Source organism: Papaver somniferum, chromosome 1, assembly GCF_003573695.1.
Source record: "Papaver somniferum cultivar HN1 chromosome 1, ASM357369v1, whole genome shotgun sequence".
NCBI lineage: Eukaryota > Viridiplantae > Streptophyta > Magnoliopsida > Ranunculales > Papaveraceae > Papaver > Papaver somniferum.
In genome coordinates, this window is record NC_039358.1 from 79,063,298 (window position 1) to 79,134,434 (window position 71,137).

General features: G+C 40.3%; 7 protein-coding genes across 7 annotated transcripts in view; 4 read left to right on the top strand and 3 right to left on the bottom strand.

Annotated features, from left to right (window-relative positions):
* The first annotated feature begins 11,392 nt into the window (after positions 1–11,392).
* On the top strand, positions 11,393–12,451 carry LOC113340951. The gene is made up of 2 exons (XM_026586021.1): positions 11,393–11,760; positions 11,848–12,451. Exons 1-2 carry the CDS (start codon positions 11,393–11,395, stop codon positions 12,449–12,451), a joined length of 972 nt encoding a protein of 323 aa, XP_026441806.1.
* Positions 12,452–19,517: 7,066 nt separating this feature from the next.
* LOC113341042 (wiskott-Aldrich syndrome protein homolog 1-like) lies at positions 19,518–21,357 on the bottom strand. Its single transcript, XM_026586104.1, has 3 exons — positions 20,826–21,357; positions 19,957–20,066; positions 19,518–19,847 (listed from the first exon to the last, which is right to left on the bottom strand). The coding sequence occupies exons 1-3, from the start codon at positions 21,355–21,357 to the stop codon at positions 19,518–19,520; spliced, it is 972 nt and encodes a 323-aa protein (XP_026441889.1).
* Positions 21,358–27,520: 6,163 nt separating this feature from the next.
* On the top strand, positions 27,521–33,311 carry LOC113291563 (phospholipase D delta-like). Its single transcript, XM_026541088.1, has 10 exons — positions 27,521–28,830; positions 29,346–29,462; positions 30,350–30,544; positions 30,765–31,046; positions 31,145–31,213; positions 31,354–31,501; positions 31,762–31,910; positions 32,085–32,249; positions 32,344–32,544; positions 32,846–33,311. Exons 1-10 carry the CDS (start codon positions 27,868–27,870, stop codon positions 33,137–33,139), a joined length of 2,583 nt encoding a protein of 860 aa, XP_026396873.1. The 5' UTR covers positions 27,521–27,867; the 3' UTR covers positions 33,140–33,311.
* A 313-nt stretch (positions 33,312–33,624) lies between these two features.
* Positions 33,625–36,849, top strand: LOC113291571 (pantothenate kinase 2-like). Its single transcript, XM_026541096.1, has 10 exons — positions 33,625–34,040; positions 34,121–34,318; positions 34,409–34,449; positions 34,576–34,692; positions 35,119–35,238; positions 35,346–35,440; positions 35,537–35,633; positions 35,732–35,863; positions 36,095–36,207; positions 36,303–36,849. The coding sequence occupies exons 1-10, from the start codon at positions 33,983–33,985 to the stop codon at positions 36,436–36,438; spliced, it is 1,107 nt and encodes a 368-aa protein (XP_026396881.1). The 5' UTR covers positions 33,625–33,982; the 3' UTR covers positions 36,439–36,849.
* Positions 36,850–37,353: 504 nt separating this feature from the next.
* LOC113291578 (plastocyanin-like) lies at positions 37,354–38,094 on the bottom strand. Its single transcript, XM_026541100.1, has one exon. It carries the CDS (start codon positions 37,992–37,994, stop codon positions 37,497–37,499), a length of 498 nt encoding a protein of 165 aa, XP_026396885.1. The 5' UTR covers positions 37,995–38,094; the 3' UTR covers positions 37,354–37,496.
* A 1,748-nt stretch (positions 38,095–39,842) lies between these two features.
* LOC113291585 lies at positions 39,843–41,303 on the bottom strand. The gene is made up of 4 exons (XM_026541107.1): positions 40,995–41,303; positions 40,811–40,905; positions 40,461–40,706; positions 39,843–40,329 (listed from the first exon to the last, which is right to left on the bottom strand). The coding sequence occupies exons 1-4, from the start codon at positions 41,113–41,115 to the stop codon at positions 40,153–40,155; spliced, it is 639 nt and encodes a 212-aa protein (XP_026396892.1). The 5' UTR covers positions 41,116–41,303; the 3' UTR covers positions 39,843–40,152.
* A 29,070-nt stretch (positions 41,304–70,373) lies between these two features.
* LOC113341151 overlaps positions 70,374–71,137 on the top strand; it is a 1,116-nt gene continuing 352 nt past the window's right edge. The window contains exon 1 of the mRNA XM_026586162.1: positions 70,374–71,137. This exon is cut by the window's right edge and continues 352 nt beyond it. Coding sequence (XP_026441947.1) covers positions 70,374–71,137 — 764 coding nt within the window.

Here is a 71,137-nt window from a genome sequence, read left to right on the forward strand (position 1 = left end):
GTGGTCTGGTCTATAAGGGAATAAACGCTCCAAGTACTGGTAAGATCAATTTTTTTCATGCTAATGACAACTCTTCATGTGAAAAACTTTTCCAGCAGCCGACGGTCTTAGGAACAAGGATTGTACTCCTTCAAATTTAACTCGCATGAGAACGGTCAAGAACAATTCCTTTAACTGCTATTATTGCGGAAATAAAGGACATCTTGAATGAAGATGTCATTTTCGACTGAGGAATGAGAAACTTCACAACATTCTACATGGATGTCTAAAGAAGTAATTAAACATGTCTCTCATATTGCTGGAGTAAAAGTTAGTGTCTGCAATCAAGAGAAATGATGTGATGAGTCATTTCTAGATTATTATTTTGAGACAAAAAATGCCTACAATTATAGAAGGAAGAATGTCAGTGGACAACTGACTCTTTAAATTACTCTGAGAAGAGAAAAAGGCATAGGAGAAAGAAAGAAAAGTCAAATTATTTATCTCTCTCTGAAAAAGACCGTGAACCCGAGGTGTCTGCTCCAGAGTTCATGCACATCAATAATCGAGTCTCGTATCTCAAGATCAGCATAAACAGACTCAAACGGAGCATCAAAAAGGCAAGGAAAACAGCAGGTTCAGGTATTCCTTGTTCCCCTCTGGTTAAATCTCTTTCAACTAATCCTAGCGATTTTTATGAAAATCTTCAAGGAGGAAAGAGAGAAGAAGTCAATATTCTTGATGAGCAAAAAGCTCATCAAAATACAACATGACTGCTCAATGTAGCATCCTTCTTGTGATTTGGAAGGATGCTCATAATTCTCAAGAAGACTTTGTGTCTTGAGAAAGTAGTTGTCGTTATATTTTTTTTAAATTTTTTTTTTGACCTTACGAAACGATGATCATAAAACTGTTGAGCCTTGCTCCATTACTTTACATGATGTAATGTTTTTGATCGTTTACTCTTGAGAATAATTCCTTGATTGATTTCCTTGGTTTTCAACAGTTCTCTTATGTTCCTTTGAACAAAGAATGTCATCTTTTGTTTAGAATGATTCTTGTTTTTTTTCTTCAATACTTCTTCTAAATTTGGCTCCATTATTCTCCTGGCCTCGTACCAAGGTTGTAACTATAAGTGCACATACACCTGACTCACACGACACATATACGAGTAACCCTAGGGTTTCCTATGAAACACTCATATATATATATATATGAGTGTTTCATAGGAAACCCTAGGGTTACTCGTATATGATATATATATATATATCATGCTCTTTTCTGATATATCATGCTCTTTTTTGATATATATATATATATATATCATGCTATTTTTTGATACATACACGTTCCGTAACGTCAAAAGGTTCACCTGGTTTCTATGTGCACAATGGATGGATGCTACAAGGAATGCAATGTTGAGAAGGGGAAGACTATCGAGTTTCACGAGAACCATGTTTTCATAACCTGCTATCATGATGTTGATCATGAAAACAAACTACCAGTCAGATGTCATCACAACTGGTAGGAAATCTTCTTCGAGATTTTGAGGTGGTACGTGAACAACTTGGGATTGCAACAAGGAATCTTGATTTTCTGAAAAACGAACTGAAGAAAGCAACTGATGAGCTCTTCCATGTTCAATCTCTAGTTGTTGGTCGTGTTTAATTTTTTTCGAATCATGTTATCTAAGAGTTGTGTTTTTTTTTTGTCTAGGACAACTTCTTATTTAGAATTTTATTCATGTGTTTTTAAGAAGAATAACTAGAGTTTGGAATAGCCATTATTGTGATTACACATAGCTATGTCCAACGATTTTCATCTTCAGTGTTTTTAGATTTATTTATTTAAATTCTAAAGTTTGTTTGGAAGATGATTTTTGCAGTATTAATCTTTATGGTTTTATATATTGCAATTTGTTATGGCATATGTGTGTTTGCGTCCGTGAACTATGATTGTCCCATACGTGGTCAAAAGTTAAGTCTGTCATATGTCGATATGCAAGTATTGATAAAATATTGAATGAACTTTTGACAAACAAAAGTTAAGCCTTTTATGTCATTATGCAAGTATTGATGGAAGAAAGGATGAGCTTTTGTTTACAAAGATTAAGTCTATTATATGTCATTGTGCAAATAATGATGAAAGATAGAATGAATCTTTGTTTATTCCGCAGTATTGATCTTCCCTGATCCATATTTCTTATGTATATATTGTGTGGCTCCGTAAATCCTCTTATGTTGAGCATTTCTGATTAAATTAATCATGGGTTCTCTTGTAGTTAATTTAATTGAGTTTTTGGATACAAATTCACATTCTTATGTGATTTGTTAGTGTCCAAAGAAAGTGAAAGTAAGGTAGCTCTTGTTGTTCTTTCGGGAATGAAATTTTATAGGGGAGAGTTCTTAATTGAACTTGTGCTTAATTGCCAAATCTTTGTGGGGAGTGCGGCTGTGGAACATTATAGGGGTTATCTTGTATCTTAATAAACTCCTTGATGAATGCATTTAGTTTCGACTATATTATTGCATCTAAAAAGTTGATATGTACTTTCTTTTGGTCATGAAGTGTCTCTATGGAAATTTCATTAGGATCCCACTAATTTTCGTACCTTTACCAATTTTTTCGACAAAAGGGGGGAGAATTAATGTGTAGTTCATACTACAAATACATATGGTTTTCGGATCATTATGTAAGGGGGATTGGTTTTCATGTGAGATGAAGTATTGACAAAGGGGGAGTGATACAATTGAACTTTGATGTTGTGTAATAATACTATGATACTGTGTAACAATGATTGATAGCTTTTGTTTTCTCATTGTTATGGCTACGGATCTTCAACAACGATGATGCTGATTTGAATATCTTTGGAATCATTGGAGTACTTGGAAGTGACGAAGATTTCGAGTAATGTTGAAGAACCAAGGAGATCATGCATGTGGAAGAGAAGCTGCAAAGTTTATTTATTTTGTATTTCATATGTATTGATAGTTTTGTCACTAAAATTGACAAAGGGGAGATTGTTAGAGCACTACTCGGTCGAACTCGCAAGCGTTGCTATCTCAAGCTTGTTTGTCAAGTTTAGTTTCCAAAACTATAAGTCTTGATTTCTAGTCTACTTATAGTTAAGTCTCGGACTAGGATAGAAAGTGTAGTTGAGCTCTAGACTCCACGGCGTTCATCATGCAAATACGAAGAACTACTCAAGGAACTGGTGGAACTTCATCGACTAAAAGGTATGTGGAGACTTGAACTTATCTATCACTCAAAAGTCTATCTACTCTATCTCCTATCTTGAGACAAAAGTCGTTTTGCTATATCGACTTCAATTATACACATTTGCTATTTCGAGCCTAGTTTATCTCGCTTATCTATTTCTCGAAATATGTTTTGGTAAGCTTTCGCTTTGGCCAAGTTCATCCTTACAAGTGACGAAAGTCATGTTGATTATGTCAATATCTTGAAAATCGCTTTGATGAAAAATAGTGTGTGAATAACTTCTATTTAACATCCTCTAAGAATGCTTCATCGATTGAAATGAGAGTTTAGAATATATAAACTTGAATGGATATAAACATTGTATGTGAACTCATACTTGTGTAAGTCCAAAATCCTTGAACTAAAGTATGCATACTTTACTAGTTCAGGATGTCCGGAAGCTAAGTCCGCGTACCCGTACGCGTACTGCCGGAAGTTCACATCCCGTGAATTTCTGCTGGAGTTTGTGAACTGAAAACAAACTCAATCCGGGTACTTAAGTATGCGTACCGGTATGCATACTTGGGTGGGTTATTTTCTAAAAAACGGTTTATTCATGAACTAAGACATATATAAACTAAGAATGCATATTTGCAAACCGTGGCGATAATGTTCATAAACCGATTCGAGTGAATCAAAATCGTTTTTGCTTCGATTGTGTCTTATATACTTCTATGAGATCTAAGCAATTGAACAACTCTCTAACTAGTTCTTTTGAGTCATTTGAACTAGTTATGGTGAAGATGAATAAGGTTGATATGAAAGTGCTCATATGGATAACCATTGGTTAACTACTGTTGGACCAACTAGGTGTACACGTTTAGGTACGGTTGCACAAACCTAAATGAACGTGAATTTTATTTGTGTATAACAAGCTAAGTTCGATCTAACGGTTGAAAGATATTAGCTTGAATCTAATCAGGTTTTCATCTAACGTTGAATATTGAATGCTTTGTTACCAAGGTAACTTAGATTGCAAACCCTGATCTGGAGACTATATAAAGGAGAACTCTAGCAACTGGGAAACCTAATCCCCACACCTCCTGTGTGATACTAGTTATATAAGCTAGAGTCGATTCTCCTTTAACCTTAGGTTTCTACCGACACCCTGTAGGTTAACGAATTGAAGACTTCATTGGGATTGTGAAGCCAGACCCAACTATTTTCTTTGTAGTTGCGTGATCTGATCTTGATGTTTCTATCGTGATTGAGTGCAATCGTAAGATTGGCTTGAGATTAATTTCTCCAATATGCAAGATAGAGAAGTAGTCACAAACATCTTCGTCTCATCGTTTGTGATTCCACAATATCTTGTTTCGCTAGTCGATTAAGATTATTGTGAGGCGATATTTCTAGGCTGTTCTTCGGGAATATAAGTCCGGTATATCAATTGGTTCCTGTTCACCATGATTTATCAAAAGACGGAAAAAAACTCGTAGGTATTTCTGTGGGAGATAGATTTATCTATTTCACTATACTTTTCTGTGTGATACAGATTTGTTTATTAAAGTCTTCGACTTTGGGTCGTGGCAACTCTTACTTGTGGGTGAGATCAGCTAAGGGAATCAAGTGCGTAGTATCCTGCTGGGATCGGAGACTTAAGGAGCACAACTGTACCTTGGATCAGTGTGAGATTGATTGGGTTTCAACTAAAGTCCAGACCGAAGTTAGTTTGTAGTAGGCCAGTGTCGGCTTAATACATTGTGTGTTCAATCTGGACTAGGTCTCGGGGTTTCTCTTCGTTTGCGGTTTCCTCGTTAACAAAACTTCTGGTGTCTGTGTTATTTCTTTTCCGCATTATATTTTGTTATATAATTGACATATCACAGGTTGTGTGTTTAATCGATCAATTGGTAAATTCAACCTTTGGTTGTTGATTGAAATTGATTGATCCTTGAACATTGGTCTTTGGTACCGTTCAAGTTAATCTCTCTTGTATTCAATTAGACTCGCATATTGCTATTTTCTTGAGTAAGTATTAAATCGAGAAATTGAGATATAACTCTTTGATATACTTTTCTTAAGATTGAGTATGACTGTCTAGTTGATTCTCTTAAAAGTATATTGGAGTTAGTCCATACAGCTAAGAGAAATATTGGGTGAGGTTATTGTACCCCCACTTTTTCAACCATATCCTTATTCTTCTCGATATTTATGACCCTTCTTTGGGACCTAGTCCTTTTAGGTTTGAAATTGTGTGGTTCATGGAGAATGGTTCATAGAATTTTTAGAAGAGTGATGGTCTTCTTTTTGTTTTGCAGGTAGTCCAGGTATAACTTTATGGTGCAAACTCAAGGCTCTTAAAGAAAAACTTAAGGAATTGAACAAAAAGGGTTTTACTAACACTTATGCTAAGTTAAAGAAGATTTTTACTGAGATCCAATCTCTGGATAACCTTGCTGAGGACAACTTGCTTACTGAAGCTCAACAAAAAGGGAAGTTAGAACTCATGACTGAGAAAGTTACACATATGGAGGAAATTTCATAGATGACCAAATCCAATTCTAAATGGCTAAGAGAAGGAGACAAAAATACTTCATTCTTCATCAACCAAGTTACTTCTAGGAGAATAAACAACAAAATCAAGCAGTTATATATGGAGGGAACCTTAGTCTATGGCATACCTGCACTTCAAGAACATATTGTAAGTTCTTATGAAAATCTCTTTAAAGAAGAAAAACTAATCAGAATTGTTTTGAGGTATAAAGTTTGATAGTATTAACTTCATTAAATCTGGTATTCATGATGCTAATATTACTGAAGTTGTGGTGTTGCAGGCCATCAATAACTTAACACAAGACAAAGCCCCTGGGCCTGATGGTTTTCCTGATTTTAAGAAATGTTGGGGTTTTATCAAATCTGGATGCATTGATGTAATACACAATTGTACACTCATCACTCTTGTACCCAAAAAAGCTCATGTAAAAACCATCAAAGATTGTCGACCTATATGTTTACTTACTAGTGTTTACAAGATTCTTGCAAAACTATTGACAGCAATGTTGAAGTTGGTAATGTCAAAATGTATGTCTCCATTACAGTGTGCTTATAAAGAGAAGGCAGGCAAATCATTAATGGCAGTCTTGTTGCAAATGAGTTGGTTGATTCTAGATTAAAATCTGGTAATCCATGTGTGATTTGTAAGATTGATATTGAAAAAGCTTTTGGCATGATTAATTGGAGTTACTTAGAGTTTACTTTGCAAAAAATGGGTTATAGTGTTAAGTGGTGCAGTTGGATGAAGTTTTGTAACTCTATACAACCTCTTTCTTAGTACTTATAAATGGTTCATCATTTGGATATTTCAACAGTTCTAGGGGTGTGAGACAGGGATATCCTAGTTCTCCTTTATTATTCAACATTGCAATGATCTTATATTGACAGGTTTGCAAACTCTCATCCTTTTAATGGGTTCTCAATGGTTGAAAGGGGTCAGGTTGTAAATCATCTTCATTATGTTGATGATACAAATTTTTTTGTGGATAACAAGAAAGAGGAAATCATAAAATTATTCTCCATTCTTATGTGTTTTGAATACATTGTAGGGCTTGAAGCGAATACTTCTGAAACTAGACTCATTGATATTGGTACATATGGGCGGCAAAGTTTGGTTGTGGAACTAACACTCTTCCTTTTACGTATCTTGGATTGCCTCTTGGAGACAAAATCTCTATTAAAACAGTTTGGGACCTTGTGATGCCATATTTTATTTTTGGAATCAATTTTCACTCACAAATGGAGGTAAAGTAATTCTTCTAAAATGCATTATTTCATCTCTGCCGATGTACTACTTCTCCGTTTTTAGAGCTCCTATTTCTATAATAAAGATTTTGGAGAAAAAGATGGAGGATTTTTTTTGAGAGCACTCACTTGATTAACTGGATTCAAGTTCGTGCTTCTAAAGACATGGGAGGCCTTGGTATCCTAAATCTTAGAGTAATGAATCGAGATTTACTTTCCAAGTAGTGCTGAAGGTTTGGAGTGGAAAAACTCATCTACGACACAAGCATATAGTAGAAAAGTATGGTTCCAATTATTCGCACTGGATTCCTTGAAAAATTGTGTTTCTTGTTGGAGAACAATCACTGAAACCGGTACTTTAATATCTTCAAACTCTACTATTTGTATTCATTAGGGAACACCTATTTCCTTTTGGCACGACAAATGGGTTGGAGATAGGTGTTTGGAAGAATCTTTACAAGCACTGTACAAGCTCGATGATTTAAAAATGGCAAGTATAGATGCTCATATTTCAGTTGAAAATTGTGGAAGTTCGAGTTCGAAAGGATTCTCTCTAGTAATGAAGTCGATATTTTAGCAACTCTTTTTATCATTATTGGTTTTTGTCCTCTAGTTAGAGATAATCTAACAGACACTATAAGATGGGTTGTTCAGTATTCACTCATCTAGAACCTTCACGATGAAAACTCTATATTCTTCTTTGACAACAGAAGTGGGTATAAAGGATTTCCCATACAAATTTGTTTAGTGGAAATAAGTTCTACCTAAAATTAATTTTTTTAGTATGATGTGTATTTTATGGTCGTTTTAACTCTCCAGACATGCTTAAAGTGAAAAGGAATGGATATCTATAGTTCTAGTATCCTATGCGATAACCGTACAGAATCTCAGGATTATTTTCATTATAAGGTGGCCTAAAGGATATGGTTTGATATAACACCTAATGATAGGGCATGGGTGTTTCCAGAAACAACGGTTGCTCTTGTTCATACATGGTTAAGTAATCAATTATCATCAGACTTGGGACAGATGGCCTGGAGACTTATCCATACTGCGGTAATTTGGGTCCTATAGAGAGAAAAAAATTGCCGAAACTTTGAAGACAAGTATAGTTTTAAAACTGATATGAACTTGAGTATTGATGCGAAAACTTTGGTCCTTACTTGGGTTGCAGATTCTGAGCAAAGGATTCGCATTAATTCTTCAAATTTTGTGCAGAATTGTGACTCTATTTTCCGCCGATTCAGTTTCCGCTTGTTTTCTTTTAGTCTACTCTCCATAGACTCTTGTGCATTCTTCTTTCTTGAATAAAAGTCTCTATTCCAATAAAAAAAAAGGTTTGAACCAAATTAAATTTCTGATTATTATTTTTTTTTTGAGAATTTCTTGTCACTGTTTACCAAATTTTAAAGTTGAACTATTAAGTAAAATCAACAGTTTTTATCCCGTAAAGAAGATTTTAAGTTCTTAGCAGTAGTCGAATGTTGGATCAATTATAGGCCTTGCCAAATTACTGAGCCAAACGAACTTTGGTTTGCAATTGTTTTGACCTAATACGCGGTAAAAGGAGAGATGCTAGAAGCCTAGAAAAAGCAACCAAAAAGAGTTTTAGATAAGCTGATTTTGCATTATCAATCGTCTCATCTACTTCAACACCTCCATTGGAGTATCGGCTTTTCATCGTCAATCGTCTCATCTACTTCAACACCTCTATTGGAGTACTGGCCCCAGCAGTTGATATCCTGAATTGAAAGGTGGTTGTATCAAACCATTTTAGCCCGGTCGACCTAGACCCATGTGTGTATACATATTTCATCATCCACCATGTGTCTATGGAGAAACACGAGGAAGACATACAATCCGGGGCATCAAGGTGTGATGCCACGCGCATACAGCCAAGAGACGTGTCTCCTCAGGGCAAGGCCCTCATCCAACAGATCCAATGGCGAAGAATCGAGGAGTACCGAAATATAATGCTATTGCAAAGCACTGAACAACATTCAAAGACTTACTTTATCCCATCTCAAGAAAGATCCAAGATCAGCGGTTGGGATTAATCCGACTGACACAGATATGACAGGAGCAGAGGACGTCTGTCTGGCGCGTACAGACGACCCAACCACCCGCATTAAACGCCCTGAGTTGTATACGTGTCGACCAACCTATGGAAGACACGATGACAACTCTTCGTCATCAAGCATGGAACGCTGGGGGAATCGTAGAAGACGAAGATATCTGCGATATTGACACAAAGCACAAGACGATAAGATTGTAACGGCCTTCAGAAGTGGACCCCACTTTGTAACCCTATAAATACCCCTCTCCACTAAGAGAGAAGGGGTCGACCAATCCATAACAATTAGAGGAGAACGTGGGAGAGAGAATAGGAAGAGTAAGTAAATTCCTTATTTCCGCTGACCTATGTACACTTTAAAGTCATTCGACTATCTTTGTAACCACTCAATACATAGTGAAACACCAACCCCGTGGATGTAGGCCTTAGTGCTGAACCACGTAAATCTTTGTCTTATTTACATTTCAGCACTTTACATTCAGCGTTTTACATCATGCACTTTACATTTATACTTCGATCTCTATTTACTCTATTATATGAGCATTATAAGTGATAATATACGACTAGACAATGACGAGCCCGAAGGTTCTGAGTCGATGAATCGATATAATCACTTCCCCTTACGCATACATCGCATAATTTATGATATAGAGTGTATGCGAACATTGTTTGTGAACACGTGGATTTTTCGTGATTGGTGTGTTCACAATCTGGCGCTAGAAACATGGAGTTTTGTCCCGGTAAAAGATTTATCTTACCCTGTGATTTATACGCACCTTGTTTTTTCCGAGCACCGCTCTCTGAAAATAACGGTGCTTAGAACGTTTTTCAGCTTCAGCATCCATTACCTTTCCATACCCATGTATTTATTAGTAGATATACGTCTTTGCAAGTGCTTTCAAGTTTTGTACCTTCGAAAAACAGACGATGTGGATCTATCCATATATTTTTTAGTAGATCTACGTCTTTGCAAGTATTTTAAAATTTTGTATCTTTGAAAAACAAAAATTATGGACAGATCCATACCTTTATTGGTAGACCTACGTCTTTGAAATCGTTTTCAAGCTTTTATCTTTGAAAAACAAAACATTTGACATATCCATGTTTTCTCAGTAGAGCTACATCTTCAAAATCGTTTTCAAGCTTTTATCCTCGAAAATGAAAATCTATGAATAGATCCACACACTTGTTAGTGGTTCTGCGCCTTTGGAATCATTTCCAAATTGTTTTCAATGTGCATCTTCGTCAGCGATTTCCTTATCAAACCTGCGCCTTCTTTCAAACTGCGTTGCTTGTCATTAAACTTATAAAATAGGACTGAGGTATCCAAGAGATCCGATACCTCTGGAAAAGGGGAATAATAGCCGGATAATCTTTTCTAAACCTCGGAGCCTGACTTCCATAACTCTGCTAATGAACCCCCGTGGATCCCATTTTCTTTGCATGCCCTCTACCTTTTGCAGAGGATAACAGAGATGGAGAAAAATAAAGATGCAGGAAAACGAAGGCTTCATCAAAAGACACGCCAAGGACTACCCCAGTCATGACTAGGAGTAAACAAAAGGGAGAAAAGCTTAAAGCAGAGGATAAGAATCAAAGCGGAGCTGAAAGCACGATGCCTTTAGATGCCAGCACAATTGCAGCGGAAGCACTAAAGGCCGTTGCTTCCAAAGCCGGAGCCTCTAAAGCCGGAGCATCCAGAGTAGGAATCTCAAAAGTGACAACTGCCACCCGACCGCAGGAACAACGTGAAGGGATGGCAGAGTCTGTGATACAACAACCTACTTACGGGATGCCACTCACCAACGAACAAAATCTACCACTTCAAGCTAATCAACCCCTCCTAATATCCATTCAGCCTACGCAGCAACCAGCGGAACTTCAAAATCCGCAGATGGACCCACCAGAGCCAGTTATACAAATTGTCGACGAAGACCTACGGTAGCTGTCGGAGGTCAAATGCAGGTGGGAACGCCGAATCAAGGATCGAATCACTCTGCTCAGATGATGGCAGAACTAGAGGAACTGAGAAAGAATCAAAGGGTGTACACAGATGTTGTAGCCCTGCTGGCACAGGAGAACCAATATCTCAAAGACAGAATCACCAACAGTGCAGAGGTGGAAAACCATCACGACGAAGCTAACTCCATGACACCAATACCGAACCAAGATCGAAGGATGATAGTTGCCAACGCAGCCAACCCAGAACCTCTGAACCGAAGGGATGCGAGAGGAAGTCGAAGATCCGACCCAGACTAGAATCCGGATAACTCAGACTACTTCGATAGTGACACCCCGAGGCCAAGACGATCCCCCTTCCTCGAGGAGCATCAGCGGGCAATGGAGAATCTTCGTGCCAAAATGATGACAGAAATCAAGCAGTTGAAAACTAGGAAAGGAGGCGAAAGATTGGAGCAAGTGATGAAGGAAGCAAGCACTACCCCGCTGACACAACGTTTTGCCAAATCTCTCATTCCACAGAAGTGTCCAGTTCCGGCCTTCGAGTGTTACGATGGATCCAGTGATCCCGTAACCCATCTTCTGTATTATAACCGAATGATGGCACGATGGGATTATGATGACGCCATACTTTGCAGATACTTTCCCTCGAGTCTAAAAGGGTCACCGTTGTCTTGGTTTGACAATTTACCACCGAGTTTCATCGATTCTTACGACCAGCTCACCGAGAAATTCTTGACAACCTACATGTATAACAAGGTCGTCAACACCGGAATGGATAAGCTCTTCTCGCTGGCAATTAAGTACAAGGAAACAATCATAGAATACACTGACAGATGGCATAAGATATCTCAAGCCATCGGAAACGTGGATCCAGTAGTTAGCATCAACTGCTACAAATGGGGGATGGACAGGATGAGTCCCCTATTTATCGGGATCCACGACACCATCCCTGCTACCGAAGGAGATCTTCGAGTAATCATAGAAAAACATGAAAGGTTAGAGGAGATCCAACGAGAGAATCCCAAAGCTCATACTCAGCGTCCCTCACGCACGAATTTTGTAAAACAAGCTAGCGGGTCCAAAAGAGGCAACTCAGATGAACAACCCGGCAAGGACAGAAGAGAACGAAGAGATGATCCACGAAGGGGTGACCGAAAATTCGAAGACCAGGTCTACACGAAGCTAAATACCAGCTATTCATGCATCCTGAAGGAAATCAAGGGTCGGGAAAACCTCGATTGGCCATGGTCCAAGGGAAAGCAGCCCCCAAGATCAAAAAAGTCGAGAGAATACTGTGAATATCACTGTTTCAATGTTCACCAAACAGATAAATGCAAGAATCTCAAGATAATGATTCAAAAGTTGAACGACGCAGGAGTTCTTAAACAGTACGTACATAGGACTAGCACCGAAGACAAGGCTAAACGAAGCAAGTAGGTTCAGCTACCTGAAGGAAACCGCACCCTTAACACCATCTCATGTTATGAGACCACGGGGCCATCCCTAACTGCCCAGATAGGTAAAAGATTGAGAAAGCAGTTTGAAGACTAATGTGAGTTGTACAAAATCGACGGGGAAGAAGTGGATGAACACGAACAATGGATGGACGCACCAATGGTTTTCGACGCGGACGACGTCGAAGAAGATATGGTGGACCACAACGACCCTCTAGTTCTCATCGATGGAGGAAGCTCAGTCAATGTTTTATTCTATGATACATTCAAACGAATGGAACTCAACGATGAACATTTTTTATCTTCGTACTACACTATCTACGGTTTCTACGGAGCAGCCACGAAGCCTTTAGGAGACATTGTCTTGTAAGTAGACGCAGGGCCAATGAAGCTCGACACCCGGTTCAGTGTGGTGGATGCACCATCACCCTATAATGCCATAATTGACCGAAGGTGGGTACACAAACTCAAAGGAGTGGCGGCTACCTATCACCAATACCTTAGGTTTCTAACTCCCCAAGGGATAACGGAAATAAAAGGAGACCAGGTCACTGCGCGAGAATGTCAAACTTTGCAGAACCAGCTTAATAACGAACATGATGAGCAGCGAAAGTCCCGAAGATCTCGAAACAAAGAAGTTGCAAAAGAGAAAGCGATCGACACCTATCTGGAAGAAATCTCTGGCAGAAGCCTTTCAAAGGAAAATACGGTTGGAAACGCATAGGCGAGTACCTCTGCCACAAAAGAAGACGAAGAGCCTACCAAATAGCAATTAAAGAATGTTCCTCTCCTAGGAGAACCAAAGCCCATGTTTACACCCGTGGAAGCAGTGAAAGAAGTCAACATATGGGCAGAAGAAACTCCAAGGATGATCAAAATTGGAACTCTTATGGATAAGGAAAGAGAGGCATCCTTGATCAAACTACTCAGGAAATACGCAGATATCTTCGCATGGAAGCTAGGTGACATGCCAGGAATCGATCCGAAGCTAATCCATCATGAACTTCGTATAAAGCCCGTCACACCACCATTCAGGCAGAAGGTGCGAAAAGTAGCACCAGAATACCACAAAGCAGTCGAAGCGGAACTCCGTAAGTTACTAGTAGCAGGGTTCATCAAAGAAGCCAAATATCCAACATGGATTTCGAACATGGTAATCGTACCAAAAAATAATGGCGGGGTTAGAATATGCATTTATTTCACCAACCTCAATAAAGCATGCCCTAAAGACAGTTATCCGCTACCAAGCATCGACCAACTGGTCGAAGCAGTCGAAGGATACGAAGAGATTTCATTTATGGACGGGTACTCTGGGTACAACCAACTGTTCCTAGCAAAGGAAGATCAACAACATACAACATTTTATACCCCGCATGGCCTCTACTGTTACGTAAGAATGCCCTTCGGACTTCGAAATGCAGGGGCAACATATCAAAGAATGGTGGATGCTATTTTCAAACCATGGATCAGGAACACCTTGGAAGTCTATGTAGACGATATGCTCGTCAAGAGAAAGTTGCGCAAGGATCACCACCAAGATCTGAGGAATATCTTCCAAGCAATGATGAAACACAACATGAAAGTGAACCCAGAGAAATGTACTTTCGTCGTCACCTCAGGAAAGTTCCTCGGATATCTGGTGACAAAGAGGGGCATCGAAGTAGACCCTGCTAAGATTCAATCCATCGTGGGAATGTCATCCCCAAGGAACCTAAAAGAGGTTCAAAAACTCAACGGTTCACTAGCTGCACTGGGAAGATTCATATCCAGATCTTCAGACAGGTGCAAAAATTTCTTTTAACATTCTCAAAAAAAGGAGCAAGTTCGAATGGACGGCAGAATGCGTGGAAGCTTTTCAAAGAATCAAGGACTACCTGGCTGAGATCCCCATCTTGAAAAAACCTGATCCCGAGGAGGTTTTGGCCCTATACATAGCAGCAACAGAGGATGCAGTCAGCGCAGTTCTGGTTAAAACCAACACGAAGATAGAACAACCCATCTACTACGTCAGCAAAACCCTCAACACAGCAAAAAGAAATTACACGGAGATTGAGCAACTTATCTTGGCGTTAGTGTGGACAACCTTAAAGCTAAGGACCTACTTCTTGACCCACTACATCCACGTCCCATGCAAAGCCCCGCTAAAAGCAGTCCTCAAAAGTGCAGGGAAGCTAGGGAGAATTGCAAAATGGAACACACATCTCGACCAATTCAACATCATCCATGAACTCCAGCATTCCTAAAAGTCACAACTCTTAGCGGATTTCCTAGCAGATCTATCGTTGGAGGATGACGAAGAGGTCTTCATTGATGGACTCAAGGCAGCAGGGTTGCCAGAAATTGGCGGTATCAAGGATCCCGTCGACATTCTCGAACCAGCAAACCCAAGACGATGAGAAGTCGTCGTCGATGGGTCGAAGAATAGAGAAGGCGCAGGTATAGGCATCATGATCACCACTCCCACGGGAGACAAGATCATACATGCCTTCACATTGGAATTCCAGGGGCATACCAACAACATAGTTGAATATGAAGCTGTAGTGCACGCTCTTCGTCTGATAATAGATATGGGGATAACCGAGGTGCGCCTAACAGGTGATTCACAACTGGTCATCCAACAAATAAGGATGGAATACAATGTTTATAACGAAACCCTGTCAGCGTACATGTCCTTAGTCAAGACACTGGTATCTCAGATACCAAACATTAAGTTCTGAAACCTAGGCAGAAAGGAACTCAGACACGCAGATGCCTTGGCTTATGTGTCATCGATGTTAAAGAACGAGGATGTCAAGGAAATCAAAATAACTAGGGTTTACGAGCCCTCAGTCGCTTCCCGAGAATTTTGCACTGCAAACCAAGGGGGCAGCGTGGGAGAAGATATTGCAGACGATGATGCAGGGTAATACATCGTCGATGACTTCCAAGAGGATGATATAATGGCAAGAGCATACGAAGATGAAGACTTCAGCAAAGAAGAGGACTGGAGATCTGAGATCCACCTTTTTCTCAAAGAAGGAACACTACCAGCGGACCTAAAACAGGCTAGGAAAATACAATCAAAGTCAGGAAGGTACGACTTAAGATAAGGGATCTTATACAAGAAATCCTTCCTCGGACCTTTACTATGGTGCTTATCTAGATCCGAAGGCCACCTGATTCTAAAAGATATACATCGCGGGGACGCAGGAAATCACATTGGAATGAGATCTCTAGCGGACAAGGAAAAAACCCAAGGGTATTACTGGCCAACAATGATACGAGACGCTGCAAGAATGTCAAGAAGATGCGAAGAATGCCAACATTTTGCCAAAAGAATCCACGCACCCGCAACGATGCTGAACTCGGTGGATAGTCCTTGGCCATTCTCAAAATGGGGCATAGACATTGTGGGTCCTCTGATCGAAGGATCAGGGAAAAAAAGATTCTTGATAGTGGCCACGGACTATTTTAGCAAATGGGTAGAAGCTAAGGCTCTGGAAAGGATCCGTGACTCAGATGTCTTCACATTCATCTTTTAAAACATTATTTGCAGGTTTGGCATACCAACAAAAATTGTCTCCGACAATGGCAAGCAGCTACATGGTAAAAACATTGACTTGCTTTTCGATACTTTCAAAATTCGAAAGAACAAGTCAACAACAATATACCCTCAAAGCAACGGCCAGGCAGAAGCCACAAACAAGACCCTTGCTCTTATTCTCAAGAAACAACTAGACAAGCATAAGGGACGATGGTGTGAGCAGCTACACAACGTTCTGTGGGCATACAGAATAACCCGAAGATCAGACACATGAGAGTCCCCATTCTTGCTCACCTATGGAGCCGAAGTTGTCATCCCTACAGAGATCATCATGCCAACTACGAATACCGAAGCATGGGAAAAGAACATCACAACGGATATGATGCTGGAAAGACTTGATGATCTCGAGGAAAGGAGAGAGGCAGCGCTGCAAAAAATGGAGAACTATCAAATAAAGCTAGCAAGGGAGTACAATAAGAGGGTTAAACTTAGAAATTTTATAGAAGGACAGTATCTGCTGAGAACCATACCCCAATACCAACGAGAAAAGAAGTGGGGCAAGTTAGCACCAACATGGGGAGGACCTTTTGTCATACACGATATCGCAGGGAATGGATCCTACTACCTGCGCAACCTAAAAGGAGAAGTCCTCAGACACCCATGGAATAAAAAATATCTCAAGCCATACCATCCATAGAAAGCAGCGCGGATCTGCATCTGCGTGAAGAATACCAGAAGAAGAAGACGACGCATTCGATCGACATGTTTCTATCTATGGACGAGGAATACCAGACCTTAACTCATCAATCAAACAAACTTTTGGCAAGAATTCATATTTAAGAAAACAACACAAGTACAACACAAGGGGCAGTGTGTCAGCAAGATGAACGCTTGTAAATATAACGCATCACAAGAACACCACGCCTGTACACACAAGTTTTCACAATTGGGGAAAGTAGTTACCTACAATCTCTCGGGACTCCCATGTCAGTGTCTATAAGTGTAGGACCATGGGGAAGGCATCTAGCAGCAAGAGATACCCAACCAATCTTAAGGCAGCGGGTCAACGGAATGGGTGTATGTAAATATTTTAAAATAAACATCCCATACCCTAGAACGCTGCCCCGACCCCTACCGTCTGGGAATCCTCTAGCCCAGGATTAGCCAGCGGGGTGACAGGTCTCAAGACGATCACGAAGGTACATACCTTCGGCATCGTACTCAAACACTCAAATCTTTTTTAAATGCAGTAAGTTGTTTCCAATTTAACTCAACGCAATATTTAAAATAAAAAGTAAACTGATAATGCAGGTATACCTAAATGATGATCCATTCCATGAAAGTTGATTACAAGTTCAGCAAAATAAACATGAGCAAGAGATACATCAAAAAATGATCTGAAGCTATATAATCAACAAAGATCAACTTTTTATGACTAGTAGAAAAATCTACTTGGACGATTCAGCTCCGCCAGCAGGGTTCTTCCTCTGAGACGAAGGTACACTCCCACCTGAAGAAGGCCCCGAGGAACCAGACAAAGGCGCGGGCTGAGGACGACGAGGATAATTCTTGACGAGGCCATGTTCGGCCTTAAGATCACGCTCAATCTTGTCCAAAACCTTGTTAGTCTCCTCGGCCAACTGACAACGAGCCTTATATGCAATGATGGTAGTCTTCATCTCAACCTGTGACAACAGAGAGGATATACGGCTCACCTCTTTGGAGGCGACATTAGCTGCTTCATCACGAGACGCATCTAGGCCCTTGTAGTAGGTAGCTTTCCCTTCCTACTGCACTAAGGCAGATTGAGCCTTTTCAAGTTTGTCATTTGCTGAGCGAAGCTGTCCCTCGAGCTCTGAAAATTAGAAACACCAAGGGGTTAGAACGATGAAATTACAAGATCACACTCGATGAAACGAGGCTATACCTTCGACATTAGCCGAAGCCTCTTCATATTCGTTAACAACTGCATCTCGAGCCTCATCAAGAAAGTCATACTCATCGGATATTTTCTTATAATCCACCTGAAGGTTGGTAAGAGCAAATTGACTTGCATCTAATTATACCTGCTTCATTGAATCCAAGTGACGAAGATGATTGACTTCGTTATTTATCTCCTCCAATCCCTTGTTAATTCTGTACATATTTACTTCGATATTTCTCTCAGACTCAGCCTGGCGGGCTACATCATCCCGATACGCAGCTAGGGCCTTGCTAAGGGCACCGGCCTCAGCCCTGGCATCGTCCCTCTCTTTAGAAAGACGCTGCATATAATCTCTAATTTCGGGGCCCTGAGAGGAACGAGCCTGTCGTAATTCTTCCTCCAGAAGATTTATTCTAGCTTCTAAAGACGAAACATACTCTCGGGCTTCCCGCAGATTATCACGCGTCCACAACAGCGTGCCATTGAACAAACGACGATCATGGTTGTAACTATTTTGCATATCAACCATTTTTACTCGTTTTTCTCGCCATTCAACTGTTAAGGCGTTATGCTCATCAGCACGAGCATTCCACTTATCAGCCTCGCTCTTTATCTTCTCAACTAACTCTTTGATGCGGGATTTCTTTCGTTCCCTTTTATTCCGAAGCCATATCAGCTCTGGGACTCCACCCACTGAAGATAGGATGGGGAGACTCAGACAGAACACTAAAGTACAAGAAGGGAATCACGAGGGGTAAGAAATTGGGAGAATACGAACCTGTGAAAGATGAAGCATTTTTACGAGCGTGCTCCAACTCGCTACGGATCTTAGCGAGCTCTAAACGAAGCTTCTCCTCTTCGTTGCCTAGCTGTTCTTTCCCTTTGAGGCGACTCTTCAGCTCACTTATCTCCTTATCTCTAGCAGAGATAACTATCTCCGCCGCAGATAACTCCTTTTCTCTGTGACGAAGCTTGGCCTCTAACTTTAAAGACTTTTCCTTGAAAAATTGATACAGAGTGTGGTTGCAATGTTCACTCCTCATCATCTGCGTTTCGAGGAAGAATAAGATTATTACACCATCATGTTGTGCAAGTACTAAAAAGGAAAAAATCACGATAGCTTACCTCTAACATTTGCTGCTGGGGGAAGCCGTACTGGTACCCGTCAGCAATAGCCATCATATCAGCAATAGTGGAGGGAGGGTCAACCACAAGATTATCCTCCGAAACTTTCAGATTCTTGTCCCACACCTCCGCGACCTGATCCTCAGCAGACAACTGCATCATCCGACGAGTATATGCATCAGAGTTTTTCTCACCAAGAAGCACCGGAGCAGGGTTGGGGACGAACATCAAATTATTTTTCTTAATCCAAGCCAAGATGGCGTCGTCACCCTCGAGCATCAGGCACTGTGGGAAATCTTCCAAGGGAGACTCGGTAGAAGCTTCTCCGACAACAGTTCATATCCCAGCCGCAGACTTCTCCTTTGCCGCTGCCTCCTCGTTTGCATGGGCTTCGGCATCATCACCCTCAGAACTAACATCCGTGTCTACGGTTGGTTGACCTGTGGCATCACCTTTGCCAGAGTTCCCAAGCACATCTCAATCATCATTTGGGGAAATCCATGAGAACTCTGAAGCAAGACCCATGGCAGCATTCACATCAAAAGTTTCCCCCACGGAATAAATTCTACCAAAGGAGAACTCTTGGGAGACGGCGGGAAGAGGACCACCAGTGTTGTCGCCACCAGGGGAAAGTTCTTCATCACCGGTGCCACCAGCGGTAGTATCAGTGCGTTCCTCCCCATCAGACATTTCTTCATCCTCGGCAAATTCTTCGTTCACGGGGCTGGTGACCTCCTCATGGACCTCAGTCTCATCAGCTACAACAGTAGAAGATTGCTTAGGACCAATCTTCTTCTTCTTCGTCACCTACAAAACAATAAAGAATTACACCAAAAGATTATTTTCTCCTTTACTTGAAAAAATTTAAAATTTTCGAAATAAGGAAAAAATGGGCAAGTATAAGAAGAAGCCATACCTTGGCAGTTGCAGTACTCTTCGAGGAAAGGGTAGCACCGGAACTCTCCTCCTCGTCTCCAACAACAACGTCTCCATCAACAACGTTGAGGTCATAAGGAAAATCCATGCCTGCAAAGTTCAAACGCCAAGGACAGAAACCCCCATAACGAGCAAGGGCAGTTTCACGAGGTTCGCTATTAGCAGTAAGACGCCATCCATGCGGACCAGGAATCCAACCATAAGCCCAAGGGCCAACAACCTCAATAACGGTGGCATGCCACTCATAATCACGATCACGCTTGATCCTCTCACGGGAAGGAAAAAATCTCTTGTTAACAAACCCCTCCGTACCAGGAACATACTTCAGCTTAGCATCGCTCACCTCACTTAAAAGACGAATCTCACCACGAGGAGCAGCAATATTACGAAGACCAACACTCCATGGTTTACGGTTCCAGCTGTTAATATAATCCCCGAAGGAATTATTGAAATTTTGGGGGGTATACCACTCTCTCTTAGCGGGATCAGAGACGTAGCAGGTCATCATTGTTTCTCCCTTACTCTGAAGATAACATTCCTTCATCACACGAAGATAATTCCCAGTCAACTGTGATACAGAACGACTATGGGTATTTGTAGAAGAACCTTCACGACCAGCCAGCACGTCGTAATAAAAAGAGTCACCCGACTTATACAGAGGCAACATAAGACCCGCCTCGAAGGCTCCTACTGTAGTCAGCAGATGAAATTCATCGAACTGATAATTCGAGATGAGTTCATAGGTGATATCATCGTCGGGAGCGTAGAAGCGGACATCGAAGGCTTGGAGCTCATGTTTGTCCTTAAACAGCTCAAGATCAATATGCTTAAATGTGACCTTCTTCTTACCAACTGAGACGCTTCGTATTACTGGGGCAGCGTCTTCCTCGTTAGCGGGATCTGGCGTAGGATTCTTCGGAGGACTCAAGTCTGAAGCCTTCCTTTTGGAAGGAAGACTCTTGGGTGGATCAACCTTCGACACAGTACCCTTGGAGGATTTCCCTTTGGAAGGGACCGCAGGAGGAGGAGGCAGAGGCTTCTGTTGGGGCATTGAAGGTGGATCCATAGAACGAAGAGGCGGAACATCCAACGCTTCATTACGAGGAGGAGGAGCCTGCATACCCCTACAATCGTCACGCAAACGATAAGAGGTGAGGCTAACCGCATACCTAGAGCCAGGAGGAACCTTCGGTGGATCTCCTTTCTTGGTAGACGAAGCCTTCTGACCAGAAGAAGATGAGACCCTTTGAGCACGAGGATCTGCATGTGAAGTCCTAGAGGAGCCTCCCCCAGGTAGAGATATATCAGGGTCTCTGCGTGGAGGAGATCTACGCGGACGAGCCGGCGGAGTCTGATAAGGAACCCGCTGACGATCGGTCATATCTGCGAAGAAGCACAAAAACAAGTTAAAAGTTGTTACAAAAGAACAACTAAAGATCAAAAACAAAAAACCGAGAAATCGTCGGTTCATCTTGGCCGCCATCGGGCTTATGCACTTTGTAATGAAGAACAGGGGCAAGCATATATACTTCTGCATATATGTTCTTCATCACAAAGCTAAAGACTACAGTAGCAGAAGATGAACAAAGTAATCAAGATCAAAATCAAAGAGAAATCTCTTACCTGTATGTGAGAGATTTTAGAACAAGAGCACAACCAAGAAGACAACGAACCACAACAACATATGAGCGCAGAAAAATCAAGAGCAGGTCCTATTCAATATAAGGGCAGTATCAATTAATGACTAAAGAACAAGAATGAAGAACAAAAACCTTAGAAGAAAAAGAATGAAGGACTGACAGGGAGGGAATGAAATTTTTTCTAAAAATTTTCACATTCTCTTTCCTACTTATAAGCCTTGAAGAAGACAATGACCGTTCCTTTACCCAAGGAGCACTTATTGCAAGGAGTAGGAAACGTGCCATATTATCTAGGGGAAGTTATTAGGAGAGAGATGAGGAATATGTGACGTTTTCCCTCTAACTTCAACTGACACCCAAGTCAGAAGAAAATGGTAAAATTGTGTGTACACATTTCATCATCCACCATGTGTCTATGGAGAAACACGAGGAATACATACAATCCGGGGCATCAAGGTGTGATGCCACGCACATACAGCCAAGAGACGTGTCTCCTCAGGGCAAGGCCCTCATCCAACAGATCCAATGGCGAAGAATCGAGGAGTACCGAAATATAATGCCATTGCAAAGCACTGATCAACATCCAAAGACTTACTTTATCCCATCTCAAGAAAGATCCAAGATCAGCGGTTGGGATTAATCCGACTGACACAGATATGACAGGAGCAGAGGACGTCTGTCTGGCGTGTACAGACGACCCAACTACCCGCATTAAACGCCCTGAGCTGTATACGTGTCGACCAACCTATGGAAGACACGATGACAACTCTTCGTCATCAAGCATGGAACGCTGGGGGCATCGTAGAAGACGAAGATATCTGCGATATTGACACAAAGCACAAGACGATAAGATTATAACGGCCTTCAGAAGTGGACCCCACTTTGTAACCCTATAAATACTCCTCTCCACTAAGAGAGAAGGGGTCGACCAATCCATAGCAATTAGAGGAGAATGTAGGAGAGAGAAATAGGAAGAGTAAGTAAATTCCTTATTTCCGCTGACCTATGTACACTTTAAAGTCATTCAACTATCTTTGTAACCACTCAATACATAGTGAAACACCAACCCCGTGGATGTAGGCCTTAGTGCTGAACCACGTAAATCTTTATCTTATTTACATTTCAGCACTTTACATTCAGCGTTTTACATCATGCACTTTACATTTATACTTCGATCTCTATTTACTCTATTATATGAGCATTATAAGTGATAATATACGACTAGACAATGACGAGCCCGAAGGTTCTGAGTCGATGAATCGATATAATCACTTCCCCTTACGCATACATCGCATAATTTATGATATAGAGTGTATGCGAACATTGTTTGTGAACACGTGGATTTTTCGTGATTGGTGTGTTCACAATCTGGCGCTAGAAACATGGAGTTTTGTCCCGGTAAAAGATTTATCTTACCCTGTGATTTATACGCACCTTGTTTTTTCCGAGCACCGCTCTCTGAAAATAACGGTGCTTAGAACGTTTTTCAGCTTCAGCATCCATTACCTTTCCATACCCATGTATTTATTAGTAGATATACGTCTTTGCAAGTGCTTTCAAGTTTTGTACCTTCGAAAAACAGACGATGTGGATCTATCCATATATTTTTTAGTAGATCTACGTCTTTGCAAGTATTTTAAAATTTTGTATCTTTGAAAAACAAAAATTATGGACAGATCCATACCTTTATTGGTAGACCTACGTCTTTGAAATCGTTTTCAAGCTTTTATCTTTGAAAAACAAAACATTTGACATATCCATGTTTTCTCAGTAGAGCTACATCTTCAAAATCGTTTTCAAGCTTTTATCCTCGAAAATGAAAATCTATGAATAGATCCACACACTTGTTAGTGGTTCTGCGCCTTTGGAATCATTTCCAAATTGTTTTCAATGTGCATCTTCGTCAGCGATTTCCTTATCAAACCTGCGCCTTCTTTCAAACTGCGTTGCTTGTCATTAAACTTATAAAATAGGACTGAGGTATCCAAGAGATCCGATACCTCTGGAAAAGGGGAATAATAGCCGGATAATCTTTTCTAAACCTCGGAGCCTGACTTCCATAACTCTGCTAATGAACCCCCGTGGATCCCATTTTCTTTGCATGCCCTCTACCTTTTGCAGAGGATAACAGAGATGGAGAATTTTTTAACTGCCGGATCACGAAAATTCAAACTTCCATAACTCTGTGAGTTGACCTCAAAACATTTGAATGCATAGGTATATGCGGCAACAATTTTTTAACTGCCGGATCTCAAAAATTCAAACTTCTATGAGTTTTCTAAATTAAAACATCACCATCCCAACGCAACGTGTAGTCAACAACCGCGTTATCAACTATGGGACCTAAAACATCATCTTGTCTTTGCATTTATCAACTCATTAGATTCCAACAGATTCCTCTTTACAGGTCGCCAGTATATGTATATCTACGTGCACTGTCGACATTTTTCCGAAAATACCTAAGGTGGCTGCAAAAAGTGACACGCCTTGCCCATTTTGGAATAGTTCAAATCCAGTCCAAATCAATCGTTCCAGCTTCTATTCTTCAACATTGCTAATGGGATACCAGATTAACGGGGAGTGCACTAAAATTCACACAAAACAGAGGACTTTCTAGTTGGTTTTGTATAGATTTTGATACCCTTCCAATAAATTGATACCTCCATTAGCAGCCATGCTATTCTTTAATAATAATCTTTGTGTTTGTAACAGGCAATGTCTTTTCTAAAATTATGGTGATGTAATTTACTTCTTAATCTAGTAAATCTAATTAACATTTAAATTCCAAATCGTTGAAACGACCCATAATGGAAGAGAACAATCTCAATATCTGCGTTCATTTCGTGTGCAAATCTCTCGGGCGTAACGGTCAATGACATAGCCGGACGTTTTTACATTAGGGATGCGAGCCATATACCGGCCCTTGATTCTGCCCCTTCTGTCCTCCTTATCTTTGAACCGCAAACTCAGGTTAGTGGCCGGTGTGGTAGTAACTATATTCCAAAACTAACGTTCATATCAATAATTCTATTCGTCCCACTATTTGAACCCACCGTCAAACCCACCGATGACATGGCGCTGACGTGTGCTTGACTTTCTTATATTTTGGTTGTTCTTTGATTTGCTGACGTGCATTTTAATTTTCCGGTTTTTTTCCCCAAAACAAAGGAAGTGTTTTCTTCTCCCTGTTTGTTCGTCCGAAATAAGGCTGAAAAAGAAATTCAATACAAGAATCTTCGATCAAGGGTACGCTTGTTTTCATTTGTAACTATACAAGGTTTTAGGTTATGCTATATTGCTATTACAAGACTTAATTTTTAACTTGCAATTCGGTTTCTCTAAAACCCTAGAAATCAATTGAAGAATTTTAAACAATGAAGTTGGTGATGGATCGCATTGACCTTTTGCTGGTTATGTGCTTCTGCCAAAAACAATTTGTTGTATTTCAGGGTCTCGGCTCATTTTACTGTATAAGCTATTTTTCTATGTGTTTAGTCTCTGACTGACCTGTGATGAAATGCATGCGTTTGTAAAACAAGCATATTGTCCGGGCATGTGCCTTCTCAGAGGTACTCATCATTTTGGTTTCTTCTTCATTTTTTTATGTTTCAGTTTTTAAAGGATTGGTTATGTCAGTGGTTGCTTTCACTACATCCACTTATATATTGCTTTTATCTGGTTCAGTTAGAATTGTGCGATATTGACAACTTAGTGCAACTAACTGGAGCATTCAAAGTTCCTCATGAAGGCAAAGATTCGAAGGTGAAAAGCATATTTAGTGGAATTGTCAACTGGTACATACCTTCAATCAGAAAAGGAAGCCGCTAAGCTTTCTTGGGACGGAGTGACGAACAACGAGAAACTGGGGGGTGGAATGAGAATCCCTACCCCTGCCAAAAAAAAATGCAGCTTCCATAGATTTATTTGAAGTTAGTGATTGTTGTTCTTGTAGTAGGGTGTACTCCCTTGTTTAAGGAGTTGCTAGATTTCTCCTTTTGCGCCATGGTTGTCTTGCTTTTGCTTTTGCTTTGACTGTAATAGCACTGTCTAGTGCATTATTTTTCCGTTTCCATTCAATATTATCTAAACTTTTAAGAGTCCATAAAAAAATGGTTAGAACTGTCCAGTGGCTTCATAAGTGGTTGGAATGTACAGACATATACAGATGATTTATAACTTAACATGAGAATGCATTCGTCTTTTGTTTTTCTTTTTTCTCATTCACACCCTGTTCACTGTCTATTTTTTGGAAATATGCTAACCCTTATACCGAGCACAAAACTGGGTAAGATTAATGCATTCTAAACCAAAAGCACCGGGCAACTGACGTAGAGAGGTCAATCCACTATAAGTAGTATAATTATATATGCTTATGAATATTTCCATTTAATAGAAAACAAAGATCTTTGCTTAACCAAAATGAAAACACTTAATGATGCAAAATGATGTTATCCAAAAGGAAATGAACAAAAAGAAAAGAAAAATGAAGATTAGGAATTAACATGATAATTTTCATAGTAGTACAAGTAATTGTTGTTGCTTTTATATGTCCAACCATTTTTTCGACTATTGAAATCTCATTTTCCGATTAACCATGCTCCTGTATATCTGAACTTAGTAATGCAGTCACTTTGTATGTTCTCATGCGCTTGAGTATTCCCCATAATTACTACTCCTGAGAACTTCAACATATTTCCTGCACCGAGAAGCTTTCCAACAGCTCCGTTCCTTGTAGCACCTCTGCAATAGCTGCTTCCTTAAGACAGTTGCACCAGATCAGCCCGTTGCTGCATTAGATTTACCCTTCCACCAGATCAGCCCTTGCTGCATCAGATCCACCCTTTGCAGTAGCTACAAAGTCACCCGTTTCGATGGGGCAACAACCTACCTCTTTGCATATATCGTGTTTCTCACTGGAAAGGGACCCCAAACTCCCAAGTATCGCACCTCCGGCGCTAATTCTGCTCCAAGCAGTCCTTTATCTACATGTTGTGACATAACTATTTTCATACTGTGCACGAAATATATTCTGACAAGTGCGAACAATCATGAAGAATTTGCATTTCCCATTTAGTAAAGAATAAGAAAATTCTTGGAGTACCTAAGCTACTCGAAGGCAAAAGTAGAAACCTACCACTGACTCCTATTGCGTCACATGTTAAAGAGACGCTAAATTTGGCTTTTAACGCCAATACCCAGCAGTTCATGTATTACATTAGTACATTAACATTATACATAACTACAAGATTTTGCACCCTAGGGATACTCAAACTTAATTAAAGAATTGGCAATTAAGTATGAAATTTCCCATGAGAATATAAGATGTCAAAAAATCTGCAAGTTTCAAAGTTACGAGTAGATGCATAAATATCTGGATCTATGTTAACTCCATTGATCTTAACAGTATACTTGTTTCCTCTCTTATCTGCAATCATTAAACCGGAAACCCTAAAATTAGATATGCATAGATCAATTAATGAAAAATCTGGGTACAGAATTGAGAATCATATGGAAACTAAAACTGAACTGAGAGTGACAAAAGTCGACATCAAATGAAAGTACGCAAACATGATTTCTCAACTAATAGAAATCAAATGATTTTACCGCAGTATTTTAAGAGGATCGACTAGGACTGTATGTAAGATGACACAAACCAAAGGAAGATTCACAAAAATCGACTTTAAAGTTTGAACTGACATGTTTTGGATTTTTATTTCAGACTTATTTCGGATCGAGAAAAAAACTTTCCATCGCTATGAGAGAAAAAACCTTGAAAATTAAAATGCACGTCAGCAAACCAAAGAACAACCAAAATATAAGAAATTCAAGCACATGTAAGCGCCACCTCCACGGTGGGTTTGAATGTGGGTTCAAATAGTGGGATGAATAGAATTATTGCGTTCATATCTCTCTCTCATCCCTGCAACTAGTCTGTCTGTCATCTCACCTTGAAAACCCTAACTTTTTTTTTAATTACCAAATCAAAAAACATTAATGGAAGAAGAAGTAAAACAATAAAATCTCAAACTCTCAGTAATAACTCTTCATTATTAATTTTATTACCTCTTTTGTATACAAGTTGAGAAAGAGAAAAAAAAAACCCAATTTGTCTTGCCCTTTTTGAAATTCTATCAAACAGTTGAAAACAAGCAAGCAACAACCCACTTTTTCTTGTTCTTTCCTTCACATCTACAATGCCGTCTACCCCTTTTCTGAACCCTAAATAAATATCTTCTTCTACCTGTTAATCAATGGCTTCTGTAGGAGATATTACAGCAACAGGAGGAGGAGGAGCAATGGCAGATACAACAGATGTTTCAGACCAAGTAATATTTCTACATGGTGATCTTGATTTAAAAATTGTTGAAGCTAGACGTTTACCTAACATGGATATAATGGCTGAACGTTTTCGCCGTTGTTTTAGTGCCTGTAATGCTTGTAAAAAACCATTAACTTCTGAAGAAATGAAGCATCCGCATAGAAAAAATATTACTAGTGATCCATATGTGTCGGTTTGTCTTGCTGGTGCCACTGTTGCTAGGACTAGAATTATACCTAATTCTCAAGCACCTAAATGGGAGGAGCATTTTGTTATTCCACTTGCTCATCCTGTTTCTACAGTTGAATTTCAAGTTAAAGATAATGATATGTTTGGTGCTCAACTTATTGGAATTGTTTCAATTCCTGCTCAACATATTAATTCTGGGCAGCATTTGAAGGATTGGTATCCTATAATTGGACCTTATGGGAAAACACCAAAAGAGGGGACGGCGCTTTATTTGGAAATGAAATTTACCCCTTTTGAGCAGAATTCTAGGTATAGACGGGGGATTGCATCGGATCCGGAGTATTTGGGTGTTCGGAATACTTATTTTCCTGTTAGAAGAGGTGGATCAATTCAACTCTATCAAGATGCACATGTTCCTGTTGGAATGATACCAAAAATTGAACTTGATGGTGGAAAGGCTTTTCGGTCTGGACAGTGTTGGGAAGATATCTGTCATGCTATATTAGAAGCTCATCATTTGATTTACATTGTTGGTTGGTCAATTTACCATAAGGTGAAGCTGATTAGAGAACCTACAAGGCCATTACCGCGAGGTGGGGATTTAACTCTTGGCGAGCTCCTCAAGTATAAATCACAAGAAGGTGTTCGGGTTCTGATGTTGGTTTGGGATGATAAAACTTCCCACAGTAGTTTCCTCCTTAAGACTGTAAGTAGGTCAATCACATTGCTGCAATTCTTTAGTTTTTCTTATAAAATTTGTTCAATGTAGACATTACTCTGTGGTCTTTGACAAACAGAATGATGATTTCAAAAGTGTGAAAACGTTTTTTTTCTTCTAATTATGGTAGGATAAATCATATGCCCAAATAAGTGCATATTGCAGTTACTATTTTTTGGGTATAATGTGAACGACACTCTTCTTATATATTTGACACAATTGGTTTACGGAGCCAAAATGGTTTTATTGCCTTTCATTTACTGCAATTGACATATACTGGTGCTAGATATCTATTTAAGAACTGGGCGCATTTATTTGCAGAAAGCTGTACATATTTCTTAAATATGAATCTGTAGATACTTATTTGAATTTTTTTTGATAATGTCAAAAAAATACATATGAAAATCTGCTATTAAATTTTGCTATTTTGTCATGTTTATGATGTGCTTTAAATGTTAGTGTAATCACATTTTTAATCTTATTACGGTAATCTCTTGTTGCAGACAGGAGTGATGGGTACTCATGACGAAGAAACTAGGAAATTTTTCAAGCATTCATCTGTCATTTGTATACTTTCACCTCGTTATGCTAGCAGTAAGCTTAGCATCGTCAAGCAGCAGGTAAGTTTTGGTACCATTCATTTCTTGGTCCAGTAATTCCTCTTGAACAATCTAGTTTAGGACTATCTAAACAAATTCTAGTTACTATCTCGGCCTCTGGCATATTTATATTTGTGCTCTTTCTTTAAGCGACCCTTTGGGTTAGCTTAGCAATCAGCATTGAGTCCGATGAATGATTAGCTGGCTCTTCCATTCCAGCTATTTTGATCAGAGGAAACGCATTGGCAGTGCCCCCAACCGGTTTCATTAATTTTTTCCAAGCGATTTGCTCACTGTGTTATACTGTTAGTACGAACTGTTTCCTTTACCTTGACAAATTCACTGTTGAAAATCCCTCGTATACATGGATTTACAACTGTATACGGTGATGACTCTTGGAATTATTTCGGTGAAGATTTTCTCCTCATCGTTTAGATAATTCTCGAAACTGTTTTTGTTAATAACCCATAAGAACATGGCATATCCAGGTCACACATTCAATGTTCACTTCTCTTTGGGATTTGAACAGTTAGTCCTTATTGACTCCGTGAATTCTTTAAGGATTACCTCGTTAATTACCAGAAAATAATGGAAAGAAAAGAATCGCCAAATCCGTCATGCTTAAGTATCCAGGCATTTTTACATCCCCAGACACATATTTAGCAGCGAACTATTGTCATATTATGTTCAATATCACTCCATGAGATAAATTGGTCGACATGGTATTTAAGTTGAAGGGGTTCAACTAAATCTAAAGACAATAAAGGGGAGAACTCCATCTTCCCTCTTCTTTTTTGTTATCAGAAACTTTTTCTAATCAGCTGGTAATGGAAAATAGAAAATACTAAGATTGGTTTACACTTGAATTGATATCTCAGCTTTCATTTCTTTTGCATTGTCTCATGCAGGTTGTAGGAACCCTCTTTACACACCATCAGAAGTGTATCCTGTTAGATACACAGGCCTATGGAAATAACAGAAAGATCTCAGCTTTTGTAGGAGGTCTTGATCTTTGTGATGGACGATACGATACACCAGAGCATAGACTATTTCGTGACCTCGACACCGTTTTTGATGACGATTATCACAATCCTACATTTCCCGTGCGTATTTTGTTCTATTCTTGCAGTCAATATATTGACGTTTTTTTGATTACCTTTTCAAAATGATTTCTGAGTACAACTCGTGAATGCTACGCCATGTGAGATGATTTTTCTCTGCTGTATGGTAGGAACTGGTGAAATGCCCAAGTTAAAAAAGCTGTTTCTACTAAAAAAATTTAACGGTTGTTTAGCTGAATTTGTATTTCCTGGTCCTGTATAGGCAGGAACTAAGGCTCCAAGACAACCATGGCATGACCTGCACTGCAGAATGGAAGGCCCTGCTGCATATGATATCCTCAAAAACTTTGAGCAGCGTTGGAAAAAAGCAACAAAATGGTCTGAGTTTGGACAGCGTTTTAAGAAGATACGACATCATCACGATGATGCGTTAATAAAGCTTGACCGTATCTCCTGGATACTTAGTCCTTCACCAGCTGTTCCCGAGGACGACCCTATCTTATGGGTATCCAATGAAGGAGATCCTGAAAACTGGCACGTTCAGGTAGGTTGCATAAGTTTCTTATCTTGGTGATCTATAATTTCTTTCCACACTCCTATTTGTCACAAGTGTTACCTAAGGAATTCTATAATTTTCTCCAGGTTTTTCGATCTATCGACTCTGGATCTGTGAAAGGTTTTCCTAAGAATGTTCGAGATGCTGAAGCCCAGGTTCATCTATTAACCTATATTTGTCCATTATATTGGTCAGATGAGCTCATAAACAAGAATAGTAACACATATTCAAATTATATCCCCTTTACAGATTTTTGTAAGCTTATTTATTTACCAATGTTGTTGTTGTGTTACAGAAACTTACCCTAGAGAAAAAACTTGTGATAGATTCGAGCATTCAAACAGCATACATTCAGGCAATCAGATCAGCCCAACATTTCATATATATTGAAAACCAATATTTTCTCGGATCATCATATGGGTGGCCGTCTTACAAAAATGCAGGTTTGAAGCTGCTTCACTATTATATATGTTTTGCTTCTAGAGAATCGAGGTTGAAACTGTGGCCCATATTATCATTTAAGGTCACAACTCACAACTAATAATTCCAGTGGTTTTGGAGTGTTTACCCTAACATAATTACTACTCGATGGTCTCCCACCTTCATATATCATTTATAATCTTGTATAATCTTCCGAATTATTTCATTTTGTCCCCTTGTGGCCTTATCCTGATACTCAGTTCACTGTTGTCCTTGATAAAAGGTGCCGACAATTTGATACCCATGGAGATTGCATTAAAGATTGCTAGTAAAATAAGAGCAAAGGAGAGGTTTGCAGTGTACGTTATCATACCGATGTGGCCTGAGGGAGTACCCAATACTGCCCCAGTACAAGAAATTCTATATTGGCAGGTTAGACCTCAAAGGATACTTACTTTGCGATGTATTTGAACCACCTAAATTTAACATATTCAGCATTGTTAAAATTCATTGGTTACACTTTATAGAACTTCACAAAGAAAATTATATCCTCAACACTCTAGCTGTTCGTAATTTGCTTACTTTTCTGTGGGCTATTTCGTGCAGTATCAAACGATGCAAATGATGTACGAAGTCATAGCTGCAGAGCTAAAGTGTGCGCAACTTGAGAACGCACATCCACAAGACTATTTGAATTTCTATTGTCTTGGTAATCGGGAACCACTGCCCAACGAGATCTCAGCTAATGAACCTTCTACAAATGGTGATATGGTAATTCTGAAAGCTGATTTACGTTAATGCTCAATCAACCTCATTTATACTTGTCAAAAAGTAAATTGGTTCAATGGGATCACCATCTTTTCAGGCCTCAATTGTCCAAAAATCTCGGCGATTTATGATCTATGTGCATGCTAAAGGAATGATAGTTGATGATGAGTATGTAATTATGGGATCTGCCAATATAAATGAACGATCTATGTCTGGTTCAAGAGACACGGAGATAGCAATGGGTGCATATCAGCCGCATCATGCATGGGAAGCCAAGAAGAGGCATCCCCGTGGCCAGGTTAGGAACAGTTTTTCTTGTTTTGTTTTAGTTGATTTTAGCTATCCATCTTACAGATGATGATGACACCTTATTGTTCGGGGTTTGAATAAACCCAAAATTTAAAATACTGTACCAACCAGATGCATTGGTCTGATATAGTTCAAAAATACTTATATGCATTCAGGAGTTATCAACACCGATGGAGACTTCTTCCTTTTTCTACTATTTGTAATACCCTCAATGTATCTCCATTAAATATAAACATGCTTCAATTACTTTATAAACGGATGGTATGACTAATGAGCTATGGTTTGTGCAGGTTTATGGGTATAGGATGTCATTATGGGCAGAACACCTAGGTAGGTTAGATGATTGCTTCAAGGAGCCACAAAATGTAGATTGTGTTAAGAGTGTAAACGAAATTGCCGAAGATAACTGGGCAAGGTTTGCAGCTGAGGAGGTAATGTCTCTGCAGGGACACATTCTCAAGTACCCAGTCAAGGTAGATGCTAATGGAATTGTAGGGCCGATACCTAACCAGGAAACTTTCCCAGATGTTGGTGGAAAAATTATTGGTGCTTACACCAACCTTCCAGATGCTTTAACTACTTAACAGCTCTGCTCACAATGGCTCACTCACTTTCTTGTATAAACACCAAACGCTTTATCGGTGTTTGTTGTAAAAACTTGTAACTTGTACAATTTTTTTATTTGTTTCATGTAATTTGCTGATGTGTATGTACAATGGAAATCGAATAAGAAAAAGGGGAGATTTGTTCAGTTCCTTTTGTTTTTTGTTTATTGATAAAATATTGTTAATACTAACAGGGCTTGGAACCAGTGATAACTACTTGGGCGAGTTCCTTGACCTCCAGAGTCTCACCGTAATGATGGTAAGATTTCCTGTTTGCTGTGTGCTCTTGTGAACGCTGCCAGGATGTATGATGCGTCTCTCGGAAATGGGTTATTCTCTGTGCCCTTTCTTTCAGTTGGATTATGACCTGTACACCTTTCCCTGTGTCATCATCTTCCACCAAAACATGAAAATAATAATTTTACACCTACTTTGGATCTGATTCCAAATGTTATTCCATACTCTACAGTCCACACATCAACATATATGCTATCCATTTAAAATTAGGACACTTATTTTTTTCTAAATAAAATTTAATAATATTCAAATTCACTCACTCAGTCTCCGACTCTCTTTGCTCTATCAACAAAACCAGATGCACACAGAGTAAAACACAGAGAGATAACAAAAAAATCTTCATCTTCTCCTTTCTAGTAGCTATAGTACTTGGGTTTCACAATTGCTGCAATCACCCTATCTGTTTTGTAATCAAGATATAATAAATTTCGTGTTTCCAATTTATTTATTTTTAAGTTTCTAGCTAGTTTCTTGACCTGCCGAAACCCTAACAAAATTGAGACTCAATCTAAGGAAACAAAGACAATGGCTGAAGGAAGAAGAATTCAAGAGGATGTGCCATATTTGGCTCTTGACATTGGAGGTAAGCTCTATCTCAAAATTATGGTCAACTTTTACTAAGTGTAAGTGTAATATGTATATATCTTCTGATGTGCTTGTCAGGATCACTAATCAAGCTCGTGTATTTCTCGAGAAGTGAGCAATCACCAGCAGAAGAAGATGATGCTAACTTGATAAAGGCTTTGGAAAATACAAGTCACCCTGTTCATGGCGGATGGCTTCATTTCGTAAAGTTTGAGACAAGGGAAATCAATCAATGTTTGGATTTTATCAAATTCAAGCAGCTTCATTGCCAAGTTGGTCAGCAACAAACTTATTAATTTCATTAAACACAAAGAAATATTCGAAGCCATGTATTAATTTTAATGAGGGAGTTTTCTGTGTTAACAGGAACTGATCCAGAAAACAAACAAACTGCTGCAAAAGTTAAGGTACATATTTTATGTACATAGCAACAGATTTTTATTTCAAGTAAATAAACAAACAATTTTGTTGATTTTCTGCATTTTGTTCGGGTATCAAACTTTCAAATTAAACATGTTTTTCTTGGCAAGTAGGTGACTGGGTCTGGAGCACACAAGTTTGCGGATTTGTTTATGGAAAAGATTGGTGTAACAGTTGAAAAAGAAGATGAGATGGATTGTTTAGCAGTTGGAGCAAACTTCTTGCTTAAGGTGGAATCTATGCATTTCTCCTAGTTCTTCTGTCATTGCTTAGTATGATGAATGGAACTTTAATTTAGTTCGTGTATTTTGTTTTCTGTTTTTACCAAAAACGAGCATTTTGGTTGCCTCATCTTCTGTTCACCAAAGCACTTTGTTTTCCCCCTTTAGTACGTACTCACACAATCTCATCTTTCCGATCTCTAATTTCTCAATTAGCAACTGGTATGCAGATGTGGCTCCACTAAGTGTATGGCAAGTAAATCTTAATATGTTTCTGCAGCTGTTAAACGTCAGAATTACAAACATTCATAAAGTTTTTTCTACAAGATTTGTGTCGAATTTCAATAAATTTTAGTCTTTCCGAGTATTCATTTCCATAACTAAAATTGTTATTTTGGGTATACTTCTGACTGCAAAACTGACTTGGTGAAGCAGGTATTCCAAAACGAAGCGTTTACCTTCATAGAGGGCGAAAAAGAAAGTGTTGATATTGACGAGAATGATTTGTTCCCTTATCTTCTTGTGAATATTGGTTCTGGTGTTAGCATACACAAGGTTCATTTTACCAACTATTGCTTTACCATTACGATTTCTTTTATCCAAATGACATTACGTATATCTAATACGTATCGGGTACCCCTCCCGTATTATGACCAACTTAGGTCACAGGAGATGGCACTTCTGAAGCAGTTGATGGAACTCGTATTGGTGGCATTGCTTGTTGGGGGCTCGGGAGGTTGTTGACAAAATGCAAGAGGTTGCCCTTTAACCAATTATTGCAATGATGTTGTGCTTTTTATCGAAAAGTTATATAAGTCTTGGACTTAAATCTGCCCATTGTTTTTTCTTCCAGCTTTAATGAAATTGTAGAGTTGAGTAAATACGGAAGCCTTAAAAGAATAGATTTGTTTGTTGAAGACACCTTTGGTGATCAGAAATATGTTGATAAGGTAACTATCTTATCGCGGTGTCATGGAGTATTTAGTAACTGAAAATAGTATAGAATTTTCTACTAATTAAGGCCGTATATTTACTTGGTTGGCAACAGTCGAATGCACCGCCTGATATGAATATTGGAAGTTTTGGAAAGGCAATATCTGAAAATAGAACACTTGAAGATTGCAAGGCTGAAGATATATCTTTGTCTCTGTTGGAGATGATTTCGCAAAACATTGGGCAGGTAAATTGTAGTACTCAGTTGATTACTTCATCAAAATATTTTCTTAACAAGTAAGGGAAGGCTTCACAACCATTCTTAAGCAATTCATACAACTTAACAAGGTTTATAGGAAATTATAAGTACCTAGTCTTCAAAGTGATCTAGTTTCGCATAGCTGATTCAATTTCAGTACTGAAATACGTTACAAATTTGAATATTCATTGGCTCATATGTATTTTATTAATGTGATAGATTGCCTCCTTGAATGCCCGTATATATGGAATCCAGAGGATCTTTTTTGGAGGATCTTTTATAAAGGACAATACATGTGCCCTGGAGACCCTCTCATCTTCAGTTCATTTCCAGTAAGTAGCTAGTATGTGTGACCTACAACTACAGTTTAGTTTCTTTATCATAATATATATATATTAACCTTCAGTGCATATTCCTTGTTGTTCAGAACAAATGGTGAAGCGAAAGCAATGTTTTTACAGCATGAAGGATTTGTAGGAGCGGTAGGTGCGCTCATGAGATATGAGAATAAGCATGGCCTTCTTATTAAGGATGAATCACAAAATGTGGACACTACCTTATAGAGCACATGAGCTATGAGAATAAGCATGGCCTCGTTATGATGGATGAATCACAAAATGTGGAAAGCACATTTTCGTGCCATGATCCACTTCGGAATTTTAGAGACTTAGACCACAGAGTTCCTCAGTTTGTCATGGAATCTGCCGTTTTATCGTAAGATTTATGGCAGAGATTGATTTATCTTTTTGAGTGTATAACAATAATTTGTAGTTTATGTTACTTCAGTTACACATAGAGATGCATGACAGGCAGCTACTGTAACCAGTGGCTCACTCACTTTCTAGTATAAACACGAAAGACTTTATCTGTGTTTGTTGTAAACTTGTAACTTGTACAATCTTTGTATTTGTTTCATGTAATTTGCTGATGTATGTACAATGGAATTCGAATAAGAAAAAGAGAAGATTTGTCAAGTTGCTTCTGTTTTTTTTGTTTATTGATAAAACCTCAAGTCTTGTTAATACTGACAGGGCAGTTGGAACCAGTGATAGCTAGCCTACATGGGGGAGTTCCTTAACATCCAGGGGAAGACCAATGGGTCGCATGGTAATGATCATAAAATTTCATATTTCCAGTTTGCTCTGTGCTCTTGTGAATGCTGCAAGGGCTGTATGTTGCGTCTCTCAGAAATGAGTTGTTCTCTGTACCCTTTTTTGTCTCATGGCAAGGAAGTTCTAGTCCCTCCTTCCAGTGCATCCAAATCTAGTTCTGGTGGTTCAACTTACAATTGCTTGCCTACAATTCTCTGAGCTGAAGATTCTAGTGATAGAGGTCTAGACTGAGAAAGCAGCCTCCTAAAGTGGAGTGGACACCAAAATACTACAGGAAAGGTTATACATTTCAGGTGAAGACCTGACATCTATGACCTGATCTATAACATTGTGTTCTTGTTTTCGGAATACAGTTCAATGAGACAATGATCTTGCAAGACTGATGTATTTCATAACGTAATTGCATTACTTCATCTCTTACATGATTTTACACTCACAATCTAGGCACAGAAACATGATAAGAGAAAAAAATCACTGAAACAATCCATACAAAAGTTTTTTCATATTATTTAGTTGACGGTTACTTTTCCAACCATGCCAGCACCTTGGTGAGGTGAGCAGTAGAAACTGTAAGTACCTTTCTCACTCAAGGTTACACTATAAGTTTCCCCAGGTGCGTTCAAAAGATCTTCATCACTCATGGAGATTTTGGAAGCATCAACTCCAGCAGGAATTTCATCCTCGTCGAATACAATATTGTGAGGGAAACCTGCGTTGTTCTTGAAGGTGATCTTCTCACCAGCAGCAACAGTGAAGTTGTTGGGAACAAATGCCAAACCACCATCGTCACTTCCGAGCAAGATATCGACTGCCAAAGCGTTGCTTGCGAGCAATGCGCTTGCAGCAGTTGCAGCAACAGCGATTCCAACCTCTTTGAATGATGCCCTGATACCGGCCATGGGAGCAGGAGCAACGGACACCTTGACGGTGGCTACTCTGGTGCTGGCACCAGCTTTCAAACCTGTAAATGAGGGAACGGAAACTGCGGCAGAGGTCATGGTGGCCATTTTTAGTGTAAGAGTTTTGTTGGAAAGTGTAGATGTTATCTTTTGTTGAACTCGAAAGATGCAAAGAGAGAAATATAGGATTATAAAGAAGAGGAAGGGATGGGATTTGTAATGGATCGGTGAGGGGATGAGTGACTGAGATATTGACAAATTGATTGGCTGAAAGGATGGATTGGTTTATCTAGTTTCCTTTGATTTCATTGGTTGGATATAGGATTTCTGATGACATGTCATGGATGAGGTTAATGACTGGTTAAGATTTTTTGATGATAACCGGATATAAGGCTCATACCAGGGAGGAAAAGCCAAGAAACCATAAGATATTTTGATTATAGATAGAATACGGATGTCCAAAAGAAAGTACTTTAGAATCAAGAAGTTGGTTATATGAGGTTCTGTTTTCTTTTCGCCTAGGAGGATTCTGATAATTTCTAGTAACGCATCAGATTCACTGGAATCTATGATTTGCAAATGATAGCCCATGGCCATAATCATCTAAAATTGCACCCAGGAGGAACTATGACTAAATTTGGATTGGCACACTAACACCATGTTTGTTTACTCCTGACTCATTTGATTCATCTGGATCTGAGTGAAATCACCTGACTCATCTGGATCTGAGTCGATATGTTTGTTTTGAGTCAGATCTGACTCATCTGACTCAAAAATAAGTGAGTCAGTGGTTTGGTCCCATGAGTCAGGGGTATTTTGTTACCTGACTCAAATGAGTCCGAGTCAGGGGTTATGTCTGAGTCAGAGGTCGAGTCAGATCTGACTCAAAATGGAAAACAAACGGTCTGACTGCTGACTCGGTCCGAGTCAGGGGTTGACTCAGATTCAGACGCCGAGTCAGCTGCAAGCAGAATACTAAAACTAAAATATAACCTAAATTTATTCGTACTAGATTCAATCCTGCACTTCTGCACAGATAAAAAGAGGCTTGAAGTAGCAGCATTTCCAGCTTGGTGCCCACAAGTAACACACCCCTCGTCTGAAACATGCACGCCTAGAGTATCACTAAAATTTATCAAAATAAGACGAAGCAGATAAATACTGCCATGTATGCATTCTTGGCAATTCAATTTTGCGTTACTTAGACAGAGGAATGCCAAAGGTAAAAAAAAGAATCTCGCAGAAAGTGAATAAGAAACCGTAACATCCAAATATAGAACCTGATGAAACTAAAGGAACAATGAAAAGAGGAGGTGAGATTCTACCCTCACAGAGGAATCCTGACAAAGCACTCTAAACTAACCAACTGTACATGTTGTAAGATGACTGCAGTTGGTTATCCAAGACATTTTATCGAGCTAAGCTAAGTACCAAGTCAGAAGAATCAAGCCAAAAAACCTCAGCTTTCCAATTTCAAGAAGTTCCAGTCAATCTATCTAAAGAAACACACTTTCAGACGCTTTGGATAACTCCAATCACATTGAAAAACAGGTACCATCAAAATTTTCCACAGACAACAGAACATCTAAAACCATCAGGACAGACGCAAGCAACTTCTCCGGAAATCAGGTACCAGTTATTATAATAATTTATGCATTAATGGCATTGCTTCCTCCAATATTTAGCTCATCGTGCTAACAAGAATCGCAAACTGTAGCTAAGTTGGGCAGAAATTCAAAACCGAATATAACATAAAGTACCAATCCAAGAAAAAGAAAACAAAACAGCCAAACCTAACTCTTATAATCTCCCCACATTTGCATGTCCTCGCATATTTGTAAGGTAGACACAAGTGAAAGCACAAGTATGTAGTAAATTTCAAGCAGAGAAAGCACACATGACATGAGTATAAACACCAAATAAAGAAACATAAGCAACATGAAATCCTTATCGCACTTTCACACAAGCAAGGGATACACAAAATAGCCATGTAAATGTTGATGTACACCTCTAGTTCTGAAGTTTTAACCTTTTGTACAGAAACGAACAAGAAGTACTGTAGATGGTTATACAGATCAACTATAATAAGGGAGTCAGAAAGAAATCTAGCGAAATAGTTATTTGCTGAACAATCCAGTACAACTATTAACCATGAGATCAACTAGTAATATATACAATCAGTCAATCACTGAAGCATGACTAAAAGCAGTTCTGAATGGATATTAAAACGGACTACAAATGTACACACCGTTATCGTAACAATACTTCATAAGCCAGAGAAGAAATCATCATCTGCACCATCAGCACCGTCATCACCATCCATATCCAGATACTTGAAGTTCATATCTCCATTTGGATTGAAACTCGAGCTCACATAGCACTTCATCTCATGGAACAAGTTCAAATTGTCTACAAGCTTATGGAACACATTGCATCCACAACACTGCCACAATCATTCAAAAAACAAATATTTTTTCAATAACCGATGAGAAACACCAACACAATAATATGGAACAGAAAAGCAAAGCCAAACAGAGAATGGATGTACGATGAAGGCAATTACAGCATAATTACCTGAACGAAGACTGTACCATCAGTGTAGGCATGAGGATTGATAGCACGAGTAGTACGTTGACCACAAATATTACAAGTGAAAGCTACGCGCATTCTTCGACGAGGTGATTTAGTGAAAAGAGACCAAGGGAATGTTGAGATCCTACCAGAATCAGTATCAACAGGAACCGGTGGACCTTCCATTCCAGAACCAGTTGTCCAACCACGGCAATTCGCAGCACTTAGAACCAAACCCATAGCCGCATCCTATTACACCCATATCAACAAATAATGGAAAAACCTAAAATTCTAAACTTGATAAAATAAAAATTATCAAATTAAGAACTGAATTTCAAGAATTCATTTCTCACCTTCGATAAAGGGGAAAAGGAAAGGCGATCGTTAAAAAGAGGAGTGTTATTGGAACCAGTTGAATCAGACTGAAGATCGGGTTCATTTTCATTGCCTGATCAGGAAAAATAGGAATTTCTTAAGTTAGAAAATTAAACAACAGAGGAAAATGAAAGAGAAGGGACAATCAAAAATTAGTGATACCTTTTGAAGCTACGGGGAATCGGAGAAATCGTGCCAAGAGATTTGTCTTCTTTGGGGAGAAGATGGGGAGAGTAGATGACGATGAAGAAACTACAGTTGCAGAAGCACTTAGGGTTTCCATGGTGTGTTACGATCTTTTCTCTGGTCGTTTTGGGGGACTTTCTTTGGGAGATTTTTTTTTCCCTTCCAAAGAATTTATTTTCCGGGAATACGCGCGGAATGACTCTCGTTCACAGAAAAAATCAGTAGTGTTTTGTTTGGACTTTCCGTCAGTTTCTTGTTCACAAAAAAAATATCTGAGCCCCTTCTTCATTTTTTTCTCTCATAGTCAAACGCCTAAAGGCTAAGAGTCTGCCTCAATAGTTAGTAGAAGCGGGATTGGAGGTCTAGACTAAAACATTAGTAGAAGCGGGATTGGAGGTCTACACCAAAACATAGAAGTAGAGTTTACTTCTGATGAGACAAAATAGGAGCAACACCATTACAAATTCTAGGCTAATAGGAGCAACACCATTACAAATTCTAGGCTGAAAAGAAAAAGTACGTGCCACAAGGCTAGAACTAAAAAGGAAAATGCCTTTAAAGAGAGCATTTGTTGGTTACCTTCGAACTTTCCTGTTGAAAATCGGTCAACCAAATCGTTTGCATCACTTTCCACTATGATATGAGTGAGTGAGTTGTAACTCCTATGCCTTCTCCAGAACATCCCAAATTGCTCTAATTTTCAAATACTTCTGGAGAGTAGACTTCAAACGTAATGACAACACACAAAGAAGATTTATTTGTTGAATCTCTCATCATATAACATGCATCATTAGCCAAGGAGATAACATCAAAGGCTCCATCAGTATTACATTTAATTCATCCATGGGAAGGAGTCATCAATTTTACAGCACTAATAACACTCGAGAGGGGTCTGGGAGTAATGTTGAGAACTTTACAAATTATTATAGCTCCGGCTTAGCAATAACAGCTCCAAGGTTTTTCTTCGTAGCATTAAATACAAGGTTGCTCATACTATTCCAACCAACCACATAATAGAAGCAAAAAAACTCTTATACTCCTCCGAAAATGCAGAAATGGTATCAGTCAGCCAATGACAAAGCTAGTCAAGCAAAGAAGAGTTGGACAAATTATTGGTAAGCTAATGGAGAGAAGAGGAATGCCAAAGGTGCAAAGAACCAAGCCATGCATAACAGATTCATTAGAAGACAAATATCTGGGACAAATCACATAATCAATAGGTATTCTAATCTGAAGCACAATTCTAGCAGGTAAAGCATTTTTAGCTGCCAAATAAAGAGGTGGATACGGTAGGGGACTCTAATTTTCCAAATGCACTTCCAAAGATTAGTATTTGGGGAGGGTTTAGGACCTCTGGGACCCAAGTGCGCAAGTGGCTTAAGAGAATAGTGAATCTTCTCAAAAGAAGCATTATCAAATTGCGTGTTTAATATAGACAAGTTCCAGGATCTGGTATCTGCTTAATGAAGTAAGATATTTTTATACTAGGATTCTGGAGGACCAAGGGGTTGTGCTTAGCAGATCCAAAATTGGGGATCCATTTGTCACGCTAAGGATCAATAAACTGATCATCCCCCACAATCCAGGTCTAGGAGCAAACATAAGGACACTTGGCATTAAGGAAATCAGAATTAAGGAAATATCTAGCCTTAGAAGTAGCATTTAATAGAGAAGCATGACTCTCTACAAGTTTTCAAGAATTCCTTGCCAACATTGCAAGATTATTTATCTCAGATTTCCTAAAATCCAAACCTCCCTCACTCTTAGGGGAACAAAGAATATCCAATCTAAGCAGGTGCAACTTACTATCGTTGGCACCCAGAGTTTCACCCCCACCAAAACTTACACAAATGGGAATCCATTTTTTCTACTGATGGCTTTAGGGATAAAGAAAGCAGTCATTTGGTAAATGGGGATTGCCTGATTAACATGTTTAACTAGGTGTTTATGGGTGAAAAACTGTTTCTACTGGTTTTGGTAAATTTGGGTGTGTGTGAATGAGAAACGAATCTAAACCCTAAACAAATGCACTGCACGGGAGTGCTTTTGATTCGAGAGATCAATCTATACAATTCTGGCCTAAACCAAGAAATGGTCGTTCCAGACTTGCTTTGGCCACAAAGTGAAGGAGATGGGGTTGATCTTAGGGAGGGAAGCGAAGAATGTGTTGAGATTGTGAAGGTGTTGGCTATTTATGACTTGTATCAGAATGATGAACTGGCTTGCACAATGTAAGCTATCAGTTCTGGGTGTTTTCTGAATACTATGACAACACTTGATTTCTCTGTCTTTTAAAATAGGTGAAGGACCTATTTATACAAGTCATTGAGCGCAAACCTTCATCTCGTAGGAAGTGGAGGAAGTTGAATGATGGAGTAGTGAGGTCGTGTAGGTGGTTATACGATCACGTCTTGGCCCACTTCCCTCATCACCTTAACCGTTCATGCCTCCTGACACGTTCTTGTAAATGGGCGCGTTGCACGCCGCACGCTGTTGTTTGAGGGTGAAAACAGTTTCTGCTGATTTTGGTAATTTCGGGTGTGTGGGTAAGAAATGAGTTTAAACCCAAAACAATGTACTGCAAGGGAGTACTTTAGATTCGAGAGATCAATCTGTACAAATCCGGCCTAAACCAAGAAATGGTCGTTCCAGACTTGCTTCGGTCACAAAGTGAATGAGAAGGGTTGGTTTTGGGGAGGGAAGCGAAGAGAGTGTTGAGACCAGAATAGTTGATTCTGGAAAATTAGTTGTTTCACGACTAGTATCAGAAAGTGGGAAGCTAATAGATGGAAAGCTAGCAAATATTTTCAGAGTGTTGTATGCTCCTGACCTGAACTTGTTGTTCGGTGGAAATAGGTAATGCCTATTTATACAAGCCGAAGTGAAACGTACTCTATTCTCATTAAGAAATGGAAAACAGGTGAGTAAATGGGTGGAGGTGGTAACCGGTAACGCCTGGAATTGATGTTCCATAAAAGAAAGCGTTTCACCATTACTCCCTGTATTTACTAACCGCCTCATCGTTATGATACTTTTTTATAACGGGCGTAGTGTACGCCGCACGCTGTAAACCGCCAAACCAATACCCAATGAGCATCCCCCAGTTTGTGACATGCATTGATGTCTCGAGTGTTTTCATGGAAAACATGTAGCATGTTGTTGTCGTCTGGCAAGTCGAGCTTGGGAGACTTGCCGGCTCGGTGACCTTCGACGGTCGAGATTTTGCATCTTAAGAGGAAAAGTAGTCGTTGATTATTGAAACCCTTCGTTTGGTAGCCAGTGGCATGAAATCATGCTCGGTATGGCTTTAATATGGCCTGGTTTAGGCGCGGTCAAAAGTTAGGGTTTTGGCTTTGTTTAGGCGCGACCAAACTAGGGCCGAAAGTTGTCATGCGTTAGCTGGTAACCTTGGACGGCTAAGATCTGCATCTTAGATGAAAAGGTGGTCGTTGATCGTTGCAGGCCTTCGTTTTGGCATCCGCATAGGGAGGGCCGGTATGGCGTGGCGCGGCAAGGTGGTTGGCATGCCATTGGCACATGTGGCATGGCATGCCTTGGCGCGGTTTGGTGTGGCCAAAACTAGGGTTTTGGTCAAAAGTTTACCATGTGTTGTCTGGCGACCTTGGACGGCTAGGATTTGCATATAGGATTGAAGGGTATCCATGATCGTCGCATGCCTTCGTTTTGGTATCCGCATAGGGAGGGACGGCATGGTGGCTGGCATGCCATTGGCACATATGGCATGGCATGCCTTAGCGCGGTTTGGCGCGGCCAAAACTAGGGTTTTGGGCCAAAGGTTACCATGCTTGTCTGGCGACCTTGGACGGCTAGGGTTTGCATCTAGGATTGAAGGGTGGTCGTTGATCGTCGCACGCCTTCGTTTTGGTAGCCGCATAGGGAGGGCAGGCATGGTAGGGCCAAGGAAAATGGCGCAGACGGCTTGGCATAGTGGGGCCAAGGCAGAATGGTGCGGACGGCTTTGCATAGTGGGGCCAAGGGTTTGGACGGCTTGGCATGGCAGGGCCAAGTGTTTGGCATGCCATTGGCGCATGGTGCGGCCAGCATGTCTAGGGCCAAGGGTTTGGCATGCCATTTGCGCATGGTGCGGCCAGCATGGCTAGGGCCAAGGGTTTGGCATGCCATTGGCGCATGGTGCAGCCAGCATGGATGGCATGGTTTTCTATTGGCACAGTGGTGCGGCTGGCATGGTTGGCATGCCTTAACGCGAAGCTGTGTCTGGCATGGTTTGTCACTGGCACAGTGGTGCGGCTTGCATGGTTGGAATGCCTTGGCGCGAAGATGTGGCTGGCATGGTTTGCCATTGGCACAATGGCGCGGTTGGCATGCCTTGGCGCGAAGATGTGGCTGGCATGGTTTTCCATTGGCACAGTGGTGCGGCTGGCATGGTTAGCATGCCTTGGCGCGGAGATGTGGCTGGCATGGTTTTCCATTGGCACAATGGTGCGGCTGGAATGGTTGGCATGCCTTGGCGCGTAGATGTAGCTGGCATGGTTTTCCATTGGCACGGTGGTGCGGCTGGCATGGTTGGCATGCCTTGGAGCGAAGATGTGGCTGGCATGGTTTTCCATTGGCACAGTGGTGCGGCTGGCATGGTTGGCATGCCTTGGCGCGAAGATGTGGATGGCATGGTTTGTGATTGGCACAGTGGTGCGGCTAGCATGGTTGGCATGCCTTGGCGCGGAGATGTGGCTGGCATGGCTGGCATACCTTGGCGCGGCAGCACGAGAATTAGGGTTTTGCCGTGGAACATGACCCATGTAAAAAAAAGGTACCCCGGTAATTATTACATAGGCATGCTGACTGATTCAGTAAATATGCTAATGGTCATAGTGATGTCATGTCAGATGTGCAGTTTTACGATTTTAACCCTAAGCTAAAAACCACCATCAACAGCTGTAAACCGCCAGACCAATACCCCAGTTTGTGACATGCTTGATGTATCGAATGATTGGATCGTGGGACCCACAGGAAATAGCATACGGTGCTAGGTTAAATAATTGAGTTATTTAAGAAATCTATATTCATGAAATATCGTGTATACTTTATGCATGTAATGCATCGAATACAATCAATATGTATGAAGCATCGTTGTTTTAAAGCTTAACGGAGTAAGTCACGGATTAAGCGTCTTAAAATAGTTGCATGCCAAACCATCTTCGAGTGATCGTTTGAAGGCCGCATGGGCGGTCCATCCCTTGACCGATCACTCCTTGTGGTAGAGTGACGGACGGTGATCACCAAGGTGCCTCATTGGACGTTTAACTCTTAGCCTAGGTTGTCTGACCAAGCTGGCAAAGTTGGACGGACGAGATGATCTGCGGCACACGTTTGCGACCGTTGATGGATTTTAGGGTTTTAAAGAGGTGTGTAAGCATCACTCTTTAGCTTGACCAAAATCAAGCATGGACAAAGTTTCTGGTGGGACCGACCGGGCATGCGTGTAGATGGCTTGTCGGTGTACAAGTCCCCGCCACTCTGTCTCGCGGAGGTGTGATCTAGGCCACTCAATTTTTCTGGCAAAGATGAGTGGTCTGATCGATTTGCGATAGAAATCCTTTGCCGCAAAGGATCTGGGAACTGCGTGACATGCCTCTTTTGGCGTGCGTTTCGAGGCGCTCGGCCATGGTTGGCCTAGGACGATCAGTCACACGCATAGGTGGGCCCACGCTGATCACGTTGATACTCTTGGTACCTCTTAAGTCTACATCTACAACCTCCGTTTAGGCTGGCGAAGATGGATGGACGCGATCGAACTACGACAGTTATGCAGCGCCGCAAACCCTAATTAGGGTTTTAAAACGGTCACGCACGCGTGATTTTGGCCAATCGGTTTGGCAAGCTATGTTTCTCCTTTGGATAGGTCGATTGTGTAGGGCCCACGTTGGGTTGAAGGTGAACGTATGTGCACCTCCCGGATGATCCTAGGCGCGATTTAAGCCATCCAAACATGCTGGCGAAGTTGGATGGTTGTGATCGATTTAAGACGCTAGTGGGATTTCCGCGACCCTTTAAGCATCACGTCAGCCACACTTCGAGCAAACGTTCATTTCTCTAAGGCTAGGTCGTGAGAAAACCGATCAGGTGGATGAGGAGTGGGACCGCTAATGTGTGCATTAGTGCTTCACTGATCAATTATGGGATGATCTAATCCGTCCAACCAGGCTGGTGAAGTTGGACGGTTGCGATGGTTTTAAGACTTCCGTGGACAGTCTATGTTCGATCGAACCTATACAAAGCAGTACGGCCACCCTACTTAGGGTTGGCGTTTGACGTTGCTGGGAGGTGTTCGTGTGATGTTCGACCGGCTAGGGCACAAGTGAGCCCGCCGGTAGCCATCACGTCAATCGCCCATTCTTTCCAAGTTTTGTCTAGGCTTGTTAAATTGCGCGTCCAACTTGTGTGGCTGCGATCTTTTCTGAGACTGATATGGACAGTCCAGATTTTCCTTAAGGAAATTAAATACGTTCGATCGAGCTGAGAGTGCATCGATTCGAAATTCTCTTTTGTCAGAGAGTGATGTAGCCTGTACGGGTATTTCGTACATGTCTCAAAATTGGCACTTGGAGATTCATGTTACTCTGCTGAGAGTGAACACTCAGTCGTCATGTCATGCTAACAATGAGAGTTCAGCGAGGAACAACACAGTAAATACTAGGCAAATCATGCATTAATTAATAATGCTAAAATTCACAGAATATTTGGAATTGTTGCTACATGCACCATTCTGGGTGAATTTTGTATATTTATTGAATTGCTTCGAATAAATAAATTGAAGAGGTACTCATGACTTATCAAACGACTTTTACCCTTTGCAGGATGTCAGCGCATTAAATTTGGTTTTATAACTTTAGCCCTGAACTAAAATTCACCATCAACATTAAGTCCCCTGCCCAGCTGTAGGCATTAGATGGTGACGTATACAACGTAAGAGGACGAGATAAAGAAGTTTACCTGGAGGAACTTTGGCCGACCGACGACGATCATCCATGTGAGCATGCCGGGCGTGACCATGGAGCCTTGGTGGGACTGACTTCCTCCTTTGGGAGTTCGAGCTAAGAAAGGAATCCTCCTTCTACTGGGATTCTTCAATGACTTGTATACTAATCGTTATATTTCTTCTTATTGCGCGACAACTGTCCTCAAATATTCAGATCGATAGGCATCCGCTGATTGCTATCCCGCATCTGTAGCCTTTGTAAATGGCAAGTGGAGACTTCTTTTCTTCCCGGGATCTTGTTAACTTGTGAAATATAAAGAAGGCTCTGAAACTCCTCCCATCGCAGAATTGTTTCCTTCTTTATTCCAGGTATTGCTCTAGGCTCGTCACACGTCTTGGTCTTTCATTTGATAATGACTTTTTTTTTAATCATAACCTCTTCCTGCAGAATCTTATGGAGGATGTTGGTGATGATTACTATGGTACCTCTCCGGAAAAAAGCTTTGAAGTCAAAAAACCTGAGGCTAATGCGTTCGAGGAGGTGATGGCTAAAATTGATCTTCCACTTCGCGAGGCTGGCCATTCTATACAGGGCATGTCGATTCTGCATCTGCGCATCGCTCGAAAGCGCACTCAAACTCTTTTGGCTTCAATTGACAGGGAAGAAAAAAGAAGACACGATGAAGCATCGCAATCACCAGTAAGCGCGAGGTCTGAGAGGTTTGCGTCACGGCTGAAGAGGCGAAGAGTTGAGCATGAACGTGCTCCATGTGAAGATAAGTGTGATTATATGATCCACAATGGCGTGATAATCCTTGATTCTGATACGGATGAACTCTATCACCCAAAGGTTGTCAGTACAATCTCCAACGTTGTATTGGCCCTTGAGGAAGATATGGAAGTTGTTCCTACTGAGGATGTTGAAGCGGAGAACGTTGCTGACATCCCAGAAATATCCCAAAGGGAAGTTGAGGCAGACTTAAAGGAAGAAACATTGGCGGCCTATGACAACGGTGTTGAAGTAGACTCCGGTGATGATGAAGGCACGATTGATCTCCTTGATGACTAAATCTCCTTGTTCCCTTTTTTTTTTTTTTTTTGACGAATATTTTCTCGTAATTCATGAACACTTTCCCCTTGTACTCAGCGCGGACGAGTTTAAGTTTTTTTTTTTTTTGCTTGCTTGATTGAATAAGGGTTTCATATTGTCTTGAGATAAATTTTCCAATATGGCTATATCAAAATCTTCTCAGGCAGTGATGCGATCGCATGTTATCCTTGTGGTGAAAAAGTAATGCCATAATGAAATATCACGAACCCATATGTGCTTCTGACGTGAGGTCTTCCTGATTCTGTTGGAGTGGACTGTTCGAAGCGTTTTCCCTCTTTTCCTTTGCACATATTCCATTCCTCCACCGTTTTCCAAAGGACATGAAATGTTTCGTTTAGGGTTTTCTTTCTGGTTTAATCTAGTGGGTAATGATGATTTAGGCGGACTCAGAATTTTGTGCCATCTTTAAGGGGTAAAGAAATTCCTAAAAAGAAATAATACTTTGATTAATTTGAAAATCAAAACCCTAATTATGAACGTAAGCAGTGCAATCATTTTGGAGGAATTACAAATATTGCATGAAAAAGGAAATTGTTGGGAGAAATACTAAAGAGAATTCTGGAGGAAAAGATAGCACAACGTTTTAAGTATGGAGAACGCTGGAGGAAGTGGTAGCACAACATCTTAGGTACTGTAGGGTTCGAGCCATCGTGAGTGAATCGTCACGCCATCCAATTTGTCGGCATTGATGAGCTTGCAGTAACCGCCTAATATAACATCTGCCACTATGTATGGCTCATCTTCCCTTTTTGTAGCTGAATCAGACTGAGCGGTCACTTTCACTGCCACATCCCCAACTTGAAACGCGGTCGCCTTTGTTACCAAATCTCCAATTTGAAATGGGTTTGGGCGTTGCACAACTACTTGGTTCTTGGACTCATCATCTTTAATCGAGACAACTTCTAAACTTTTGACAAAGCGTTTGAAAGGACCAGCATTCCATTCACATCTCCTAGTGGTGGTTGGGTTGTTGATTGGAGAGATTCCCCGGGATTTATCAGAAGGAGGAGTGACTGGTTGCAAAAAAGTTTGTTCGATGAGACTTACTTGAGCTCGGAACCTTTTAAGGTATGCTGACGGGCTCTCTCCGATAAGTTGTGTCACATCTGCAAGCTGTTGATACGACAACAGGTAGTCTTCGGGATTGGATGGCTTGTTGGAGATTCTTTCAGGTACTGAAATCGGCAAAGTACATGTTCCCAGCATTTCCTTGTTGTCGTGTATCCACGAGCGTCCCAGGACCATGTCATAATTCGGATATTCCTTGATTATGTAGAATTTTGCATGCGTCAGGGCATCACCCACTTTAACTTCAAGATCAATGTATCCATAGGCATCTCTGAATTCTCCTTCTGAATTCTTAATTACGGTTGGGCTGCGAATAGTTTCCTGCTTTGAAATCTTTGCGGCTTTCAAATTCTTGACAGTAATGATTTTGAATTCAGAGGCCGCATCAATCAATGTGTTGTAGAATTCGACATCCTTCAAACGAGTGACGGTCAAGAGTCCCCAGTCCCCCTTGCTAGTTGCATCTTCCAGGAAAGACCGAGGCTTCGAAATTTCTTCCTCTTCTGAATACAAACGACTGCCTGATACAATGCGGTTGAGGGTTGTAAATATATCTTGACTCTGTGCCTTGGAGAAATACAGGATTTCACACAAATGTTCCATCATAGACTGTACAGTCTTGTGAACAGAATCCCCGGAGATCATGCATCTCCTAATAGGGAGAGGGTCCCTATGAACACCTTCGTTTCCTAAATGGAGCTCTACTGCCTCCACCTTTTCTCTGAAAATGTGTTTCAACTTGTTGCAATCCTTAGTCGGGTGATGGACGACCTATGGTAACGACAATATTTGGGATTTGCCATCTCTTCCTGGGTCGGCGGTCGTCTTATAGGAGGTAGCTTGATCGCGTTATCTTGAATCCACGCCTCTAAGAGTTCTATGACTTCATTCATGGGAAACGGGAAGTCCGGAATGGTATCATCATCTTCTTACACAGGAGTTTTTCCCACTGCCTTTCGAGATGAAGTTGTTTGCGCTGGAGCTGCACGCTTGGGTTGATGTTCTGTTGCTGAAACTTTCTTTTTTCCTCCTTCTCCCATCACGCTCACAGAAGGACCAGTGCTATATTGCTTGTTGATGAGCCGCCTGCTTCCTCGACTCTCACGTGTGTCTTCGTTTCGAACAACTCTGGTTCTTTCCAACAATGCTGGGGCTATTGTGACCGATCGCTTAGCGGCTTCATGGAGCTCAGAAAATGTTTGAAAGCCCAGATTCTCTGACTAAGAACGGTATATGGGAACCATTCCGTTAATGCATAACTCCACCAACTGGCGTTAGGTTACATTATGATCATGGAAATCCAACGCTTGAATCCTGAACCTCTTAACGAAGTCATTTGGATGTTCGTTGTTCCGTTGAAATATTCTTCCCAAGTCTGAAAAGGTGATCTGCTCAGACACGAAGAAATACTTCCTATAGAAGGCACTGACCATCTCACTCCAATTGGATACGCTGTTAGGTGCGATGTTGTTGTACCAGGTGTACGCTCTTCCGGTAAGTGACTTCGATAATTATTTCAGGAGGAGAACATGATTATATTCATGTTCCCTTAAAGATTCTAAAAATCGAGAGATATGTTCACGAGCGTTGCCAGTACCATCATAAAGTGAGAATTGAGGAGAGGTGTAGCCTCTTGGAAGGGGAATCCGTTGCACATCTTGAGGGTATGGAGGCTGATGCTAGTGCATGTCCATAGAATTTCCTTTGCCCCGGCTTTAAAGGAGTCGCTCCAGGTCCTCACACGTAATGAAGCTGGATGACTGGTCCTTTTCCCTTGAGTGCTCAGGAGCAACACGAGTTTCTTCGTCCAGGTAGGCCCGCGCTGAATTGACTGCTCCAGGTGTATTGACTGCGCTCCTTGTTGGCTCCGGAGGCTGTTGTGATTCCCGTGGCAGTCGCTCAGTCAATGTTTTGAGAAAAATGAGTACCTCTCTCTGAGTTGTAGCCATGTCTGTCTGAGCTTCAGCAAGAACTTCCTGCCTTTCCATAAAATCCACAATGGTAACAGGAGGTTGTCCTGCTTTTGTTCCTCCAGTACCTCGCCCTGATGGGGGAGTGACAGCCGCTCTATTGACGACTGGAGGCGTTACACTTGAAGAAATGCCAGGGTTTGCGGCTGCTCTGGCTCTAGTGATAGGAGGCGTCACACCCGCTGGAATATCTCATGCTCCGCTGGTGTTGGTGGTAGAGGAGACGGGTCCACGAGATGTATTGATCACATTCTTCACGGCAGCTCCACTGACAGGGATTTCGACACCAAGAGTGTTGTCGGCGCTAGTTCCATCGGAATTGATCGCTGATCCTGAATTAAGTTCTACCATCTTGCAATTTGAATAAATTGAAATGAAATTGAAAATTGATCTTGCAACCGAGAGATTAATCACCCACTGTGGTCGCCAACTGTTTATGGGTGAAAACTGTTTCTACTGGTTTTGGTAAATTTGGGTGTGTGTGAATGAGAAACGAATCTAAACCCTAAACAAATGCACTGCACGGGAGTTCTTTTGATTCGAGAGATCAATCAATACAATTCTCTCCTAAACCAAGAAATGGTCGTTCCAGACTTGCTTCGGTCACAAAGTGAAGGAGATGGGGTTGATCTTAGAGAGGGAAGCGAAGAAGGTGTTGGTTTTTTATAACTTGTATCAGAATGATGAACTGGCTTGCACAATGTAAGCTATCAGTTCTGGGTGTTTTCTGAATACTATGACAACACTTGATTTCTCTGTCTTTTAAAATTGGTGAAGGACCTATTTATACAAGTCATTGAGCGCAAACCTTCATCTCGTAGGAAGTGGAGGAAGTTGAGTGATGGAGTAGTGGGGTCGTGTAGGTGGTTATATGCTCACGTCTTGGACCACTTCCCTCATCACCTTAACCGTCCATGCCTCCTGACACGTTCTTGTAAATGGGCGCGTTGCACGCCGCACGCTGTAAACCGCCAGACCAATACCCCAGTAAGTATCCCCCAGTTTGTGACATGCTTGATGTCTCGAATGAGTGGATCGTGGGACCCACATGAAGTAGCATACGGTGCTAGGTAAAATAATTGAGCTATTTAAGAAATCGATATTCATGAAATATCGTGTATAGTTTATGCATATAATGCATCGAATACAATCAATATGTATGAAGCATCGCTGTTTTCAAGCTTAACGAAGTAAGTCGCGGATTAAGCGTCTTAAAATAGCTGCATGCCCAACCATCTTCGAGTGTTCGTTTGAAGGCCGCATGGGCAGGCCATCCCTTGACCGATCACTCCTTGTGGTAGAGTGACGGACGGTGATCACCAAGGTGCCTCATTGGTCGTTTAACTCTTAGCGTAGGTTGTCTGACCAAGCTGGAAAAGTTGGACGGACGAGATGATATGCGTAACACGTTTGCGACCGTTGATGGATTTTAGGGTTTTAAAGAGGTGCATAAGCATCACTCTTTAGCTTGACCGGAATCAAGCATGGACAAAGTTTCTGGTGGGACCGACCGGGCATGCGTGTAGACGGTTTACCGATGTACAAGTCCACGCCACTCTGTCTCGCAGAGGTGCGATCTAGGCCACTCAATTTGTCTGGCAAAGGTGAGTGGTCGTGATCAATTTGCGATAGAAATCCTTTTTCGTAAAGGATTTGGGAACTGCGTGACATGCCTCCTTTGGGCGTGCGTTTCGAGGCGCTCGGACATGGTTGGCCTAGGCCGATCGGTCAAACGCATAGGTGGGCCTATGTTGATCACGTTGATACTCTTGGTACCTCTTAAGTCTATATATCTACACCCTCCGTTTAGGCTGGCGAAGATGGATGGACGCGATCGAACTGCGACAGTTATGCAACACCGCAAACCCTAATTAGGGTTTTAAAACGGTCACGCACGCATGACTTTGGCCAATCGGTTTGGCAAGCTATGTTTCTCCTTTGGAGAGGTCGATTGTATGGGGCCCACGTTTGGCTGATGGTGAACGTATGTGCACCTCCCTGATGATCCTAGGCGCGATCTAAGCCATCCAAACATGCTGGCGAAGTTGGATGGTTATGATCAATTTAAGACGCTAGTGGGATTTCCGCGACCTTTTAAGCATCACATCAGCCACACTTCGAGCAAGCGTTCATTGCTCTAGGGCTAGGTCGTGAGAAAACCGATCAGGTGGATGAGGAGTGGGCTCGCTAATGTGTGCATTAGTGCTTCACTGATCAATTGTGGGATGATCTAATCCGTCCAACCAGGTTGGTGAAGTTAGACGGTTGCGATGATTTTAAGACTGCCTTGGACAGTCTATGTTCGATCGATCCTCTACAAAGCAGTACGACCACCCTACTTAGGGTTTGCGTTTGACGTTGCTGGGAGGTATTCGTGTGATGTTCGACCGGCTAGGGCACAAGTGAGCCCGCCGGTAAGCATCACGTCAATTGCCCATTCTTTCCAAGTTTTGGCTAGGCTTGTTAAATTGCGCGGCCAACTTGTGTGGCTGCGATCGTTTCTGAGACTGATATGGACAGTCCAAATTTTCCTTAAGGAAATTAAATACGTTCGATCGAGCTGAGAGTGCATCGATTCGAAATTCTCTTTTGTCAGAGAGTGATGTAGCCTGTACGGGTATTTCGTACATGTCTCAAAATTGGCACTTGGAGATTCATGTTACTCTGCTGAGAGTGAACACTCAGTCGTCATGTCATGCTAACAATGAGAGTTCGGCGAGGAACAACACAGGAAATACTAGGCAAATCATGCATTAATTAATAATGCTAAAATTCACAGAATATTTGGGATTGTTGCTACATGCACCATTATGTGTGAATTTTGTATATTTATTGAATTGCTTCGAATAAATAAAGTGAAGAGGTACTCATCACTTATCAAACGGCCCTTTGCAGGATGTCAGCGCATTAAATTTGGTTTTACAATTTTAGCCCTGAACTAAAATCCACCATCAACACTAAGAAAGTACGAGCTGCTTGAGACAAGGGTTTATGATACCAGAAGGAAATTCTAGCATCAATAAAATGCAAAATACTCATATAAGTTTGAATCTTAGACTTTTAAAAGTTTAGGGGAGTACCCCAGGTAATTTTCTTCTGAATCCAGAGTATGAATGTTCATGATGGAGGGGAGTTGAATGGTTACAAGGGTGGTGTATCTTTACTAAAAAGAATACTCGACTTGTCAAAATTAAACTCTTGACCAAAAGTTAAAAAATACTTATGGAGATAATCCTTTATGTTCTGGAATCCTGAACAGTTGCCTTAGAAAAAAAGCAAACAATTATCAGCAAATAGCATCTGAGTTACGATTGGGGGATTTCTGCAATCATGGTACCTTTTACAAGATCTCAATTAGTCAATTTATCAATGCAAGAAGACAAAGCTTCATAGATCAAGATATATATATAGGGAGATAAAAGATTTAATTGAGAAAGCAAGGGAAATGAAAGATAAAAAGGTTTACTGGAGGAAGTCAAGGAATGCCACAGAAAGTGATAGTGAAAGGGATAATGAAGAGGCAGCAGAGTAGGATGAAGAAGGGACTAGAAGTGATCCGACAACTGATTCTCAATAAGAGGCAAGGGGGAGAGAGAAAGGAAATTTTGTGTTGATGCGGCCATGAATAGATGTTACTTAGAAGATAAATTCATTTCTCGACTCTTTGCTAAGAACCATGCAAGAGCCATTGAGTTTGAATATTATGGGGAGAAAATAAAAGGATTAGATGTTGATGGGAATCTTGTTGCAGTTGATGAGGAGGAGAGATGAGAGTACAATGAAGAAGATGATGGTGAGGAATCTGATCAAGAAGGTTATGGTTCTGCTACTTCTTACAACAGTGACAATGGTGGACATTATTCTATGAAGAGGATTTCGAGAACGACTACGATGATGATCAATGGAGATCATCAATGAAGCATTGGGAAAGTATTTAGAGGAAATTTTTTAGGGTTGAAACTTTTTGAAGTTTTCAGGACATCTTCGTAAAAATATGCAGAGATTTTTTTGATGCTTGTAATTGTTCTCACTGTTGAAACCAGAGGGAGTCTGATTTATAGTTGTCTTCTATCTTTTGGAAGGTACATATTTTGTGTTTTTAGGGTTTGATGAAATGTTTGATCATGATGGAAAAGTGCTTAATTGGATTTTCGATTTCTGTTGAACAAGATCGGTAATTTTAGTGAGGTTGTACACATTTCTACTTTTAATATAAATATGTTCAAATTTATTAATGATGCTGGATTTGGAAATATATGAACCAGTTTTTTTTTCTTGATAGAACTGATTGTAATGGCTATGAATATTTTTAATGGTCCTTTAATTCATTTTTTTAATGATTTGGTTGATAAATAAATTAACAATTCATAAAATAAAAATGGTTATTTTGGTTATGAAAATGATGATTAAACGTAGCAACAGATTGATTATCTTGTTGACTAGGGATTGAATGACGTTCATAGACAGGAAAATAGAGATTCAAAATAGGAACGTATCTCTACACGATTTATCCTACCATTATTAGATTTGTTTTATCAAGACTTCTTTTGAATCTCTTGTGTTACCATATAGATCGTGAGCTAAAATATGTCTCATAAATTTATTTATTTATTTTGAAAAGAGAAGGTTATATTAAAAGACAAACTTATTTACAAGAAAAGAGCTAATTATCGCAACTAACAGTGAAGAATTGTCTCCCAATGAAATACAATTTGATTTTTTATACAATTTTGCGACGTAATTTAAAATCTAGTAATGTAATATTTTATTTTATTTTTCTGAAACATGAAAACTTTTTTGTTAATGAAAATTCAAAGTTACAATGAGATTAAAATGGAAAATAAGAAAAAATAAAATAAAGAACCATAACGTACAAGTATAACACATAAAAATATGATAAAAGAAAGAGAAGAATTATCGGAGTATGACAAATACAAGTATGAATTATGAGAACCGATCGAGGAAGACTGGTTTTTATCGGAAGTATATTCTGACCATTTTGTTTGGTTTTCTTCTCCCAAAATTTTTGTTTCGTGGCATTAAACTAAATTGTTGACCAAGCATTTTAAGATAAACTTATTTTATGGTAGAGTTATTTTTTACTAAGACTATGAAAACATTCCATTAGATAGTAAGTAACTGAAAAGTTTGATGGTTAGGATTATTAGTTTATTTTATCCTCCATAATATATTAAAAGATAGTATAAGTTGTTGATAATTCTTTATTACAATGGTAAAGTTTTTGAGTAATGATATTAGTAATCTAAAGTCAAAATTCATCAACGCCAAAAAATTTATCGATCAAAAAAATAAATAGATGCAAATCAATTACAGCAGAACATGAAACGACACTTTTCCAATCAATTTACATCACTTGGTACCTGGGAGTGGTAGGGGCTTGGTTAATAAATTGAAAGTCTTCGTTCGATAAGATTTCTAGTATAAGCTTGTTGTGGTAGTAAACTTTCACAATTAAATGAAATGGGCCACAAAGTTCATCTAATGGCCTACAAAAAATGGTCATTTAAACACATATTTAGTGGGCCACAAAGCTTTTTTTTTTAGGTAGCCATATAATTAGCTACTACGTGTTGCAAAGATAATGGTCCAAAGGGTTCACCGTTCAAAGAACCTACTGTGGATCCAAAGGGTTCACCGTTGAAAGAACCTACTATGGGTACAAAGGTTTCACATTTCCTAATCCAGGGTTTATATGGGTTCAATCAACTAACTAGTATTTAGTTTCAGGAGCTAGCTAAAACGGCTAGCCAAATAGCAAGGTTGTTTTTGGAACGACTTATAACATGAGTTAACCTTTTCTGTGAAGATTGGTGTCAATTAATTAATCAATATATCAACACTACTTCTTTGTCAGTTATACTTAATAGTTCACCATGTGATGAATTTTCATCCACAAGAGGCACTAGACAGGGAGACCCTCTTTCTCCCTCTCTCTTCATAATTGCAATGGAATAGTTTTCTAGAACTCTTTTGGGAGCTCATAATTCAAAGGCAATCAAAGGAATTTCAGTAGCAAGAGGAGCACCACCTATAAATCATTTACTTTTTGCAGATGATTGTCTCATTTTCACCCAAGCTAATTTAAACAGTGTGAATAATCTTCTTCAAATTTTGAAGGATTTTAGTTCACAGTGTGGTCAGGTCATTATTTTTGACAAGTCTTCTGTTTTCTATAGTTACAATATGAATCCATCTGTGTGTAACACACTCAGTAACATTTTGGGAGTTCAATCTATGGAGAAAAATGAGAAATATCTAGGATCCCCTCTTCTTATTGTTAAATCCAAGGTTAAAGCTTTTGAAGAAATTCAGTTTGCTTTTAAGATAAGACTTGGGAATTGGCAAGGAATCAATTTTCACCAAGATGGTAGAACTACAATGGTGAAAGCAGTTCTTAATGTTGTTCCCATGTATCAGATGGGTACATTCAAAATTCCTAAGACACTTATTAAGAAGCTTGATTCTTTGCAAAGAAAATTCTGGTGGGATTATAAGTCTAATAGAGGATTAAACTTAATTGCTTGGCAGAACATGAGCTTATCTAAAGATTTAGGTGGTTTGGCATTCAGGGATCTGGAAATATTAAACCATGCTCTTCTCACTAAAATTGCATGGAGAATATGTCAAAATTCTGATCATTTGTTGACTAGAATACTCAAAGCAAAGTATTTCAATAAAGAAGAATTTCTACATCTTGAAGGTGAAAGAAATAATTCCGCATGGACTTGGAAAGGTATTGAGATTGGACTTTCTATACTTCAGCAACACTATAGCATGAAAGTTAACAATGGCAAAGGTACCAAAATATGAATAGATAAATGGATCATTGGGATTGATGCCAAAGTTGAGCCACTTCACCCATCTCATCTTCAATTTGTGTTTGTCAGTGAACTGACTTTCCCTGAGTCCAATGACTGGAATATTCCTCTTCTCAAATATGCTCTTCAATCTAGACATAGTGGATAAAATCAAGAATATGCATCTCTCTCATAATGAAGAAGATATAATTAGATGGAATTCTTCAAAAGATGGTAAAATAGGAAGATCATTCAAGATATTAAGCTTTTGTTAGACTCCTTTACTCTCTCTAAGATTTCTCATGTCCGAAGAAACTTAAATTTTATATATGATTCCATTTCAAAGGTTGTTAGAAGAGATAAACTACTCATTGAGGAGTTCAGTCATGATGTTATACATCTTGAAACTTTGTTATCCAGGCTTTTAGAACCTGGTAATTCTTAATAAATACATTCTCCTTTTATCAAAAAAGAAACCTCTTCATAGACATCTCACTAATTTACTCCGTGAACTAAATTTCCCCATATGACCCAAAATCTAGGTGATTCTCTTACGATTCAAAACATATATAGTCAATCAAATATATTTTGTGACTTCAAATCTTCATCGGATCTCAAAAGTCAACAACACACGCGAGTAAAGAATTACTCACTACTAAGTTGAAACACAAGTAAAAAACAGAAAATTACGTTTTATTGAACAAAAGATATTATTCCAAGACGCTAAATTTGGAAACTAAAGGTATCCATTTATGGATATCAGTAGGTACCTATTTAATTATCAACTAGTCCATGTGGGAGTATTATAGTTAACTTTGATAATTTATAGAGTACTCATAAACATGGACTTGGGCTTGTCGCCCCTTTTACATACTAACCCCATGATCATGGCCTTAAGGATATGGTTCGACATTCGACCAGTTTTTAACGATATTGGAGGAATAAGGAAATGGGAAAAGTTCATTTTTTTGTAGATATCTGGATGTTCTACTCTGCGGCTTGCTTGGATTTTGATGGCTTTGGTTGTGGAGGTTCAAAATTGTTGTCTTTGTGTCCAGAGGCTCTGATGTTGGTGTTTGTTTGGTAAAGTGTCATATATGTTCGAATTCTAAGGATAAATATTTTTTTTGATGCATAGATGGCGTCGAATACAAATGTTCTTTGTCGTGCTTTGTTATTCTCCAATCTATATAATTTTAGCTTTATTTTTGATTTGTTTCAAAAAAATTGTGATGGTTAGTGTTTCCCTGCTGCTATTTATATTGTTATTTTGGTCGGCGCTCGTTGGTTTTCATCTTTATCATTGCTTGTTTACTTTTTGAGTTTCAATTTGTATATATCAATGGTATATACTTCTCCCCCTTTTTTTTAGAGAATCTTATGTTTTTGCAAGTGACGTCGCACAAGAAACAATTAATAAAATGGGTTTGTGAAATAATATTACTTTCCTTCTCAATAGCTTCAAACCTTAAAAGTGATGTCACAATGGATAGTAAATATTCAACACTTTCCTTTTCAATACCACAAAACAAGAAATTCCTTGATTGAACATTAGTACATACCTGGTTAAGCTTAATCTTGCGGGAATTGATTTGTCAAGAATAATCCAAGTAAAAAACTAAACTTTAGGAGGGGTTCTCGAGTGCAACATATTACTAATAAAGATGTAGAATATATCATCATCATTTGAAAGATACTCATATAAGATTGCAGTTGAGATATTTCCTGCAATACCAACAGGGTCACCATTATCTGTTGTGATAACTCGCAGGTCATGTATTATCTCCAACAGATCAATGATATAATTCGGATCAAGGGCTCTCCTGAACACCATCTGTAACTAGAAGAGATAAAAACATCACCAGATCTAGTTCCCTAGTATGACCGGTCTGGCAAGTGGAGCACAATGATTGCGTGTTACATTGTTGCAAGCCAAGTCAGTACTCCGTCGTAATGGCGCAATGCAAAGCCTTAATAGCGCAATGCAAAGCCATAATATCGGTATACGGTATAGACTGTCAAGCACTAAGATAGTGGCACCCTGTAGGGCCAGTAAAGCGCAAAGGTAGCGCTATACTGTAAAGACATTTGTCTAAGGAATGAAGCTTATTGGCCGACACAATGAGGCTTCAATGAGGGATTGACAAGACATGGCCAAAGTTGACAGATGCAACATGCGATGTTCGCATTAAGGCATATCTGTGGAATTGAGTTGGCCCAAACTCAAGGATGATGCAAGAAGGTAGAATAGGCCAAGATTTGGTCGATGAGATTAGTTCAAGGTTGTCCAAAGCTTGGAAAATGCAAACAAGCTAGTAATGCAAGAGTGGCATTACTATTGTCAAGCTAATTGGCAAAGTGAAGCATATGACACAAGAATAACTAGAGTGAGCTTAAAGAGTTGGCCTCGATGATTGAAGTATAAGGATTGTACGTGCATTAGATTAGAGTGATAAGCATGCAGGGCCAAGATAGCTGAGCATTGGAGCGAGGCAGAATTCAGTAAAGCACAACAATGGTGCAATACGACTCAAATGACGGTTAGGAGTTGGTTACGGGCTTCATAAGCATGCCAATGACGCGATATTAAGTAGAACGGTTATAAAGGGAGTTTGTAAGCGTGAGAGAAGGTTTATAACTGTAAGATAACATATGTTGGATGATTGGAACGAGTTGGAGAAGAACTGGCCAGTTAGGACAGTTAGTGTCGGTTATGGAACTGCTCTATGGGACAGATGGCTGTCCCCAGCGTGTGCAACGGTTGTGCACGGTTTTGGCCAAGTAATGTTGCTGTATAAATAGTCCTAAGGCATGGAAAATTCGGCAGGCTTACATAGGAGAGTGTGAGACTCAAAATAGGAGAGTTTTTGTAAGACTAAGAGCAACTGCAGTGGTGCGAGTATAACCAAAGACCAAAGAGGGAAAAAAAGATCAAATTTTGGGTTTAGTATGGTGTGTGATGCTACGGTGGAAAGACTAAATTTGGTCAGACGTACATTATACGTTCGCCTGGTGTGGGGCGTAGACTATACCAACGCCTGATTGGGTAGATTCTAAAAAAAAAAAATGAAAGAAGTGGGGCGGAGGTATAAATCCCGCCCCACTAAAATGGTTTTGAAAACAAAGAATGGGGCGGGGGTATAATGCCCGCCCCATACAAAAATAAAAAATAAAAAAAATGGGGCGTAGACTTTACGTACTCCCCATGTGGAGAGTAGACTATACCAACGCCTGATGTGGGGCGTGGAATATACGTCCGCCTGATGTGGGACGTGCACTATATGTCCGCCTGGTGGTGGGGCGTGAAGTATACCAACTCTCGACTATATTTGGGTTTAGTCTTGGTCCCAGACCAAATATACTCTGGGTTTTAGTCGTTGATCAAAATTTGATCGATAGTACGTTCCACTACGTCTGTTCAAAAGACCAAATATTTTGGTTTACTCTCCCACTGTGGACTCTCTAAGGCTTGGTTCAAGGTAAACAAGTATGTGTAAGTCCCTAAGTGGGCAAGTTTTGTATTTATTCCCTTTGATGCAATAAAAGAAGTTGATTATGTCATGTTATAAGTGTTCTTGGTTGACTGATTCTGTTTGGCTATGTATGGAAATGTTTGAATGCATTATGGGATGCATTTGAGAAGTTAAGTGAAGAGAAAGAAGGTAAAGACTTTCGCTGAAGAACTGTTGAGTTGGTTGTTTGCATTGGTGCAAACTTATAAGGCTTAAGTGCAGGTGGGTGAAGCTTGATTCACAGAACAACTGTGCTGCCGGGTTACACTTTCACAGAAATTTGCAAGAGGCATTTGGAGGTGTGACAGTACGAGTATGAGATCTGTGTTTGGTACATAATTCAAGTGTATTTGTTGGATAATACGCTGGTATTTATTTCTCTCTTAAGATATTTTCCTGTGAGCAAGTAAGTGGTGCATTATAATCAGAAAGTTTGCATTAGAAATAAGTTCAGATGGCATGATGATCGACGAAGAACTACCGGGTACGTTAAGAAAGAAGTATGGTGATCTTGGCAGTATGACCATTGATTTGGATATTGATGGCCTTGATATTCCCTTTTTTTTTCTGAAGATAGGGGTAGGCTAGAATTACTTTAAGGAAGAACATCAGATTGGTTTAAAGAATTTGACGAAAGGGTAGGTGCAGTTGAAGACAAGGTGTCTGATGCAACCTTGTTAAATTGCGAAACCAATGCTGAAGTGAATGAACTGAAGGGGAAATTCAGTGATATGAAGACCATACTAACAAGCCATGCGAAGCAAATGTCAGATGAGATGACAAGTATTCGCAAGTTAATCAGTGATGGCATGTTTGCAGGGGAAAATGTGAATGGAGAAATCTTTAATCGAGTCTTCGAGCCAAGAGTTTACGCTGGTTCCAGAAATGCTAGAGAAATTGAGAATTTATTGTATGATGTTGAGGAATACTTTGAGGCGAATGGAACTGGGGAAGGACAAAAGGTAACTCACGCAGGCCATTACGTTGGTGGTGATGCAAAGGTTTGGTGGAGAACTATGCTGCAATAATTTCAAGTGGCTGGTTATGCCAATCTTATGTCTTGGAATGACATGACCGATGGATTTTACTTCTTGTCGAGCAATGGTGCTTGGTATGCAAGAGAGAGTTTGCGTAGGCTGAAGATGACGGGTACACCACATGCCTGCTGAAAACTTCTTGCATTGGTGCAAGAAGCACGTGGCATGAGTGAAGAAGATCAGATGTTCCAATTTCTGAGTGACGCGAGTTCGTTGGTTGTTGCAGAACTCAAGAAGCGCAAAATTCAGAGTGTCCAAATGGTTGTTCAGGTGGTAAGAGAGTTTACCAGTTGCACAATAACTAAAGATGTGCAAAGATGTGAAGGTAAGGCCAAAGGCAAGGGAAAATCTGTAGGCAGTAAGCGCAAGCAAGATCCAAAAGAAGATGAATTATTCTCTTCAGCCCTGAAGTATAGGGGATGTTTCATTTGCAAAGGCTTACATTTCGCTAGAAGCTGTCCACTCAAGGCGCAATTCAATGCATTAGTTGGGGATGACTATGGGAATCATTCCAGCAAGACTCGTGAAAGCTGAAGTGAAAGCTCAAGGAATAGGCCTCGCAGCGAGGTGATCACTCACTTCGACAAAAGTAGAAACTAAGCTTGAACAAGCAGTAGTGTTGTTGTCTCCATTGGCAACACTTGGTACCAGACAACATGGTGTTTTCTGAGCTTGTTTTATGTAGCTTTAGTTGTTGGTTGTTGCAAACTCTGTGTGTAGAGTTTGGTTGTACAAACTTTTATTTGAGTCTTCAAGTTTGTATATACTTCTCTTTGGTGTAAGCAAGTTGCTTTGTTAATGAAGTTTTAGCTTTCCAAAAGTGATCAGTGGATCAATCATGTAATGGTACATGGTCTTGTTATGTAATATTAGTAGTGAGTGAAGGTGTTTTCGTTTATTGCCTCTTTATTTACGATGTAAAGCTAGTTCATGGGGAGATGTTGCAGTAGCATACTTAGCCTAACGTATGCAGTAGCAAGACAAGTTGGAAGCTAATAAGCAAAGCATAGGACAAGGGTCCTAGTTGATGTAAGAGTGATATTGTTGTTTGGGGATTGCAATATGGCACGACGGTAGATGGGCGGCGACAATGCAAGCAATACAACAAGATAGAAATCATATCATCAGCAAGCATGAGTTGGGTAGAACTATGGCCAAGAGAAAGACACGCACTTTCCGGGCAATACAACAATGCAGTTCAAAGAAATAGTTGGAGACCTTATTGGCTTTGAAGGCATGGTGTATGGACAGCTAAAGGGTTAGCTATGTTATGTCCAAAAGATATTTAGTCACAGTGGCGTAGATGGGATGTGCAACTCAATAGTTTTGCTTTAGAAAGTTTGGCAAATAAAACTTGCAATTCTGGTTCGAGTATGCAACAAGGCATAAGTATGAAGAGTTTATACTTAGTGGACACATTCAGAGAAATGAGTTCTTGAATGGATTTTTGCAAGAACGGAATTTGGCGAGGCATGAAGTACTAAGTTCGGGTGTTCTATGCGACAGAAACCCCTATGAACTTTGTGACATGCTTAACGGAGGGCAATGGAGGACAACAGTCCAAGGCAAGTGCCAGCAAAATTGATTGAAGAATGATGCCAAGTCTTGTATAAGTCCTGTTATGTTGCGTGGTGCAACTAATGTCGGAAGATGAAGGCAAAAGGCTATGGAAATGATCATAGTGATCAGTTGGGAAGAATCATTGCTTGTGTACACTTAGGCACAAATGATTCATGCGAAGTTCAAGCCCAATTCATGGAATTGGCAAGAAGAATTTCAAGTTTGCACTTGGGTGTTGATATAAGATTTGCAATGGAGTTGAAAGCGATCGCGACGCAACAACAAAGTTCAAGATCAGTAGGATCAATGGCAAGGCAGTAAAGCTAAGTGATATTGATGCTAAAGTATAAAAGTTGGCTAAGGGTGTTTTGCAAAAGCTAGCAAAGGTTGCTGAATTTCAGAAAGGGTTCTGAAAGTGCATACAGTGAAGATTGAAACCAGTATAGAGAGTATACTTGGTTGCGTCCAACGAGGCGTTGAACGGATTAGGTTGGGGAGGTCTACGACCGTCCTGGAAAGTGGCGCACAATGATTGCACGTGACCGTGTTGCAGGCCAAGTCAGCACTCCGCTTTAATGGCGCAATGCAAAGCCATAATGGCGATATACGGTATAGATTGTTAAGCACTAAGATAGTGGCACCCTGCAGGGCCAGTGAAGGGAAAAGGTAGCACTACACTGTAAAGACATTTGGCTAAGGATTGAAGCTTATTGGCCGACACAATGAGGCTTCATTGAGGGATTGGAAAGACATGGCCAAAGTTGACAGATGCAACATCCGTGGAATTGAGTTGGCCCAAACTCAAGGATGATGCAAGAAGGTAGAATAGGCCAAGAGTTGGTCTATGGCATTAGTTTAAGGCTGGCTAAATCTTGGACAATGCAAACAATCTAGTAATGCAAGAGTAACATTACTATTGTCAAGCTAATTGGCAAAGTGAAACATATGACGCAAGAATAACTAGAGTGAGCTTAAAGAGTTGGCCTCGATGATTGAAGCATAAGGATTTTCCGTGAATTATCTTAGAGTGATAAGCATGCTGAGCCAAGATAGTTGAGCATTGGAGCGAGGCAGAATTCAGTAAAGCACAACAGTGGTGCAATACGGCTCAAGTAACGGTTAGGAGTTGGTTACGGGCTTCACAAGCATGCCAATGACGCGAGATTAAGTAGAACGGTTATAAAGGGAGTTTATAAGCGTGGGAGAAGGTTTATAACTGTAAGAGAATAGGTGTTGGATGATTAGCGCGAGTCGGAGAAGAACTGTCCCGTTAGCACAGTTAGTGGCGGTTATGGAACTGCTACATGGGACAAATGGTTGTCCCCAGCGTGTACAACAGTTGTGCATGGTTTTGGCCAAGTAATGTTGCTGTATAAATAGTCTTAAGTCCTGGAAAATTCGGCAGGCTTACATAGGAGAGTGTGAGACTCAAAATAGGAGAGTTTTTATAAGGCTAAGGCTTGGTTCAAGATGAAAAAGTCTGTGTAAGTCCCTAAGTGGGCAAGTTTTGTATTTATTCCCTTTGATGCAATAAAAGAAGTTGATTGTGTCATGTTCTAAGTGTTCGTGGTTGAATGATTATGTTTGGCTATGTATGGCAATGTTTGGATGCATTATGGGATGCATTTGAGAAGTTAAGTGAAGAGAAAGAAGGTAAAGACTTCCGCTGAAGAACTGTTGAGTTGGCTGTTTGCATCGGCGCAAACTTATAAGGCTGAAGTGCATGTGGGTGAAGCTTAATTCACAGAACCACTATACTGCCAGGTTACACTTTCGCAGAAATTTGCAAGAGGCATTTGGAGGTGTGACACCTAGTCAGATGGAATCTGATATAGTCTAGGACACTTATCTTTCAATACTATTTTATTCTGCCATTCCAAAAACTAATATCTCTTACATTATTCAGTTTAAACTCAAAACATAATTGAGCCTCTATTTTTGTTTTAAAATTTGATACTTGTAGCTTCTCCCTAACTCAAAGATGTGTTAGCATGAATGAGGAGGTTCAAAATTGAATGTGTCTTCTCTTGTACATGTTTATGCTACAAAGTTCTTTCCATTTACATCGCCAACAAGCATTTCTCGACCACCTCAAAGTTCTTAATACTCGGACCACCTTGCCTCTAGGATTACAAATTTTCTCCATGCAACACACTCATATGTCTTTGGTTATCATCAACACCCCGAAAAAAATATCTGCATCAGTTTATTAATTCTTTTCTCCACATATAATGGAATCTTGTGCAACAACATGTAGTATATCGGTATATTTTCTAGTGAGGTTCTAATCAAAGTAGATATTCCAGCATGAGTCAAGAACTTTCTCTTCCATAGGTGCCAGCTTCTTTTCCATTCTTGAAATCACATTCTCCTAAACATCTGTATTTTTTACTCATAAATCCAATAGAAACCCAAGCTAAGTAATATGCAACCTAGTTGTTTTACACCCAAGCTCCAAATAAAGATCCTCAACTAACTCATCGACGACAATACTAAATAATGAGCTCTCAAAGTTCAATTTTAGCCCAATAAGGATTTTATCATAAAGTATATCATCTATAATTGTAAATGAGAAATAACAGCTAACCCTTCATCTACCTAGAAACTATGAATTTTATCTCTAGAAATAACCTTAATCAAGAGTTTATCCACAACCAGCAAGAACTTAAAAGGTAATAAAAGATGATAATTGTTTGTACCCTATTCCATTTACACCAAGAAATGGGTTTACGAAGGCCTAAAATGCTCTTCTTGTTAGCTAAGCATGGTTCATTGGGCCTAAGCATTCTTCCTTTATAAGCCAAGTATGGCTAACTAAGCCTCACAAACACCTTATATAGGAGCCCATGTGCATAAGTTCAAATCAAGCAAATAAGGAGACCCATCACCAATGCCACATCAGCAACAATGGCCAACTAATAGGTGACAGGTCAGCACTAATGCCTCGTCAACAAGTTGGGCGAACCAGAACGCGACACGTCAGCAATGCTTGTCACGTCTAGCAGTGTCTGCCACGTCGACTGCCACGTCAGTAGTATCTGCTACGTCGTCTTACCACGTCAGGAAGTATGCCCAACCAGAATGCGCCACGTCAGCTAAGAAGAACAGTCAGCAGATGACGTCATCAAGGTTGACGTCGACAACATATTCCGTTAACGTCGTCAGCATATTCCGTCAACGTTAGTAACGCCATACGCATATTCACAGAATATACCGTCATTGTTAAACGCCGTCAGGTTATCGTTAACGACGTCAGTTAGCAGCGAATCTGGGTCGTTCATCTAAACGCCGTTAGATGAGCCGTCAGTTGCGTCAGCAAATGACGTCATATTGACGTCAGAGCATCTTCTCAGGCGATGGCGACTGCCGGTGCAGTAGCAGGTTATCGGCGGCCTTGCCCGGCGGCCACCTCCGTCCGGCAACGATCCGGTGTAACAACAGTGGTCCAGCCGCATCCGTCCGGCAACAGTTCTGCTATGGTGTTGCACAACGCAACTTAAATCCATGATTCTGTTTCGATGTAGCACGACGCAACTTAATTCTGTAGTCCCGATTCAGTGCAGCGCGATGTAACTTAATAACGTAGCCTCGATTCAATGCAGCGCGACACAACTTAAGTCTATAGCCCTGGATTCTTCAGCCCCATGCTGTTTGCCTAACGGATTTCTACACCCCTCTGAGAGATTAAGTGGATTATTCATCTTGGGCTTGGCATGTAAGGTAATTTTCTGGGCCAACCCTTTGCACCATTTTGGCTTAGCTAGGTTCATAATCCTAGAGGAGGTTTCTGGAACATTCCAGGAGACATGCAAGGGCCAATTATTCCAGAACCATCTAGTCATCAATGCAGGACAGTTATTACGTGAGGCATGCAGGGGCCAGTCAATGCAATTCATGATTGGAGGCATGCAAGGGCCAGTTATTCCAGAGCCATGCAGGGAGGCATGCAAGGGAATTAAGACAAATTATATTCGTTTTGAAATTGGATTGAGGGCCTAATTCGGACCATATAAATACAGGGCTCCAGAACCCAAAAAGGTATGCAATCTTCCCCACTAAAACTCATGTGAAAAATCTCTTACTAACTTAAGCATCGGAGGGTTTTTTGCAGGTACCCCCCACCCCCATTACTCAATTCAATTGGAGAATAAACAGCGGATCGATCTTCAGCGAGATCACTATTAAATTCGTGTTTGGGGTAGGAGTAATTTTACCATACAAACATTGGCGCTGACTAAGGGTTTCGAGAAAAGATAATCGTGTTTTACCAAATCGAGTTATGACATTAATCAGACAGATGACACGAAGGGCCGATTCTGACAGAAATTCCCAACAGCACAGGAGAGGCGAAGATGAAAGGCACGAAATTAAGGTTCAGTCAGCTCCAACAGTACCCACTGGAAACAGGCAAGGTCAAAATCATGCTCATAACAGATCCATGGATCGTGGACTTGATCGAGATCGTTTCCGTGATAGAACTCAAAATCTGAATCGAATAAGGGAAAAACAACCGACGATCGATAACGAAGAAATAGATGTTGATGGGAAAAACCCACAAGTTCGAGGAGACAGAGGGCATGTGCTCGGCAGCCCGTCGAGAAGGAATAACGACCGACATGACCTGCAAGATGGCCGCAGCGCGACTCCTAGTACAGAGGAAGAACTGTTACTCAATCGGTTGAACGAGCTGGAGAAGGAGAACGCTCTCCTGAGGTTAGAACGTGAAAACCATCCTCGACCTAGGTTTGGTAATCTGAACAACCAGAGGGGTAGGTCTGTATGGAAGCGTCTTGGAAGACGAGTTAGCCCGCAAGCTGCAAACCGAAACCGAGAAGTGATCGATCTTGATCGACCAGAGAAAAATCTGTTGGTCACTGGAGATCTACCTAAGCGAAGGCATGTACGACCTCGACGAGCAGGGACCCGGACAGCTGCAACTCATCAGAGTGTAGCAAGAACTTCCACCGGTTCAAAACGTACCAGGAATGATGAAGATGAGGTTCGAGATCGACACGATGAGAGAGAATTTTCTCACGATGACTATGCTCGTTCGGAGAAAGGCAGAAATGGAAGAGGCCCCACTGGTCCCCGAAGGAAAAAAATGAGATCTACAAATCTACATCTCATATTCCAGAGGACCGAGATTATGGGCAGGAAGACGGTTCCTCGGATGGCGACATAAACGCAGTAACAGAGGCTCGCCTTTGCAAGATGACCGAGAAAGTAATGTCAAAAAACAGTCCAGAGAAGAAAAGATAGACCGGTTGCATCGATCTGCAAGAGCCCCTTTCAGGCTGAATATCAGAGAATTCCGACCGCCAATGAATTTTCAAGTTACGAAACTGCCAGAGCTCGACGATAAAATAGGTGATCCTGATCAGCATGTTTTACACTATGAAACTGCCATGACTCTGTGGCAGCACAGTGATGAGTTGATGTGCGAAATGTTTCCAAAGTCACTGGCTGGAGGAGCAATAAAGTGGTTCAATAAACTCCTCTATAAGGAGAAAAGCATCAGACAGTTTACTCGACGCTTCAAGCAAGAGTTGGCCGATGTCGATGGAGCTAACGATCAAGTCATCATTGCAGCCTACAAACAGGCATACCAGCATGATCACAGGGGAGTGTACGTTTCTTCGGTCAAGAGACCAGCAAATACTTTGGAAGAACTATATGATCGAGCAGAAGAATGCACTCGAGTGGAAGATGATTCCAAATCTCAGGAGACGAGAGATGTCAACAAATCATCCAATCATCCAAATAATGGGAAGAAAGACAAGTCAAAGAACCGTTCGAGCGGGCAGTATAACGATCGAGGTGAACTTCGAGAGAAAAACCAGGGGGAACAAATGGAAACTGGATATCAGAAATATCATGATATGAAGATGACACCGTTGAACATACGCCTTACAGAGCTGTATGAGAAAATAAGCAAGGATTTGAGTCCCTCTAGTCCTTTGCCAGCAGAGACACGTGATGAACGTGATAAGAGAAAATACTGCAATTATCCTAAAGACCATGGTCACAAGACCGATAATTGCCGCGCTTTGCATATCGAGGTCCAGCGAATGATAGACGCTGGAAA

Bases quoted from the DNA above. Each gene is read 5' to 3' on its own strand.
- LOC113291585 (XM_026541107.1), bottom strand. From the start codon at position 41,115: ATGGAAACCCTAAGTGCTTCTGCAACTGTAGTTTCTTCATCGTCATCT. The intron at 40,906-40,994 runs GTATCACTAATT...TTTCCTGATCAG, and splicing joins ATTCCCCGTAGCTTCAAAAG to GCAATGAAAATGAACCCGAT. The intron at 40,707-40,810 runs GTGAGAAATGAA...TGGGTGTAATAG, and splicing joins CCTTTTCCCCTTTATCGAAG to GATGCGGCTATGGGTTTGGT.
- LOC113291571 (XM_026541096.1), top strand. From the start codon at position 33,983: ATGGCTGAAGGAAGAAGAATTCAAGAGGATGTGCCATATTTGGCTCTT. The intron at 34,041-34,120 runs GTAAGCTCTATC...TGTGCTTGTCAG, and splicing joins TTTGGCTCTTGACATTGGAG to GATCACTAATCAAGCTCGTG. The intron at 36,208-36,302 runs GTAAGTAGCTAG...CTTGTTGTTCAG, and splicing joins TCATCTTCAGTTCATTTCCA to AACAAATGGTGAAGCGAAAG.
- LOC113291578 (XM_026541100.1), bottom strand. From the start codon at position 37,994: ATGGCCACCATGACCTCTGCCGCAGTTTCCGTTCCCTCATTTACAGGT.
- LOC113341042 (XM_026586104.1), bottom strand. From the start codon at position 21,357: ATGACCGATCGTCAGCGGGTTCCTTATCAGACTCCGCCGGCTCGTCCG. The intron at 20,067-20,825 runs GTAAGAAGAAGG...TGAACTTTGCAG, and splicing joins AATACGAAGCGTCTCAGTTG to GCATGGATTTTCCTTATGAC. The intron at 19,848-19,956 runs GTATGGCTTCTT...ATTGTTTTGTAG, and splicing joins AGAGTACTGCAACTGCCAAG to GTGACGAAGAAGAAGAAGAT.
- LOC113291563 (XM_026541088.1), top strand. From the start codon at position 27,868: ATGGCTTCTGTAGGAGATATTACAGCAACAGGAGGAGGAGGAGCAATG. The intron at 31,047-31,144 runs GTAGGTTGCATA...AATTTTCTCCAG, and splicing joins CTGAAAACTGGCACGTTCAG to GTTTTTCGATCTATCGACTC. The intron at 31,214-31,353 runs GTTCATCTATTA...GTTGTGTTACAG, and splicing joins TTCGAGATGCTGAAGCCCAG to AAACTTACCCTAGAGAAAAA.
- LOC113340951 (XM_026586021.1), top strand. From the start codon at position 11,393: ATGGAGAATCTTCGTGCCAAAATGATGACAGAAATCAAGCAGTTGAAA. The intron at 11,761-11,847 runs GTATAACAAGGT...ATACACTGACAG, and splicing joins AAATTCTTGACAACCTACAT to ATGGCATAAGATATCTCAAG.